The 72,089-nt window shown below is 46.6% G+C and overlaps 2 protein-coding genes and 1 pseudogene across 2 annotated transcripts; 1 reads left to right on the top strand and 2 right to left on the bottom strand.

Annotated features, from left to right (window-relative positions):
• Nucleotides 1–5,721: 5,721 nt before the first annotated feature.
• LOC125522526 (berberine bridge enzyme-like Cyn d 4) lies at nt 5,722–7,731 on the bottom strand. The gene has a single exon (XM_048687578.1). The coding sequence runs from the start codon at nt 7,679–7,681 to the stop codon at nt 6,107–6,109; it is 1,575 nt and encodes a 524-aa protein (XP_048543535.1). The 5' UTR covers nt 7,682–7,731; the 3' UTR covers nt 5,722–6,106.
• A 7,203-nt stretch (nt 7,732–14,934) lies between these two features.
• Nucleotides 14,935–16,608, top strand: LOC125522433 (protein YIF1B-like). The gene is made up of 5 exons (XM_048687496.1): nt 14,935–15,014; nt 15,099–15,274; nt 15,365–15,463; nt 15,564–15,715; nt 16,045–16,608. The coding sequence occupies exons 2-5, from the start codon at nt 15,104–15,106 to the stop codon at nt 16,424–16,426; spliced, it is 804 nt and encodes a 267-aa protein (XP_048543453.1). The 5' UTR covers nt 14,935–15,014; nt 15,099–15,103; the 3' UTR covers nt 16,427–16,608.
• A 3,731-nt stretch (nt 16,609–20,339) lies between these two features.
• LOC125519090 lies at nt 20,340–49,760 on the bottom strand (annotated as a pseudogene).
• Nucleotides 49,761–72,089: the final 22,329 nt, after the last annotated feature.

The raw sequence follows: 72,089 nt of genomic DNA, 5'->3' as shown, positions 1-72,089 counted from the left end.
CTAGTTGGAATAGGATTTGCGGAGGGGGAAAAGAGAGAGAGGGGGCCGGCCACCTCTCCTAGTCCTAATAGGACTAGGGGAAGGGGGAGGCGCGCAGCCCATGTAGGGCTGCCTCTTCTCTTTTCCACTAAGGCCCATCATGGCCCATTTATCTCCCGGGGGGTTCCGGTAACCTTCCCGGTACTCCGGTAAAATCCCGATTTCACCCGGAACACTTCCGATATCCAAACATAGGCTTCCAATATATCAATCTTTATGTCTCGACCATTTCGAGACTCCTCGTCATGTCCGTGATCACATCCGGGACTCCGAACAACCTTCGGTACATCAAAATGCATAAACTCATAATATAACTATCATCGTAACCTTAAGCGTGCGGACCCTACGGGTTCGAGAACAATGTAGACATGACCGAGACATGTCTACGGTCAATAACCAATAGCGGGACCTGGATGCCCATATTGGCTCCTACATATTCTACGAAGATCTTTATCGGTCAGACCGCATAACAACATACGTTGTTCCCTTTGTCATCGGTATGTTACTTGCCCGAGATTCGATCGTCGGTATCCCATACCTAGTTCAATCTCGTTACCGGCAAGTCTTTCTACTCGTTCTGTAATACATCATCCCGCAACTAACTCATTAGTTGCAATGCTTGCAAGGCTTATGTGATGTGCATTACCGAGAGGGCCCAGAGATACCTCTCCGACAATCGGAGTGACAAATCCTAATCTCGAAATACGCCAACCCAACATGTACCTTTGGAGACACCTGTAGAGCTCCTTTATAATCACCCAGTTACGTTGTGACGTTTGGTAGCACACAAAGTGTTCCTCCGGCAAACGGGAGTTGCATAATCTCATAGTCATAGGAACATGTATAAGTCATGAAGAAAGCAATAGCAACATACTAAACGATCGGGTGCTAGGCTAATGGAATGGGTCATGTCAATCAGATCATTCAACTAATGATGTGATCTCGTTAATCAAATAACAACTCTTTGTCCATGGTTAGGAAACATAACCATCTTTGATTAACGAGCTAGTCAAGTAGAGGCATACTAGTGACACTCTGTTTGTCTATGTATTCACACATGTATTATGTTTCCGGTTAATACAATTCTAGCACGAATAATAAACATTTATCATGATATAAGGAAATAAATAATAACTTTATTATTGCCTCTAGGGCATATTTCCTTCAAGTAACGTACCGATTGACAAAGGGAATTGTATACGGGGTTGCTTGAATCCTCGACATCGTGGTTCATCCGATGAGATCATCGAGGAGCATGTGGGAGCCAACATGGGTATCCAGATCCCGCTGTTGGTTACTGATCGGAGAGCCGTCTCGGTCATGTCTACATGTCTCCCGAACCCGTAGGGTCTACACACTTAAGGTTCGGTGACGCTCGGGTTGTAGAGATATGAATATGCAGTAACCCGAAAGTTGTTCGGAGTCCCGGATGAGATCCTGGACATCACGAGGAGTTCCGGAATGGTCCGGAGGTGAAGAATTATATATAGGAAGTGCAGTTTCGACCATCGGGAGAGTTTCGGGGGTCACCGGTATTGTACCGGGACCACTGGAAGGGTCCTGGGGGTCCACCGGGTGGGGCCACCCATCCCGGAGGGCCCCATGGGCCAAAGTGGGGAGGGGAACCAGCCCATAGTGGGCTGGTGCGCCCCCCTAGGCCCACCCATGCGCCTAGGGTTGGGAACCCTAGGGTGGGGGGGCGCCCCACCTGGCTTGGGGGGCACTCCACCCCTTGGCCGCGGCCCCCCTAGGAGTTCCCATCTCCTAGGGCCGGCGCACCCCCCTAGGGGGCCTATATAAAGGGGGGGAGGGGGCAGCAACACCTTTGAGTCTTGGCGCCTCCCTCTCCCCTGCTACACTTCTCCCTCTCGCAGTATAACGGCGAAGCCTTGCTGCGGTGACGCCCTGCATCCACCACCACGCCGTCGTGCTGCTGGATCTTCATCAACCTCTCTTCCCCCCTTGCTGGATCAAGAAGGAGGAGACGTCACGCTGACCATACGTGTGTTGAACACGGAGGTGCCGTCCGTTCGGCGCTAGGATCTCCGGTGATTTGGATCACGTCGAGTACGACTTCCTCATCCCCGTTCTTTGAACGCTTCCGCGCGTGATCTACAAAGGTATGTAGATGCAATCCGATCACTCGTTGCTAGATGAACTCATAGATGGATCTTGGTGAAACCGTAGGAAAATTTTTGTTTTCTGCAACGTTCCCCAACAGATGACTCGTTGTGTCAATTGGCGCAGAGAGCAACTACAACCACGACCTTATGTGAAAACTACACATCCACGGGCATAGGAAAGTTGCACATTGACTGCTAGATAGTTCCACATCAATTGCTAGATACTTGCACCTAATAGCGAAATTGCAGGGGAGCACACGGTGACCACGTTCACCGGAATCTCCCCCAGTCATTTGCATCGGAATCCCAACCACTATATTAGTCGGGATGTATTCCATGAGTCACACATCATGTATGTCCCTCTAAATATTTTCGTATAAATCACACAGCTAGAGTGACCTAACCAGTAGCAGAGAAGCAGACCCATCATCTCCAGCGGCCACTCCCCAACCACCCATCAAAACTTAAATGCGACCCGTTGTTCCAATTTGTAAGGAAAATATATTATTTCAACCTAAAACTTGCCTTAAAGTAAACGATGGGTTTCATGATTGTTATGATTTTCAATTAATAAAATGATATTTTCAAGGTGGTACTAATTCCTCAAAGTTTCATGTTACAAATTCCATAGTATTATTTATTTCTAGGAAAACCAAGATTTTATGAGATAGTTATAATGATATTTTATGTTATTTTTCATCTTTGATGAAAACCCAAGAACTTCGCGATAATAATGCCAGGAAATCTTATTATATTAATCTCCAAATTATCCTCTTCTAAAATAATTGAGAATCTAATGATACTAACTCTAGAGACTAAAGACATAAAAGTACAATTAATCATCATAGTATTATCAATATAGTAAATGCCCGACACAGACAATCCAACTTGTTGGCAATCAATGCTTGACATGGGGCCACACAGTTATATCACTGCATGCATGGTCAAATTGAGTATGCATTCCTAGTACTCCCTCCATTTTTGTATACAAGGCCATAAACCCATATTACAGGTACTAAGGCAAAAGTTAATGTCTTCTAAGTCAATGTTGCAAGCTAGCTTATCTCCTTATTTGCCATGTAAATTAATGTGTATTCTTCTCTTTCATGCACATCAAGCCAATGCTCCCACTCCCCCATGCATGCAAAAGATAGTTAATGTCCTCCTTTGCTAGTACTCCGAGGCAAACACCATTAATATTGCATCGATTAGTGTTAATGGCCTTTTATATCTGCAAATTGTTATTTTGATAGTGGCATTGTATATAAAAATGGAGGGAGTACATATTATGTCGTGTAGTTTAGTACGAGTGGAAGAAATAGTGCTTTTGCTGGAGATATGGTATTTTAGACATATTTATGGTTTGTATTAGTTAATCTGTATTATCAACCATTCAACCTTGATCATGTAATTTTATATGTACACTTAATCAGACGTTATTTGTACCAAGTCTTTGTAGCTGCATCTTTTATTTTACCTTTTACCATTTTACCTTTCCACTGTAAGTTGTCTGGCATGTTCACATTCCTTTATTTTCAATCAACTCTCCATTGAAAATTTGCACTACTTTGTCAGACACTGCGTCAATTAAATACACTGTCCAGTAAATTGAATGGGTGTGGACAGCTCTTTACTATTGGCATATACGCAAAGCGTTGTATTTGTGAAATTGCTGTTAATTTAATGTAAAGTTGCACTATCCTCAAACAAACGAGGACTGGCTTAGATTGTGGTGGGCGTCGTCTTCCTCTGCATCCCACCTAATAGGGACTAAATTACACACACAAAATTCATCGAAACATACCCAATGGGATATAGTTTCGAAGAGCACGTCGAGAGAATTCCAGCAGTGAAAATGGATTTTAATTTCGGTTTCAATTCAAAACTTATGGCTTTAAAAAATTAAAAATATGAAATAAATGTATTCATACTTGTTCAATGCAATTTGCTTTTCCTAGTAATATGAATTAGTGGACCAACACTTTTCAAATCTGGTCAAACACTCCGGATTACTAGCGAGCCAATACGCACTCACCAGACACATCCTTTTAGAAAAAAATAAAATCTAAATTAAATGCGTTCACACCTATCCATATGAATATTTTTTTCTAGTTCTAACGATACAACGACCAATATGAATTAAGTGTGTTCACACTTATTCACATAGATATTTTTCCTAGTATGGATTGGGGGGACCAACACCCAGCCACTCCGGATTAGTAGCGAGCCAACGGCCACTCACTATACACATCTTAAAAAGAATGAAATATAAATTAAATGTGTTCACACCTGTTTATATGGGTACTTTTCCTAATATGAGTTAGTAGTAGAGGGGACCAACACTTTTTAAGGCTGGCCAACCATTTCGGATTACTAGTAAGCCAACGGCCACTCGCTAAACGCATCCTTTTTTAACAACAATATAAATCTCGGATTTTTAAACATGACAAATCAACTTTTTATGTGTCACGAGCCTGGCAATTCCCTTCAGCAAGCATGACAAATCCTGACGTGTTCAATTCTTTTGCTAGGAGTAGCATTTCCGTCATTTTTTTAAGCAGGAGATTAAGAGGATGTTTGTTTCCAGGGATTATTGGTCTAGGGACTTAAATAAGTTCCTATAAGTCCCATCTAAACCAAACAGGAGGGATTTATAGGGACTTAAAGTGGGCATTTGGGACTTATGAAATAAGACTCTCAAGGAAAGACTTATAGGGACTTATAGTTATAATATGGTCTTATAGAGACTTATAAGTCCCAGTAACCATACAGGTAGAGACTTTTTAGGGACTTGGGACTTATAAGTTGGGACTAAGACTGGTCATACTGGGGAGTAACTTATACTAATGTCATGCATATGACACTAGTCTAAGTTACTACCTCCGTAGTGCAAAGTAACATAATACTAATATCATAGATTGCTTCATTTATTAGGTCATAGACTCATTTTGCCTCGGAAAGCGCTATGTTACAGTAACATATTATGTTACCACAAGCACCTCTTTCATCATTAAATACTTGCCACATAAGCAAATTTGTCTTGGGATGTGTTAAGTTACTACCTAAGTTACCCTCACTATGACTAGCCTAAGAGGGTGCTTGGATACGTTTTAGTCCCATGACTAAAAGTAGTGAGACTAAAACTTGCTTGCCTCACCCATGCTTGGATCCAAATACTAAAGAGACTAAAATCAAATTATTGAGCATTTATTATCCTCCAAACCATCCAATGCAGAACTCGCATGTGTTAAAGTAGAGGAATTAAATGAGGAGAGAGAGGGCTAATACATATTTTAGTAGGTTTCCTATGACTAAAAGTTTTTAGCCTCAAGACTAGTCCTAGCCTCTCTTTAGTCAGGAGTGCTTGGAACTTTAGCCTCTAAAAGAGACTATTTTTAGTCAGACTAAAAATAGTCCCTTGGATCCAAGCACCCTCTAAAAAAAGTTTTAGGACTTATGAACCAAACAAGACCCAATGAAACCTATGCTCCTTCGGGACCCTCTAGTGTTCAAACTATTAAAGTAAAGATAGAAATAGAAAGTCGAGTGGTCGGTCGAATATTAAAAGACCACACAATTAGTAGTGCAATTAATGAACAATAACATAAGCACGCTACACGCCATGAATGGCCATTAAAACATCTCAAGAAGCATCACACACTCACCGACACTTGTTTTTCCAGGAAAGCACACTGTCTCAACTGTAGTAGTACTAGTAGACAACTAGACATGAGAACAGGGATAAAAAATACAACCGACACTTCTTAACCAGGAAAGTAAACCGTCTGAACCAGTAGTCGTCACCAAGGATCCAATCCAATACAACTGACAGCAGCAGTATTCTTTACGCAGCAAAGTAAACCATCGAAGACCATGAATGATTTAGTTTGTTGATGATCCGATGGATGCCTTGCCTTGGCGTGCAACCCTGCTCTGCTCAGTGCTCACTCGCGTGGCTGGTTGCGCATGGGCGGGATGCTCTGCTCGTTCCGGAAGAAGTTGGTGGGATCGACGGCGGCCTTCACCTTGGCGAGCTTCTCGTAGTTGCCCAGGAAGTAGCGCTGGCCCCAGAAGCGGGCGTTCTCGGCGGCGCCCAAGCCGTCCTCCTCCTCCAGCGCGTTCTGCCCGATGTCCAGGTCCCGGAAGTTGACGTATGCCTCCCGCGGGTGCTTCGTCACGTGGTGCGCCATGAACCCGTAGAACCCGTCCAGCCAGCTCGTCGCCGCCGGCCCGCCGTCCGCGCTCATCCAGTACGCGATGTACTGGATCACGTACAGCACCCCGCGCCGGTGCGGGTAGGGCGTGGCGTCCTCGGGCACGCCGCACATGTACCCGCCGTGCGGCTCCAGCACGATCACCCCGGCGCCCTTCATCGTGAACCAGCTGGCGTAGACCTCCTTCCACACCGCCTTGGGGATGGCCTGCCGGACGTAGTCCGACTTGCCCTTGCTGAAGGTGCTCGGGCTGGCCGGTCTCGGCAGGAGCACGTCCTCCACCGGCTTGCTGTTGGTGAAGCTGAAGAAGGACAGCGCCGCCGACTGCAGCCACGTCATGGGCTGGCAGTCGGCGCTCGTCATGTTCAGCTCCGGGAAGCGGTCGCGCATCGTCGAGGCCAGCGACCCGCACTCGCCCAGGTACAGCGCACGGAACACGGCCTGCTGCCCCGTCACCATCACCGTGATCGTGAGCTCGCTGGGGAGCGCCGGCGCCACGTCCTGCCATCTCGTGAGGATGTCGACGGCGCCCTGCTCCAGCGTCCTGGCGATGTTGAACACCGTCACCGTGGCCGGGACGGGAACCAGCTGGACCTTCCACGACAGCACCACGCCGAAGTTGCCGCCGCCGCCGCCGCGGATGGCCCAGAACAGGTCCTCCCCCATGCCGGCCCGGTCGAGGAGCTCCCCGTTGGCGTTCACCAGCTTGGCGTCCACCACCCTGTCGATGGACAGCCCGTACTTGCGCATCATCATCCCGATCCCTCCACCGCTGAAGTGCCCTCCCACGCCGATGGTGGGGCACTCGCCGGACGGGAACGCGAGGCGGGGGTTGTTCTTGGCGACGGCGTAGTAGAGCTCCCCGATGGTGGCGCCGGACTCGACCCACGCCGTGGAGGCCGCCTCGTCGACGCTGACGGCCCGGAGCGCCGCGAGGTCGAGCAGGCCGAACACCTCCTGCCGCGCCGACCGGTACGACAGGCCCTCGTAGTCGTGCCCGCCGCTGCGCACGCGGAGGCGCACGCCGTGGCCGCGGCCGCACCGGACGGCGGCCTGCACGTGCGACGCGTCGGTGGGCGTCACGATGCACAGCGGCTTGGCCGTGGTGTTGACGAACTTGGCGTTCTTGATGTAGTTCACCAGCACGCCGGAGAAGCTGCTGGAGCACTGCGTGTACACCAGCTCGCCGGGGATCTTGTCCCGCACGCACTGCAGGAAGTCGTCGGAGGAGGCCATGACCAGGTGGACCGAGAGGAAGCTCGCTAGAAACGCGAGAGCCAGGCCTCTGCCTCTGAGCGTAGCCATCTTTCTTCTTCTCTGGTTGCTAAGAGAGTAGTAGTAGTGTGCCTGAACTGACCGGAGCTGGCTCCTTTATATACTGCTCTGCTCGAACACTAGTACAGTAGGAGTACTATATGTTTCCACTGGCTTACTGCGTGTGCAAGGAGCTTCGGATAGTTTTGCGTGCACGTCAGGCGACGCGTCGATTCTTCTGGTTAGTTTGTTCTAACATCGTATGGCGCGCACGTTAAACATCTTCTTAGTAGGAACGGAATCGCATCGCAGCCGATCGATTGGCAACGGCATGCTTAAGCTTGAGCTTCACTCCGGGGCGATCGAGCTTGCGGTTGGCGTCGACGCCTCAACTGACCGAACGACGCTTTTGGAGATTGATTTTGTTTCATGGCCACGCGACGGCGCGTGCAAGTTCACAACGACTAAACTGGTTTGGTTTGGGCGATCTCCAAGCATACTCCAGTTCATACACGCTCGCACGCTGAATGTGACCCAAGCAGGATTCAACAGCTTTGACGGCGACACATGCCTACATGCACTTACATGGTACATGCAGCTATCAATAATGACGTTTGTTCTAGGAGTAGATTATAAACCAGTTGGATAATCAGTGGTTTTCTCGCCAAAAAAAATGAGCAACTTGCGTCAGAATTTTGGTTGAAGCAATCAGACGCAAATGAATAAGAGGGTATTTGGATACGTTTTAGTCTCATCACTAAAAATAGAGAGACTAAAACTTGCTAGCCTCACCCATGCTTAGATCTAAATACTAAAAAGATTAAAATCAAGTTAATGAGCATTTATTATCCTTCAAACCCTCCAATCCAGAACTTGCATGTGTTAAAAGAGAGGAGTTAAATGAGGAGAGAGAGAACTAATCCACATTTTAGTAGGGGTACACCTGACTAAAAAAAATTAGTCTCAAGACTAGTTTTAGCCCCTCTTTAGTCAGGGGTGCATGGAACTTTAGCCTCTTAAAAAGATTATTTTTAGTCAGACTAAAATAAGTCTCTTGAATCCAAGCACCCTCTAAAACCGCACACTAGTTGGAAGGCTGCACGAACAAACTATGTAAAACTTCGTTTCAGGTACCACCAGAGTGCATTAGGTCTGGCCTAGGCACAACAAATAAAGATGACGACGGGCCATAAAGCTCAGGCCGTGAGTAGGACTTGAGATGTGCAGATTTGTTCATGGTTCCCGTCGATTCTAGCAGAAAGTACACCATCGCCTCCTAATTGCCCGAAAGCTCGTCCAAAGCTCGAAGGAGAAGATGTTTAATTAGGGCCAGCTGTTTGTTTTACTGGGAACTTCTGGCATTTTTATGTTGGCAGCAATCAAAGACCTACTTAATTACTACCTCTCTCTCAGTTTACACGGCGTGCGCGTGCCTCTAGATTGTCAGTTTGACCAACCTAATACAAGTCATATATTACAAAAAACATATCAATATAAACCCTGGATGTTCTATTTTCAAACCGTATAATTTTTGTGTTATATAGTCTATATTAAGGTGATAAAATTGACAATCTAGGTATACGCGTAGGATTTGTAAACTGAAACGGAAGTAGTACACAGGTACCCAGAACAATGCACAGAGTTTATGACAATGTCCTTCCTTCACCGAAATTGCTGTGCAGACGTCAGTACACACACGACATGCAACCAACACTTATATCAAACGGTGGAGTAGTGCTGCTGCGTGCATCACATGGCGTGAACTTCAACATCGTTTAAAAATCATCTCTGTACTGTCGTGTGTATAGCAGGGTTCTTTCTGGGAAATACCCTTTGGCTCCTGCATGTATAGACACCCTATATGGAATACTTTTTTAAATAATTAAACAAAAAGTCAAAATAGTTCAAAAGTATTTTTAGATTAAACTTGACTTACTTGTGCATTAGTATATAAATTTTCACAAAAAAAACAACGTCGACTTCAGCAAAAAAGACAAAAATTATTTGCTATTATAGGTCACTATTCACACTATTTTGACCGAAAATTTGTTTTTTTCGAAAATAAGTCAAAGAGGAATTTTCTTTGTGTGGAACTTTTCTCACAAGTACAATGAAAGGTCAAGTTTATTTCAAAAATATTTTCAGAATAAAGTATTGATTTCTTTGAGTAAAAAGTAGTTGCAAACTTTAGAGAGGGAAGCATGTGAGGTTCAGGTTGATCCTTCTAATGCCTACGCTTCACACTCGGTGCTTATCGTGTGCTCGGCATTTCTTGTGAACATTTGGTTAGTGGTATTTATCTGTAAAGATGTGCTGACAAAAATTGAATTAAGCTATTTGTAGATCTATGCTTATGGATGCCATAATTTTCTCAAGGATTTAGGTATTCAAGGGAAACTTTTTTTTTTGCGAAAAAGGGCGTGTGTCTCAATGCATTGATAGGAGAAATTTATGTGAAAAGAAGTTGTGGAACCAGACTAGCTACTTGTGGTTGGCCATTGCATCATTTTTTTTAAAAAAAGAGGCATTACCCCGGCCTCTGCATCCAAAAGATGCATACGGCCTATAAATCAAAACAAAAGTAGTCACAATATCTGAAGGTAAAAAAAAGAACAAGCTGCTCCAGCGAGCCAAATCAAAAAAGCCACAACCGGCTGGCAAAAAAATAGGAGTACTACATGCCTATCCTATTACATGACCGCCATCCAAACCGGTTGAAAATACCCCGAGCTACCATCTCCCATCGGGTAGACGCAGTAGCCAAACGCCCCCTGGCCTCCATCGGAGTGAGTAACGACCACATACGGATCAATGCTGTGGCCCTGAAAATAACCTGCAAAAAGTGAAAGTTCGTTTTTCTGTTAAAAACCAAATCATTTCTGCAGTTCCATACTGCCCATAACAAGGCACACGCTCCCACACGAATGTGTCTTGCTATATCCAAGTTAACCCCATCAAGCCAAGTTCCAAATAACATATTGATAGAGGTAGGTGGAGTAATATTAAAAGCAATATGAATCGAACGCCAAATAATCTTAGCCAGCGGACAATCTAAAAAGAGGTGCCTTATAGTTTCGTTAGAATCACAAAAGCTACACCTAGCAGAACCCACCCAATTGCGTTTTGCCAGGTTATCTTTCGTCAAAATCACTTGTTTATGCACAAACCACATAAACACTTTGATACGCAAAGGTACCTTAACTTTCCAGACGTGCTTCGAGCAAGGAATGACACTAGTGTTAATGACATCCAGATACATGGATTTAACCGAGAACCTGCCGTCCTTAGTCAATTTCCAAAACAATCTATCTGGCTGTTGGGACAGCTGGACATCCATCAGCCTTCGTACAAGATGAAGCCATGCCTCCCACCGATGGCCTACTAGCGTCCTCCGGAAGCTAATATTGAGAGGCGTGGACTGTAAGACATTTGCAACGTAGGCTTCTCTACATCGAACATTGTTATACAGAGTAGGATATTGAAGTGCCAGAGGCGTCTCCCCAAGCCACGTATCCTCCCAGAACCTCGTATTAGCCCCATCACCGACTAAGATTTTCGTCCCGTTAAAGAAAAGGGGCTTGACTCTCATCAACCCTTTTCAAAACGGAGAATCATTCGGGCGCACTGTCACCTGAGCCAAAGTTTTAGCCTGAAGATACTTATTCCGGAGAATCTGAGCCCATGTAGCCTCTGTCTCGGATGAGAGTTTAAATAGCCACTTGCTAAGGAGACATCTATTCTTGATCTCTAGATTTTCAATGCCTAGACCGCCTTGGTCCTTCGGCCTACAGATGATATCCCATTTTGCAAGCCTATACTTTCGTTTCAACTCATCATTCCGCCAAAAGAAACGCGATCGATAAAAGTCTAACCTCTTCCTGACCCCCACCGGGACCTCAAAAAAGGATAAAAGGAACATGGGCATACTGGTTAAGACCGAATTAATCAGAATTAATCATCCTTCATAAGACATGAGCTTCCCTTTCCAGCAGCTCAGTTTTTTTTCGAAACCATCCTCGATGCATTTCCACTCCTTGTTCGTCAGCTTACGATGGTGAATGGGTATACCTAGGTAAGAAAACGGTAGCGAACCCAACTCACATCCGAACAATTGCTTATACGCCTCCTGGTCCTCATTAGCTCTCCCAAAGCAAAACAGTTCGCTCTTATGGAAGTTAATCTTGAGTCCAGACAATTGTTCAAATAAGCACAACACAAGCTTCATGTTCCTTGCTTTCACCAAGTCATGCTCCATAAAAATGATAGTATCATCAGCATACTGCAGAATAGAAATACCACCATCAACTAGGTGCGGAACCAAGCCCGAAACCTGCCCCGCATCCTTAGCCCGACCTATTAAAATGGATAACATATCAACCACTATGTTAAATAGAATCGGTGACATGGGATCTCCTTGCCTTAGGCCTTTATGTGTCTGGAAATAGTGACCTATATCATCATTCACTTTAACCCCTACACTCCCTTTTTGCGTAAAGGACTCAATCTGGTCTCGCCGGGCCTTGTCAAATCCTTTCATACGCAACGCCTGTTGAAGGAACGGCCATTTAACTTTATCGTATGCTTTTTCAAAATCCACTTTAAAAACCACACCATCTAGTTTTTTGGAGTGAATCTCATGGAGCGTTTCATGCAAGACGACCACTCCTTCAAGGATATTTCTGTCTGGCATGAAAGCGGTCTGGGACGGTTGCACAACTGAATGCGCAATCCGCGTGAGTCTATTCGTCCCAACCTTGGTGAAAATTTTGAAACTGACATTAAGCAAACAGATAGGTCTGAACTGCTCAATGCAAATAGCCTCCGTCTTCTTAGGGAGAAGAGTTATTGTTCCAAAATTGAGCTTGAACAACTGAAGCTGACCATTGAACAAATCATGAAACATCGGTAACAGGTCACCCTTAATAAAATGCCAGCACTTTTTGTAGAACTCCGCCGGAAACCATCTGGTCCTGGCGCTTTATTGTTCTTCATTTGTGAAATGGCCTCAAACACCTCTTTCTCCGTGAAAGGAGCAGTCAAAATCTCATTCTCTTCCCTCTCGAGTTGGGCAACATCCTCAACTCTTGACTCATCCAGGGACACGAAACTCTCTACCGGAGAGCCAAACAACTTCTTATAATAGTTGGTAATGTAAAGTTTCAGGTTTTCCTGACCAACTATCGTCCCTTCATCTTGTTCTAATTGAAAAATTCTCTTCTTACAATGCTTTCCATTAGCGATCATATGAAAGAATTGAGTGTTGTCCTCTCCCTGGACAACCTTACGAACCTTAGCTCTCAAAGCCCATTTCAATTCCTCCTCGTGGAGGAGTGCTTTCAACCTCAACTCGGCCTCCACTTTAGACTCCAACTCAGAAGTATCTAAAATAAATGTTTCAGCTTTTAACTCAAGGGAATGAATGAGCATAAGGAGTCTTTCCTTCTCAGCCTTATATATCCCATTCGTATGCTTAGCCCATCCACGAAGGAACCTTCGAAGATGACGGATCTTGCACTGCCACCGCTCAATGGGTGACCTTCCCCCCGAGTCTTTAGCCCACTCTCTAGCTAACAACTCAATAAACCCTTCTCTTTCAAACCAGGCAAGTTCGAAGGAAAAGATATTCTTATTACCCAAATGAGTTTGAACTCCAGAGTCGACTAGTAACGGTGTGTGATCCGAGATACCTCGTGTCAATGCCTGCACCGTTACCAGAGGAAACTTCTGTTCCCAATCGACGCTCGCCAAAACACGATCGAGCTTCTCAAAAGTCGAAACCGGTAGCGAGTTTGCCCAAGTGAACTTCCTACCCGAAAGCTCTATCTCTCTGAGATCCAAGCTTTCTATGATAGTATTGAACATAAATGACCATCTGCCGTCAAAATTGTCATTATTCTTTTCCTCCTTTCTTCGAATAATGTTAAAATCTCCACCCACTAAGACGGGTAGTTGCTCGCTACCGCAAACACGGACTAGATCGGCCAAGAAATCTGGTTTGAGTTCTGGTTGCGCAGCCCCATAGACTGCCACCAAAACCCAATAAACCCATCCGCTTTAGTTCTGACCCGAAACTTTACCGCAAACTCACCCAACACTACACTCCGAACCTCCAACGTCTCGCACTTAACCCCAAGTAAAACCCCACCGGATCTTCCTCGAGGTGGGAGACAGTGCCAGTCAAAATCAACCCCTCCAGATAAGGTACTAAGAAATTGTGGAGAAAAATTACTTCGTCCAGTCTCGGACAAAGCAATAAAATCTAAATGATGTTCAAGAGAAGCCTCTGCTAGAAACCGTCTTTTAGCCAAGTCCTTAAGACTTCTGCTATTCCAAAAGATGCCTCTCATATTTCATCATAAATTTTTTTAGAGGTACGGATCCTAGCACTTCTACGCACAGCCGACACCGGATGGACCTTCCGTTTCCAGGTCCGTTTAGGCTGAACGCGAACATCAGAGGGTTCGGCACGTTCGGAATGATCGTCAATCCCCAAAGACTCATCCTCAAGGTTAGAAGTTTCAGGGAGGCCATACTCATCCTCCTCCACCGCCTCCTGAACCGCAGGATCGAGATCAGCACACAAGCCATCGAGAACTCTAACCCCAAGCGCATCAATCTCCGATTCATTCATCGGCCTAACCGCCGCCAAGTTACGAATCAAATCTAACGCTCGTTCAGCTTCCAGGTCTAGCATATCATTAACAGATTTAGAAATCTCTAGATCATTATTACCCAGAGATACTCCTAATTGGTTCGCATTTTGCACAATCTCATCATTGGTAAAATGCATAATAGAATTAAATTTGTTAACAGACATACCAGTAGAAAGCTCGACGTCACGCAGCTTGGCCGCCCTTAGCGCGCACCTGAGCTGCATATCATCAACATCCGGCTGCTCCTGTAGTCTCCCGCTGACCCGTCTCCCTGCAGAGACAGGATCCGGGATCCCACCGAAAGTGATGACCTCCTCGCGAGAAGCTGCGCTGGGGGAAGAGCCTCCTGCCCGTCCCCCAACAGCGGTGACCAGCGCCGGGGCCACCGGAGCCACGTCCAACGGCCATTGCATCATTACTAGGCACTGCGATTGGGCTAACCTACGGGCTGATGAACGATGATAAGATATCATGCTATTTCTCCCTCTCTTTCGAATTAGCTTTACAGTACATGTTCTGTTCAACATCGTCACATTCTGTTGTAAGTTGGCATATGGCTGCTAGTCATATCTGGGTCGTGGTGATCCATCTACTGTACTTTTTCTACAATGTTTGTTTCATATATAAAATCATGGGTGGACATTATGAAATCAGTTTCTTAGGGTTTTTCTTTGTATATAAGAGCAATTGTGGGCTATATTCTCAGGATTCTAAAGGATGCAGTTAAAGTGGTACGTAGTTTGTAGATGACATGACCATTCACAATTGATATCTTGTTGTCTGACTATTGGTTTGAACAATCTTTGTTTATTCAGCCGTGATGGCAGCAATGAACATTGATCTGGGAGGATTGGCAGGCAGGCCTACTACTTCACAGGCGGATCCTTTTCAAAGTGCTTTGTATGGAGCTGGACCTGGACTCATCCGAAGTGGACTAGGAGTGTACAGTGAGAAGTTTTTAGGTTCAAGCTCCGACTTTATGCAAAGCAATGTAAGCATGGATGCATTTCATTCATAGATATACCTGTTGTTTGATTTTCGAAAAACTATTCAATGTAAGTTTGCTTGATTGCGTATACAGATCACCCAATATTTGTCCAATCCACAATATTACTTTCAAGTGAACAACCAGTATGTGAGGAACAAGCTGAAAGTTGTCTTGTTTCCTTTTCTGCATCGGGTAAGGACTGACTGCTTCCTTTTTCTCAAGAACCTCTTTCGTGTCGTACCTGCAGACTGTGAGGTCTCATTCAATCCTTTTATCGTTTCTCTTCCTTCAGGGACACTGGACTAGGATAACTGAGCCAGTGGGAGGAAGGCTGTCATACAAACCTCCAGTTCAAGACATCAATGCTCCAGATCTGTACATCCCTCTGATGGCCTTTGCCACCTACATTGTAGTTGCTGGATATGCCTTGTGTGTTCTTGGAAGGTAACTGCACACCCAGGACAAGTTTTGATTCTTCTACTTGTAGGACTCTAGAAGAAATGTGCAGTATGACTCCACGAGCAGTATAATATATGTATTACTTGGTTGCATATATGTGTCACTTTATTATAGTGGTTTCTGTTGCTGATTGTTTTTGAGATAGCTAACCGCTTGTTCCAAGCGGTTATAGTGGTTTCTGTTTGTTAGTTTAAGATAAGAAATAAAATGCACTATTTTATTTCTCTAGAGGAAAACAGTGCTCCTTAATGTTCAGGATATCCTTAATGCTTCAGTGGTGCTTGTCTGATTATCAACATTGTTCCTGAATGCAGGTTTACCCCGGAGGCACTGACTATACAGTTCACAAAAGGGTTACTCGGTTGGTTTATGCAAGTCATCCTCATTAAAGCACTACTTTACTCACTGGGAAGTGGTGAATCGCCGTTGCTTGACATTGTGGCATATGCCGGCTATGGGTTTGCCGGTACCTCACTTGCGATGCTTGTCCGCATCTTCTGGAGCTACTCATACTATTTTGTGCTGCCGTGGTTCTGTATCTGCACTGGAGTGTTCCTGGTTAAGACGATGAAGAGGGTTCTGCAGGGTGCATCGAGGACTTATGAGAGACATCCTAGCAGGAACCACTACTTTCTTCTATTCCTCGCGGCCGCGCAATTCCCCATGCTTTTTTGGCTAGGCAACATCAAGGGCTGATGTTTCAGTCTCATGTCAGAACAGGGACATATTTTTTCCTTTTCTTTTCTTCAAGGCGGAGGCTAAAACTCGATCAGAATAAAGTTTGAGATTTTGTCTTACAGATGAACTTTTGTAGTAGCCTTGTCTATAGTTCAGGCTCTTATTGGAGTGGTAAATTTCTTGATAGAGGACCTCAAAAATATGCAGTCAATGTTATATTCTTGGCCTGCAAAGGATATTACTTTCCCATGATTTATGACTAGCTGAAGACAAATGCATACATGAATATTGAATATTGGGTAGTAACTTATCCTAAAAGTACATCTTCAATTGTCACCGTTCATATTTGTGCCATCTGCTAATATATTTGCAGCTGTTATCTTGTAGGCTAACTGGCTAAGGCCTGCATAACCGGAATCTGGAATCTATTATATTACTAACAGAGTAAATATGATCTTGGGTAACTAAACTTATTAATCGAATCAAATTGATCATTGTTCCCTAGCATATTGTTAGGAGCTAGGGTTCTGCCGATTCTAGGGCGGAGATTGTAGGGGAAAGATGGAGGAGGACAAGGACGAAGGCGCGGCGGCCGGCGGCTGGGCGCCGTCCTTGCATGGTGGAGAAGAGGCGGTGGCGGCGCAAGAGACGGCTAGGGTTAGGTCTCCCGGCTCCCTAAGGGAAGCCGAGCGAATAATGATTGCTTCTTGCTTGATTAGGTTGATACATCTCCTCTCCTTATATAGAGAGGTTTACTTGACTCCTAAGCAAACGATAAGATAATTGGGCTAAGCCCCTAATAACGATAAGATAATTTGGGCCACAACCCACTGGGCTAAGCCCCTAATATGTTGGTCATAACACTTCTCCCCGCCTGCACAAACAACTCGTCCTCGAGCTGTAAGGTGGGGAAGCGCTTGCTGAACTCTTCGAGGTGATCAACCAGCGTCAAACACCTTCACGACAGCTGGGGCGGTCAGGTCGTCGGCGAAGGCATCCTCCTCAATGTAGTCTGCAGCCTCCAGGTAGAAGAGTCGCGGGCAGATGTGGCCGGGCGTGTAGGGCTCGTCGCAGTTCAAGCACAAACCCTTGGCGGCGACGCTCGAGCAGCTCGGCCGAGGTGAGCCGGCGGAACGGGCGCGCCGCGGTCGCGGCGAGGGGTGCCGCGGAAGCCTGCGCAGGCCGACCCTGCGCGGGAACATCCGGCCAGGGTAGCGGCCCAGCGGTCCGGGACGGTGATGCCTGCTAGATGGCCACCGCGCGGCGCTCGAATGCGCGGGCGTAGTACATGGCCGTCTGGAGATCCTGGGGTCCCCGAAGCTCCACGTCCACGTGGATGTGATCCGGAAGTCCACCGACGAAGAGGTCGGCCCGCTGCCGCGCCATCACGCCTGACGCGTGGCATGCCAGGGCCTGGAAATGGTTGGCGAAGTCCTGAACCGTGGAGGTGAAGGGAAGGCGGCCTAGCTCTGCCAGGCGGCTCCCATGGATCGGTGGCCCAAAACGAAGAAGGCAGAGCTCGTGGAAGCGTTTCCAAGGGGGCATGCTGCACTCGTCCTGCTCGAGGGCGTAGTACCAGGCATGTGCCGCGCCGCGGAGGTGGTAAGAGGCGAGCCAGGTACGCTCCGAGGCGAGGGTGCGCTGCCCGTGAAAGAACTGCTCGCACTGGTTAAGCCAGTTGAGGGGGTCCTCCATGCCGTCATAAGTGACGAAGTCCAGTTTGGCAAACCGCGGCGGTGTCTGAGTCAGAGCGCCGTGGCCGACTGGCTCAGAGGTGCGAAGCAGCGAGGATTGGGGCGCCCGGTCAGCATGGCCGCGGCCCGTGGAGTGCCCCGCCGAGCCGGAGGGATCACCGAACTGTAGAGTGGGTGCCGGCAGTCTCTAGCCGAAGTGTAGACGGGCGGCGGCGATGATCCGGTCAGCCAGGCCGATATTGGGGACGGTGACGACGGGAAGCACACTTGCTGGATCGGTACGCCTCCCTGCGTGGGTGACCCGGGCCCCGTGCTGGGCGGGGGCGGGGCCGGCAGCTGCGGCGGTACAAACCCGGGTGGAGTGGGGGTGCAGCGAGGGCAGGGGTCGGCCATTGTGGCCATTGATGCACGACAACGGGCGACGGTGGGGCCGGCAGCTGGGGCTGCGGCTGCCCGAACCCAGGAGGCGTCGGGGGCACAGAGAGGGCCGAGGCCGGCCACTGTGGCCATTGAGGCGCGGCAGTGGGCGGCGGTGGGGCCGGCAGTTGGGGCTGCGGCTGCCCGGACCCAGGAGGCGTCGGGGGCGTAGCGAGGGCCGGGGCCGGCCATTGAGGCCATTGAGACACAACAGCGGGCGGCGGTGGGGCCGGCAGCTGGGGCGTCGGGGGCGCGACGATCGGCGGTGCCGGCTACTGCGGCCAGTGGGGGGCGACGGCGGGCGGCGGCTGACCGGGCCAGTGGTGGTGTAGAGGCTTGATTGGCGCCGTGGTGGCCGCGTACCAGTGCAAGGCGGCTGGCCCGTCGCAGCGGCCGGCTGCAAGGGCGGCGGCTACCCGTAGGGCCTGGCCAGGTAGAGGCGTATGCCCTGGACGGCGGTGACAAGGTCGTTGAGGACCCCGGTCATCTTCGCCGGGGAGTAGACGACGACAGGTGGCGCGGGGACAAGCAGCGACTGGCCGGTGGAGGCCCCCGCGGAGTAACCGAGCGGCGCGGTGGAGTTGTCGACCGTGGCGGGGTGAAACGCTAGCGGCGCGATGGAGAGGGCGGCGGTGGTGGACAGTGGCAAGGTGGACAGCGGAGGGGTGGGTGGTGGCGCAGACATGATCGGACCCAAGCTACCTGATACCAAGGTGTTAGGAGATAGGGTTCTGTCAATTCGAGGATGGAGATTGTACAAGAAAGATGGAGGAGGACGAGGACGAGGGCGCGGCGGCCGGTGGCCGGCGGCTGGGCGCCATCCTTGTGTGGTGGAGAAGAGGCGGTGGCGGCGCAAGAGGCGACTAGGGTTAGGTCTCCCGGCTCCCTAAGGGAAGCCGAGCAAATAATAATTGCTTCTTACTTGATTAGATTGATACATCTCCTTTTCTTATATAGAGAGGTTTACTTGACTCCTAAACAAATGATAAGACAATTGGGCTAAGCCCCTAATAACAATAAAATAACTTGAGCCCCAACCCACTTGGCTAGGCCCCTAATATGCCGGTCATAACACATGTGGTTTGGCATAAATCCTGATTAAGTACTTTGCCACGTCACGGTGCTTTGAAGTGACTTGGTACTGCCAATGTGACAAAGGCACACCAAGGAGGCACATGGACAGTAAAACTTGCATACAAACGCCTTTATTTATTCACCCTTCACGTTTTTTTCCTGTTATTATTCATCTCCAAGGTTATTATTCATTCACCTTACCGTTGTTCTGTTAGCATCTATTCGACAAATGAGTGATAAGCATTTCTTTGCCTTTGATTTATGAACTCATATTAGTTGATCTTTGGCCGAATATCTATGAAATATCCAGATGGGTTTCCCTGAGTTATGACTCATTGCTCTTATGAGAAATGCCCAACCAAGTTCAATTTTAGTTTACTAATACTTCCCCCTCTGACAGGTAGAACTGAATGAATTGCTGACATAATTTTCAGCCCAATCTTGCTGCTGCTGCTCTTGCCATGTGGTATGTTCTCCTAAACCATTATACACACTTAATTTGAACCCAGGAAGGATATCCTGTGACTTTAAAAAGGTAAAAATAAATAAATCATGATGAATTAGTGCTCAAACCAAAGGATTATTGCATAAGTGGAGCACAATGGATGAATACTTACTCGAAGACATGTAATAGCTACAAGGCATGATTGAAGTCTAGCTACACCATCTAGAGGTACACAATGGCTCAACAATTAGCATTGGTGAAAAGTAAAAAAATCATTTCGAAGCTGCAGCCTATCAGAATATCACTCTATCTCAAGATTAGCACCACCTGGCAACAGAGTGCTCCCGTCGACCGAAGAGGTCAACGGTGATGAACAGTTGGAGCTTTTAGGAGCAGGTAGAGTGTCGACCTCAACCACGCCCTCCAGCATCTGCACCACCTAGTGCATTGTCGGACGGAGCGAAGGATTCTGCTCAATGCACCAGAGTGCAACACGCATGAACCTCTCCACTCTGACCAAATCCTCAATGGTGTCGTCATCATTATGCAACAAAACCTTAATCTTGCCATGACAGACCAACTGACCAGCACACCAAAACAGTGTGACTGAATCGTCACCATCCAGCCCGGTTACCGGCTCCTGGCACTTCCGGCAGCATATCATCTCTAGTAGCACAACGCCGAAGCTGTAAACATCAACCTTGGTGTCAATGCGCCTATCACTTTGGAACCACTCGGGGGCAATATAGCCCCTTGTGCCCCTGATGTTAGTCACCGTGGTGTGCATCTGCTGGTCACTAAGAAGCTTTGCAATCCCAAAATCAGTAATCTTCGGATTTTTCTTGCCATCTAACAATATATTGTCAGGCTTGATGTCACAATGAATGATTGGATAATTGCATTCTTCGTGTAAGTACTCTAGGCCCTTGGCAATACCGAGTGCTGCCTTGGCACGCCAACTCCACATTGGTCGCTTAGGCTGGAAAAGGAAGCTCCGAAGGGAACCACCTGGCATGAACTCGAACACCAACATCCGTTGCTCCTGCTCTTTGCAGTAACCAACCATGCGGACTAGGTTCCTGTGGTGGATCTGGCCGATGGACTGTACCTCATTCGCGAACTCCCTCTCGCTGTAACCATTGGAGCTGATGAGCTTCTTCACTGCTATGTCAGGAGAGTGTAGCGACTTTAACACCCCATGGTAGACCTCGCCAAAGCCACCTCTGCCTAACAACTTACAAAAGCCATTGGTGGCTCTGTAAAGCTCTTTTGCAGTGTAAGCCCTCACAAAGTCATGGTTGGCATTCTTCTTCCTAAGGTACCAATGTAACATGAGACTACTTATTGCGGATAGCAACACGAACCCCGAGCAACCGAGTAATACATAAGGCAATATCCTTCTCGGTGGCACCAGCTCGAAGGGATTACTCGTCCGTACCTTTATCAATGCCTTCATGGCGACGTCTCCTCCTTGCCGTCCAAATCCTGCCAATGACACCATCTTGGCACAATAACTGTCATCATACATAGCAGCGGCGCAGAGGCAGTCCTTTAGGCAAGAGTCTGCACACTGGTCCTCTGTGGTGTGCGAATATCCTTCATATGGCGAGTTTCCCCAAGTGGTGTTCGGGAGCTTGACAACCCCAAACTCGGCGGAGCGGTTCTTCTCGTCACAACTCTGCGACATGAACCCCTGTGTGCAGCCCATGTACCTGAGCTGAGAATCGACATAGGAGTAGCCGCTTGGGCACTCACAATTGAGCCGGTCGTTAGGACCGTACACACAGTATGAGTTGGGGCCACACAAACCTTGCATAGAGGTTTTTATCTTGCAACCTTCGGTTGGGAACTGTCCCATGACTGCCCACGACAAGTTTCTCCTTCCCATGGCGTTCTTCGGCCGGGTGTACATGCGGAAGATGCCATCTGGATCGAGTGATGCATGCTGGTGGTAACCAAACCTAGACTTTGGATGCGGGGGTATCAGGTCAACCACAGTGCTGTCATTGCTCTGATAGTACAGATGGCCCGATGAGTCAAAAAAAATAGTCATGTTGCCGACCTGGTTGTCCGGCTGGTAGGTGTTAGTGCTCCAATATGCGTTGTGCGAATCCAGGTTGCCGGTGGCAAGGTTTGTGAGGTACAAGATGATGTTACAATCGCCTTGCACCTGCAGGCTGTAGCAGCCGGGGAACAAGACCGTGTCGGAGTGCCTGGACAGAAGAGCCTTTCCAGAGCCCAACGATTGACCTGGGAGGAGTGTGTCAGTTGGGTGCTGGAAGCTCTCCCAGGTGATGGGCATTCCCCCAGTGGCGAGTAACTGGAGGTTGCCTGAGTCTTGCAGCGCGAGAATTGAGCCGGCTTGTAGGCTAGGGTATGGGTTCGTCCATATTATGCTACTGTAGCGACCCGATCTCAAACGGTCAAGTCTTTGTGCTTCAGTGTCATCCCTGGATCGGTAATGCTGACACACACAGTACTCGAAGTATTTATAACAGAGTGGCAATCACACACTTATTACATTGAATGTCTCAAAAGAGAACTTATTATAATAAATATGGCTTAAGGCCATCTAATACGATAACAGCGGAAGGCTTGGAAGATAAAGTGAGTCCATCAACTCCAACGACATAGCTGAGCTGCACGACAACGACCTAATGAACCTTACTCCTCGTCTGAAAAGTTTGCAACATAATACGTTGCAGCCCGAAACGGGTCAGCACATGGAATATGCTGGCAATGTAACACAGTAGAGCAAAACAGAATAATGCTATCACTATATGCATATTTGGCTGGTGGAAAGCTCTACGGTTAAAGTTTTGCGAAAAGCCAATTTTTTCCTAAAATAAAGGAATAGATTTTAATTAACTACCATGGTAGTTGAAACATCATTGAGAAGGTTCCTCCAACTCATTCCCAATTAAAAGTAATTATCAACCCAACAATATTAACTTAGAGTGATGAGATACATATGATAATCTAAGTACTAGATACTCAAGATGTCCATAACCGGGGACACGGCTAACCATGATTAGTTTATACACTCTACAGAGGTTTGCACACTTTTCCCCACAAGACTCGATCTCTCCCGTTGGATTTCACGCACTACATGATTTTTGAGAAACGGATGACCGAGGCATAGTTTTTCAGAAGCATTAACTCTCTACTCCGGATAGACTATACCACCTACAACCCAACTACCTGCAAGTCTACCTCTTCAACAGCTTCACGCAACTTACTCAACTATGCTAGAGCCCACAATAGCTTGTGGCTGCACACAAAAGTTTCTAGCATGAAATATCTCAGTTCCCTTTGAGCCTGGGTGGCGGACCTTAGGATTATCACACGGGTACTCCGGGATATCCTAGGACAACACTGGATTCTCTAGGTGCCCGACAAGCAATCCACCCAGATGTGTATTAATGTTGCCACCTTAAGTTGAACCATTAATTATCAATCTCACATATGTCATGGTTTCACTCAAACCCAATTCACGTCTACGAGCATACCATAGCAATATAAGCAATACGTAGAAGTAACTCCCAAGTGTTTGATAATAACAGGGCAATAGGTTCTACCTCATCAACTACTTCCCAATCCCACATGTTAAACACATCCTAATCATGCAATGTTCGAGGATTGGAGCTAATGCATAAAAACTGGGTATGAAAAGAGTATGATCAATGTGTTACTTGCCTTGCTGATGATCCACAAAACCTAGAGACTCGTAGTCGCACGCTTCGCACTTCGGGTGTTCTATCACAAACAAACAATAGCATACATAAGCAATCAAGCAAAGAAGCACAGGTAAAACTCAAATAAGAGATCTAACCAGAAAGTTCAACTTAAGAACTCCGGTTTGCAAAAAGAATCAAATCAAACGGAGCAACGAAACTCAAACTGCGAAAGAAAAAAGATCCGATTACTAATCTGGACTAAGGTCAAATTTTACTATATCAAAATATTGTTCAAGTTGGTTAAACAAAAAGAGGGTTTCGAGACGAAGATCTGGGCGCTTGAATCGCCTGATTCCGATAAACGAGCGAAAAGATAAACTAAAACGAAAATTGGATCAAAAATCATGATGGAAATAATCGCGGAAAAATCCGAAAAAAGAAAACTGACGAACAGGCTAACGAACGAACGTTCGTTGTCTGTGGCTAACGAGTGAACACCGTTCGTTAAAACGAACGTACGGATGAACATCCGCAAACTAAACCGAGAAAACCGGCGAACCGATCTAAAAAAACGAACCTAGGGTGTTAAAAAAACCGAACCGGTTCAAAAAATAAACCGAACGGCGGCAATGGCGGTTTATACCTCCGGCGAGGTCCGGCTGCGGCGGCGGGTGGCGCAGGGCGGCGACGGCAGGCGGCGGCACGGTGCTAGGCGGCGGGGCGGCGACGGCAGCGGCGCTAGGCGGCGGCGGCGGCTGCAAGCGGCGGCGCGGTGCTAGGCGGCGGGGCGGGGTGGTTCGGGTGGTGGTGTGGGGGTGCGGGGGCGGCATATATAAGGAGGGGGGCTAGCTTTGGGAGGGGGCGAGGCGGCGCAGGGAGGAGTCCCGACCGGACTCGGCTTGCGGCGGCGGCGGTCTCCGCGTCGCGGACAAGGCGGACGGTTCGGCTGAGCCGGGCCGGCTGGCTGGGCTTTGGCCCAGTCAGCGAAGATTTTTTTTAAAAATAATTTCACCGAAACTTAAATAAATCCTAGAAAAATAAATAAAAATCTAAAAATGCCAAAACAATTTTTCACCGTCTAAATAAAATATGCCGAAACTTAAATAAATCCTAGAAAAAATAAATAAAAATCTAAAAATGTCAAAACAAATTTTCTTGGCCCTAAAATGCAATTTTGAAACACGTGCAATTTTTCTAATTCAAATAAAATAACAATAACCTCCGAATAAATTCAAATATTTGATTTTAATATTTTTCCTCCAATATTTCATTTATTTTGGAGAAGTCATATTATCTCCTCTCATGTATTTTAATATGAAATATTTTCGGAGAGAAAAATAATTAAAACCAAAAAAATCCTCGTTTCAATATTTGATAGAATTCAAATATGAAAACAGTGAAATCCCCAACTCTCTCCGAGGGTCCTTGAGTTGCTTAGAATTTCGAGGATCGCAAAATGAAATGCAGCAAAATATGATATGCATGAATGATCTATGTATAACATTCCAAATTGGAAATTTGGGATGTTAAAACCTACCCCCTTTAATATGAATCTCGCCCTCGAGATTTGGGTTGGCTAGAAAATAGGTGTGGGTGGTCTTTGCGAAGATCATCCTCTCGTTCCCAGGTGGCTTCATCTTTGGTATGGTGGCTCCACTGAACTTTGCAAAACTTGATAATCTTGCCACGGGTGACTCGGCTGGCTTTTGATGTTCTGCCTTCACTCTCTGATATACATCACACACGGCTACATACTCGGCAATATCCTTCTTCATACCAGTCCACCAGAAACGCTCCTTTAAATCCACATACATCTTGGTGTTTTCGGGGTGAATCGAGTATGGTGAGTCATGAGCCTCCTGAAGTATTAACTTCCCGATCTTTGTGTTATTGGGCACATAAACACGGTCCTCAAACCACAAGGTGTCGTGTTCATCCTCACGAAAACCTTTGGCCTTTCCTTTGCTCATTCTCTCTTTTATCTCGGCGATCTCTTTGTCATCCTTCTCGGCTTCTCGAATCTTTCCTAACAATGTAGACTGAACCTCCATTGTTGCAACAAAACCTCTAGGGACAATCTCCAATCGAAGTTCCCTGAGATCCTCCGCCAACTCCTTTGGCAATCCTGCGCTTATGAGTGTGTTGGCATAACTCTTCCGGCTCAAAGCGTCTGCTACGACATTGGCCTTGCCTAGATGATAGTGAAGTTTCATGTTATAATCCTTTATAAGCTCCAACCATCTCCTCTGCCTAAGGTTCAGCTCCTTCTGTGTGAAAATGTACTTCAAACTCTTATGGTCAGTGTATACATCGAAATGGTTTCCATTAAGATAATGTCTCGAAGTCTTCAACACATGCAGTACGGCAGCCAACTCTAAGTCATGCGTGGCATAATTTAACTCATGCGGTTTCAGTTGTCGCGAGGCATACGAAACAACTCTTCCGTCCTGCATCAGCACACTTCCAAGTCCTAGGAGAGAGGCATCGCAATACACTTGAAACTCCTTACGTATATCCGGCAGAATCAGCACTGGGGCTGTAGCCAAATGTTTTTTTAACTCCTGAAAACTCGCCTCACATTCTTCTGTCCATTTAAATTTGGTATCCTTCTTCAATAACTGTAGCGACCAGACCTCAAATGGTCCAATCTCTGTGCTCAGGTGTCATCCCTGGATCAGTAATGCTGACACCACACAGTACTTGAAGGATTTATAACAGAGTAGCAATCACACACTTATTACATCGAGTGTCTCAAAAGAGAACTTATTACAATAAATATGGCTTAAGGCCATCTAATAACGATAACAGCAGAAGGCTTGGAAGATAAGTGAGTCCATCAACTCCAACGGCATCACTGAGTATAGAACCACGACCTAAAAGCACCTTAATCGTCGTCTGAAAAGTCTGCAACATTAACGTTGCAGCCTGAAATGGGACAGCACATGGAATATGCTGGCAAAGTAACACATAGAGAGTAATGGAATGAAATAGGCTATTCTATATGCATATTTGGCTGGTGGAAAGCTCTATGGTTACAGTTTTGCGTAAAGCCAATTTTTCCCTACTGCAAAGGAATAAATTTTATTTAACTATCATGGTAGTTGTTAAACATTGAGAATGGTTGACAACATTCTCAATCCCAATTAAGCATCATCATTAAACAAAACCCAACAAAATTAATTTTAGAGTAACATGATGAGATTCACATGATAATCCAAGTACTAGATACTCAAGATGTCCATAACTGGGGACACGACTAACCATGATTAGTTTATACACTCTGCAGAGGTTTGCGCACTTTTCCCCACAAGACTCGATCGCCTCCGTTTGATTTCTTGCACTACATGGTGTTGAGAAACGGATGACCGAGACATAGTCTTTCAGAAGCGCTAGCACATTACGATCGGGTAGACCGTTACACCTACTTTCCCCTACATCTGCTAGTCTACCACTGTAAGAGTTCGCACAACTTAATCGACTATGCTAGAGCCCATAGTATCTTGTGGTTGCACACGGAAGTTTCTAGCATGAATAAATCTCATGATCCCTTTGAGCCTGGGTGGCGGTCCATAAAAAAAACAGGCAATCGCTGGAATACCCAGGTGTCTCAATCCACCCAGATGTGTATTTAAGTTGCCACCTTAGATAAACCATTAATTTAACAATCTCACATCTGTCATGGATACACTCATCCAATCCACGTCTACTAGCATAGCATGGCATAATAAGGAAACGTAGAAGTAACTTCCAAAGGTTTGATAATAACGGGTAATAGGTACTACCTCAACTACTTCCAAAACCCATAATTTAATTAGATCCTAATCATGCAATGTGTGAGGATTGATCTAATGCAATAAAATCTGGGTAATTGGAAGTATGATCAAAGTGTTACTTGCCTTGCTGATGATCCGCAAAACCTAGTGATTCGAAGTAGCAAGCAGCACACTCCGGGTACTCTATCACAAACAAACAAACATACAATAAGTACTCAACTAATGCACAGGTAAAACTCGAATAAAAGATCTAACCAGAAAGTTCAACTTAAGAACTCTGGTTGGCAAAAAAGAATCAAATCGAACGAAGCAACGAAAGACAAACGGCAAAAGAAACAGGCTTCGTTTACTATTCTGGATCTAGAGCAATTTTTACAGTGGCAAAAACTTGTTTGAGTTGGTTAAACGGAAAAAGGGTTTCGAGACGAAACTCTAGGCGCTTGAATCGCCTGATTCCGATAAATGAGCGAAAAGTTAGACTAAAACGAAAATCGGATCAGGAATCATGATCAGATAAATCGCGGATTTAATCCGAGAAAAAAGTAAAACGACGAATGTTCGTTAAGACGAACGAACGGACGAACGATCGCTAATTAAATAAACCAGAAAAACCAATCTATTTAAAAAAACTGAAACTAAAAAAACCAAACAAAACCGATGAAAAACCGATCAGTTTTCTAAAAAACCAGCGGCGAAAAACTACCTCCGGCGGTCCGGCAAGGCGGCGAGGCGGTGAGGCGCGGGCGGCGTGGCGGCGGTGGGGCGATGGCGGCGGCGGCCTAGGGTTAGGGTTTCGGGGCGGGGCGCGGCTGGGCTGGCCTCGGGCCTCGGCGGCGCTATTTGAAGGCCCGGCCAGGCGGAGTCCTGGCCGGTTACGGCCCAAGGTTGGTTGGGACTCTTTTTTAAAAAAAAAATTACGCTCAGAAAAAAAACAAAACGAATAATAAATGGACTCCAAAAATCCTGAAATAAATTTTCCCCGGCTTCTAAAATCAAGCCGCACAGTATGAACATTTATTTGGGGCCTAAATGCAATTTTGAAAAACGCGCATTTTTCCCTAATTCAAATAAAATAGCAAATAAAACCAAAATAAAATCTTATTTGATTGTTTTATTAAATCCTCAATATTTCTTTATTTCGGGAAAGTAATTTTATTCCCTCTCTCATATTTTTGTAATAGAAATAATTGAAGATAAAATAAATAAAATCAAATGATCCTATTTTCAAAATTTGAGAAAACTCAAATATGAAAATAACGAAATCCCCAACTCTCTCCCAGGGTCCTTGAGTTGCGTAGAATTTTCTAGGATCAACCAAAATGCAATAAAATATGATATGCAATGATGATCTAGTGTATAACATTCCAAATTGAAAATTTGAGATGTTACAAACCTACCCCCCTTAAGATGAATCTCGCCCTTGAGATTCGGGTTGGCTAGAAAATAGGTGAGGGTGGTCCTTCAGCAATTCTTCCTCTCGCTCTCAGGTGGCTTCATCCTCCGTGTGGTGGCTCCACTGAACTTTGCAAAACTTGATAACCTTGTTGCGGGTGACTCGACTGGCATGCTCTAGAATCTTGACTGGTTTCTCCTCATAGGTCAAATCACTGTCCAACTGAATTGCTTCCAGTGGCACTGTATCACTTAGCGGTATATTAGCCATCTCTGCGTGGCACTTCTTCAACTGGGAAACGTGGAACACGTCGTGAACTCCTGACAATCCTTCGGGCAATTCCAACTTATAGGCTGCTTCTCCCATACGCTCCAAAACTTTGTATGGGCCTACAAAACGTGGCGCTGACTTTCCCTTAACTCCAAAGCTCTTAACTCCTCGAAGTGGAGATACTCGAAGATAAACTCGGTCTCCGACTCCGTAAACTGTCTCCTTGCGTTTAGAATCTGCATAACTCTTCTGCCTGGATTGAGCTACCTTGAGCCTATCACGAATCAATTTCACTTTCTGTTCAGACTCCTTTATCAGATCCGGTCCAAACAACTAGCGGTCTCCAAGTTCATCCCAAGATAATGGGGTCCTGCACCTCCTTCCGTACAAGGCTTCGAAAGGGGCCATCTTCAAACTGGATTGACAACTGTTGTTGTAAGAGAACTCTGCATATGGCAAATTCTCGTCCCAACTAGATCTGTAATCTAGTGCACAAGCTCTCAGCATATCCTCCAAAATCTGATTGACTCTCTCAGTCTGTCCATCTGTCTGCGGGTGAAAAGCTGTACTAAACTCCAGTCTGGTACCCAAAGTTTCATGCAACTGATTCCAGAACTTTGAGGTAAATTGGGTTCCTCTATCTGATACTATGCTCCTTGGAACTCCATGCAGACATACGATTCTGGTCATGTATATCTTTGCCAACTTTGCACTGGTATAGGTGGTCTTCACTGGAATGAAATGAGCTACCTTTGTCAAACGATCGACTACAACCCATATCGAGTCATAGCCTGAACGTGTTCTGGGCAATCCTATAATAAAATCCATGCCTAACTTATCCCACTTCCATTCGGGTATCGGCAATGGCTGTAGCAATCCTGCTGGCTTCTGATGCTCTACCTTTACTCTCTGACATACATCACAAATTACTACATACTCCGCAATATCCTTCTTCATTCCGGTCCACCAGAAGGTGTCCTTCAAATCCAAATACATTTTGGTATTTCCTGGGTGAATCGAATATGGTGAATCATGGGCCTCTTGCAGAATTAACTTCCCGATCTCCGAATCATTTGGCACATAAACACAGTCTTCAAACCATAAGGTATCATGCTCATCCTCACGAAATCCTTTAGCTTTTCCTTTGCTCATTTTCTCTTTTATAGAGGCAATCTCCTTGTCGGTCTTTTGAGCTTCTCTGATCTTATCCATCAAAGTAGACTGAATCTCCAATGCTGCTACATAGTCTCTCGGAACTATCTCCAAACATAGCCCACAAAGATTTTCGGCTAACTCCCTTGGTAAATTTCCTGTCATTAGTGTGTTGACATGGCTTTTACGGCTCAACGCATCAGCTACTACATTAGCCTTTCCGGGGTGATAATGCAATTTCATATCATAATCCTTGATGAGCTCCAACCATCTCCTTTGCCTGAGATTCAACTCCTTCTGCGTGAAAATATACTTCAAACTCTTGTGATCCGTGTACACCTCACAATGGTTTCCAATGAGAAAATGTCTCTAAGTTTTCAATGCATGCACTACGGCTGCTAACTCCAAATCCTACATAGCATAATTTAACTCATGAGGTTTGAGCTGTCGTGAGGCATATGAAACAACTCTTCCTTCCTGCATAAGCACTGCTCCAAGTCCTCGACGTGAAGCGTCGCAATACACCTCATAATCCTTGGTCTGATCTGGCAAAATCAATACAGGTGATGTAACCAAACATTTCTTCAACTCCTGGAAACTAGCCTCACATTCCTCAGTCCATATGAACTTGGTATCCTTTTTCAACAACTCCGTCATAGGCTTCGCAATCTATGAGAAATTCTCAATGAATCTCCGGTAGTATCTCGCGAGTCGAAGAAAACTCCAGATCTCTCCAACTGTTGTTGGGGCTTCCCAATTTGTCACGGTATCAACCTGAGTGGGATCTACTGCTATACCTTCTCCGGATATAACGTGTCCGAGAAATCCAACTTCTTTCAACCAAAACTCACATTTGCTAAACTTGGCATATAACTGATGTTCTCTGAGCTTACCAAGTACCAAACGCAAATGCTCCTTATGATCCTCTTCATTCTTCGAGTAAACAAGGATATCATCAATGAACACTACGACGAACTTATCCAAAAACTCCATAAACACTTTGTTCATCATGTTCATAAAATATGCAGGTGCGTTAGTCAGACCAAATGACATAACAGTATACTCGTACATCCCATACCTGGTGGTAAAAGCTGTCTTAGGTATATCCTGTTCTTGAATCTTCAACTGGTGGTATCCTGATCGCAGATCGATCTTGGAAAATACCTTAGCTCCTTGCAATCGATCAAACAGATCATTGATCATCGGTAGTGGGTATTTGTTCTTGATGGTTACTTCATTTAATCCTCGATAATCAACAACCATCCTTAATGATCCATCCTTCTTCTCCACTAGTAGTACTGGCGATCCCCAAGGCGAAGAACTTGGGCGAATATATCCTTTATCCAGTAACTCCTTAATCTACTTCTTAATCTCCACCAAATCCTTTGCGGGCATCCTATATGGTCTCTTTGATATTGGCCCTGTGTCTGGCAAAAGCTCAATCAAAAACTCAATATCTCTATCCGGTGGCATGCCTAGCAACTCTTCTGGAAATACATCAGGGAAATCCTTCACTACTGGTACTTCCTCCTGCACAACTCCTGTTAGACAATTTACTTGAGTCCTCTTCAGCACATGCCAGGATACATACTTGATCCTTCTCCCTTCTAGGGTGGTAAGCAAGATCGTCTTACCGGCGCAGTCGATGTTTCCTCCATACATCGACAGCCAATCCATCCCCAGAATTACATCCAATCCTTGTGATTCCAAAAATGATTAAATCCGAGGGAAAACACATGCCTACCTATACTCAATGGCACTTGAAAACATCCTTGGCTAGCCATATACTCCGCTCCTGGTGAGCTTACTAACATAGGTGTTCTAAGAACTTTGGTGGGCAGATTATACTTATCCACAAATCCCCTTGATATGTATGAATGCGATGCACCAGTATCGAAAAGAACGAGTGCAATAAATGACTTAACCAAAAACTTACCGATTACTGCATCCGGCTGCTCTTCAACCTCCTCCACGTTAACGTGGTTCACCTGTCCCCTGTTGAAAGGGTTCGGCTTCTTCCCAGAGCTTCCATTGCCATTTCCATTCTGGGATTCAGGACATTCATTCGCATAATGTCCGGTCTTCTGGCACTTAAAACAAGTGACTTGGCTCAGGTCTCTCTTGGCTGGGGTCGATGGGTTGGTGCGGTTCTGGCCGTTGCTTCCTCCATTTCCATTACCATTCTTGGTGCCATTGTGATTGTGCGAGCTACCTCCTCCATGGGTATGCTGAAAATGTCCTCCCGGTCTAGGGGTAAAACGTGGCTTCTGCTGAGCTCCTGAATTGTACTTCCCTTGTCCATACTTCCTCTTGCGATTCTCAATCTGCTGCTGCTTCCCTTCAATCATGAGAGCACGATCTACCAACTCTTGGTAGTTGTTGAAGGTTTCTACCATCAACTGCATGCTCAACTCATCATTCAGTCCTTCCAGAAACTTCTCCTGCTTAGCTGCATCCGTAGCAACGTCATCTGGGGCATAACGTGCTAGCTTACTAAAGTCCTCCACATACTGGCCAACTGTCCGTCCTCCTTGGCGCAAGTTGCGAAACTCTCGTTTCTTCATGGCCATAGCTCCTGCTGAAACATGGATAGTACAAAAAGCCTGCTGAAACTGGTCCCACGTGACAGTGTCGATAGGGAAACTAGCTGTGAAATTCTCCCACCATGATGCTGCTGGTCCTTCAAGCTGATGTGCGGCAAACTTCACCTTTTCCGCATCTGTGCATCCTGCTGTGGTCAACTCCCTAGCTGTCTTACGGAGCCAATCATCTGCTACTATCGGCTCAGTGCTACTGGAAAACACCGGTGGATTCAGCCTAAGAAAACGGGCTAAATGATCAACAGGTGGTGGTGGTGGGTTGTTGTTGTTGTTCCCCAGATTCTGGTTCTAGACTAGCAACTGCATCAATGTGTTCTGCTGCTGGATCAACTGAGTGAGCTCCGGTGGGAAGGTAAATCCGGGGTCACGTCTCGGAGGCATTTGAGGGTTTAGAAAAGATGAGATTTAAGAATAGAGGGGGTCTAAAGAGAAAACACTACCCATATGCACATGAGGCAAAAGCAAACAATTCACTTCATTCAATCAATCAAACAAGGGCATACAATTGATCTAACTATCGCAAAAGTGCTCGGACTACCATATTTACATGGTGGAATACTACTACTGATTTGGTGGTCTACTAGAAATATTCTTCGGTTGCAGACTCCATGATATCTGCTCCAGCTTCATCAACATAGTCATCATCGCTATCATCTGGATCCGAGTCGGTGTCGTCGATGATGATGTAGTCTTCCGGGCGAATCTCCTGGGGTTCCTCGTCTTCTTCTACCGGTGTAGGGCCTCCCATAAATATTCCAATCTTCTTGATCAGATCGTCATTTTTATCCAATAGCACTTCAATTTCCTCTTCATAATCTTCATGTGTAGCCTTGAGTTCTTCCTCCAGTTCCTTGATTCTTGTCTTTGCCGTCTTCAGATCTATCATGTCGGCGCACATCTGGTTCTCCTGACGTCGAATGTGCTGGTTTAACTCCTGGATAAAAGCTGCAATTGATCTATCCTTCCTGGTGCTGATCATCTCCCAGTGCTCATCTCGGCGCCCACAAATCTGGTAGATAGTATCCTTGAGATCATTGCGGTAGACTTCTCCAATGCGTCCCATGGCGATGTGAGCTGCCATGCTCTTTCCTAGATCCCAAGTTGGTGCATAAAAAGAAAACTCTATGGGCTCAGTGACTGGCATGAACGTCCTTCCTGGAACTTGAACTTGAATCATCCAGCGCTCTTCTTCCGGTAAAGTGGCGTTTTGAGGTACGTAAAAGAATGTATGATAGTCCTGCACATGCTAGGTGTGCCCTGTGTAGATAGTAGCCCCTGAGACTCTGGTTGTCGTCGGAAACGACGACGAACAGAGGATCATATTCCCAGTTAATAACCATACTGCCTCTATGTGCAGGTGATGGAAGCTCCGGTGGCTAGCCGGACTAGCGAGTTTGCCCATTTAGAACGGCAGTTGGATGCGGCAGATGCTGACATGGAGCTTGTTAACAAAAGGCTTGACGAGGCACAGGGTAAGTGTCATTATCTGGTAAACGCCACATAGGAAGAGCAACATGATGCCAGTATCTTTAATATGTTGTGACTGCAGATGGAGCTGCCACTGTTGAAGCCTTGCGGGCAGAACTTGCCCAAGCCAAGGAACAAGCGAGGTTGGGTAATGCGGCTGCTTTGAAGGCGACCAACGAGCCGAAAGCCGAGAAGGCCGCACATGGCGAGAGCCGAGATAAAATGGCCAAGATGGACACAGAATTAAAAGCCGCCACCACGTTGCCGGGTTCTTGAAAAGGAAAACCTAGCGAAGGCATCGGACCTTGAGAAGGCTGCTGCGACGAGAAAAGACCTCTGCTCTGCTATGAGGGCAAAGAAGGAGGAGCTGCGGGAAGCCGGGGATATTGTAGCTGGGAAATCCTTTATGTTGCGGAGGAAGTTCGGAGATCCACGGTATGCCCCTCTGGATCGGCTGTGGAGTTCGGAGGATGTGTAAATGGATTTGGCGATGAGCGCTGCCGATGCGGCCAAGTACTTCCAGGGTCAGACGGACCGTGAAGTAGACCAGTTGTTTTGGAGACAATTCCATTCTCCCGAGCGTCCGCTTTCATTGACTAACCAATTAGCCGAATGGGCCGAACTGAATAGGTTGTCTGGACTCGCCATGAGGTCTGTTGTGGATCAGCTATGGCCGGAAAGGTCAAAACCGAACAGCTATTTCAGCTTGGTGCAACAGTTCCTTGACGTGGTGCCGCGCATTAATGCGATGAAGAGGTCGGCGTGCATAGAGGGTGCACGGATGGCCTTTTCCCATGTTAAAGCATACTGGGCGGAGATGGATGCTACCACTGTTGCAGCGCGGGATTCGGCCATAGGTCGAATAGCTGTTGAGCACTACTTTGAAGAAGTTCTTGAGGGTGCTCGTTTGACAGAGACCCAGTGCTCAAAAATATTATGTTTGAGTGATATGTAATCTCATTGTAAGCAAAATGCTTTTATAAATTTTTATAAGGCTATTTTTATACTTTTGCCTGAAAGTAATATGATGCCTCCTGGGCGGCCGTTTATGTATACATGTGTATAACCTGAAAGATTGCAGCCGTCGGCTTCAACCCCCACGCATATAATGCGGAGGTGCTTGCAAAAAACACGCGTTCACACTTAACCCAACGTCTTGGTCCTATTAAGGAGGTGATAGCGGAGCGAGCGAGGAAACTGGACTATAATGCTTTAGCACTTTCACTTAGCCATAGGAGTTTGACAGTGAGGCTACTAAATAGCCCCTGGTGGCTCCGCACTCTCCCGATCCCGGGGTGCGTACATGCCTGGCCGGAAAACGGCCCTTCATTAAGGCAGAGGAATTCTAACATTCCAATAGGTCATCGAGTGGTTGACCAGTCTCACGCTATATCATGACAGTCAGTTTTCGGCTTTCTCTACTAAGGTGCTCGTCCGGATGAACCAGGGCACAATCGCAGTAGTTCTCCTAGTGCTACCTTAGCCGGTAAAGCGGAACGTAAGGCACCAAAACACAGGAGCCGGGCAAACCCAACATTTTACCAAAGACAATGATTCGGAGCTGATGCATATAGGGCCAAACTCGCGATGCCGAACACTCCCTAAGGTATTCGGTCTTTGTGGTATAAACCGGGCCTAAATAATGGCCTTTGTAAGAAGCCCCTTGTGTCCAGGTACGTGCATTTTTCTGGCGTGGCCACATGCCAAGACGTCAGCATCCCTCTCAACGGTGGATATGTATCAACAAGAGACAGTAAAAAAGGTTTACGCAGGGTCTTAATCTAAAAAGAATCCTTGGAGCGGGTCCCTGCTGCACGTCTGCGCCTGTGTCTCCGTTGTGCTGTATCCTGGACGGGTGTAGCACGATGATCGTCTGTAAAAGAGAGGAATTTAGGTGAAAAAGTTGTCGTGCAAAAAGATAGTTTTTAAAGAAACCATGTATAATTCAAGATGAGAAGAAATTGCCACTTGTCTGCACGCGTTGAGCCCCTTGTATGGACAAATAGGGGTGTGACCATTTATTCGGTATAAATAGCAGCGCCGGACTTGATTAGTTGTGTCTGAGGTCTTGACGACCTATTGGATGCTTTCACTGGTCCGGGCGCCTTTAGTGTGCGGCTGCCAAGGCAGCCGCACTCTCTTCGGCGCGCAGAGATCGCTTGATATTTCCGTTCACTGAAATGATGCCACGTGGACCGGGCATCTTGAGTGTGAGGGAGGCGTAGTGTGGTATTGCATTAAAGCGAGCGAAAGCTTCGCGTCCGAGCAGTGCTTGATAGCCACTTTGGAACGGAGCGATGTGGAAGGTTAAATGCTCGCGACGGAAGTTATCGGGGGAGCAGAATATAACTTGTAGTAGGAGGGAGCCCGTACAACGAGCCCCTGGGCCTGGCGTTGCTCCTCTAAAGGTAGTATTGCTATGGCGAACTTTTGTTGGGTCTAACCCCATCCCGCGGATTGTATCCTGATATATTAGGTTCAGGTTGCTGCCACCGTCCATCAAGACTCGTGTGAAGTGATATCCGCCAATTACTGGGTCTAATACCAGGGCAGCCCATCCTGCGCGTCGGATACTTGCTGAGTAATCGCGATGGTCGACAGTGATCGGTTGAGACGACCAGTGGTAGGACTTCGCGGTGACAGGCACTTGGGTATATTTTCCTGGGAGTGTCGCGTTGTTTTTTCCCTTGATCACGTGTAACATGTTTACTGTTTTGACTTCTGGTGGAAATTTCTTTTGTTCCCCAGTGTCTTGTTTGGGAGGCTCATCCTCGTCTTCACTTGGTGTATCCTCCCCCTTGTGTACGGCGTTGAGCTTGCCGGACTGCTTGAAGACCCAACATTCTTTGTGGGTATGATTAGCGGGTTTACTAGGAGTACTATGGATCTGACATAGTTGGTCCAGAATTTTGTTGAGGCTGGACAGTTCATCCCTGGTGCCTTTAGAGGGCGGCTTTTGACCTGGCCAAGAGCTTTTGAATCCGGCGTTTACTGCCGTGCCTTTCGTGCTGTCTTCTTTATTCCGGCGTTTGTTATTGCTGTTGCGCCGTAATTTCCCGTTTCCTTCTCTAACTTCAGATGTACTGGGGTCGCTGGTGTTGCATCTGGCTAGCCAGCTATCCTCACCCGCGCAAAAGCGGGTCTTGAGCCTTGTTAATGCGGCCATCGTTCTCGGCTTATTTTGGCCGAGGTGTCTAGCGAGCCATTCATCACAAACGCTATGCTTAAAAGCTGCCAAGGCTTCGGCGTCCGGACAGTCGACAATCCGGTTCTTTTTAGTAAGAAACTGGTTCCAAAGCTTTCGGGCTGATTCTCTGGGCTGTTGAGTTATATGACTCAAATCGTCCGCATCCGGAGGTCGGACATAAGTCCCTTGAAAATTTGCCCGAAAGGCGTCTTCGAGCTCTTCCCAACTTCCAATGGAGCTTTCGGGGAGGCCTTTAAGCCAGTGACGAGCTGGCCCTTTGAGCTTGAGGGGTAAGTACTTGATGGCGTGGAGATCATCTCCTCGAGCCATATGGATATGAAGGATGTAGTCCTCAATCCAGACCCCAGGGTCTGTGGTTTCGGTGTATGTCTCTATGTTTACGGGTTTGAATCCCTCTGGAAATTCATGGTCCAGCACCTCATCGGTGAAACATAGAGGGTGTGTGGCACCCCTGTAGCTAGGTGTACCGCGTTGTTCGGATGATTGTTGTGTTGCATTGTATGCTGGGGCGCGCTTGCGTGGTCCATAGATGGATCTTGTTGCGCCGTCCTTTGGGTGCGAGCCCTCGCGTGGGTCGCGTGTTGTATTGTGAGTGGCGTTGTATGCCGCTCTGTGTTGGTAGAGGGGTCATCTATCCGGCCAGGTGGCTGCTTTGATATTTGGTTGTGGGAGGTCTGAGGCCTCCTCATCGAATTCAGGTAGCAGTTTCCGCTTTGGGTAGCTCTTGGCAGCCTTGAGCCTTTGCCTCTGCTTTTTAATACTCCTCGCGGTGGCAACAAGCCTTTTACGGGCATTCTGCTGCTCCGGGTGCCTGTCCAGCGTTATGTCGTCCGGACCATTATCCTTGATAGAATTTGTTTGTTCGGTTTGATTATCCGGATTGCCGTTGTCCGGCAGCGGTTTGCCCTGCTCCAGTGCTGGGTCTGTGTGATCATTATTTCTGTCGAGGCGGGATTTGGGGCGGCGTTTGCGTCGCCGCTTTGACTGCTTTTCGAGGGAACAAGCCTTCGGTGCGTCCTCCCGCTCCTCGTCGTCATCTTTTGGTGCGTCCACCATGTATACGTCATATGACGAGGTGGCTTTCCAGGGCCCAATAGGCGCTGGTTCTTCATTGTCTCCTTCATCGGCGTCCATACCGTTGATGTCTTCGGAGTCGAAGTCGAGCATGTCGGTTAAATCGTCGACAGTGGCTACAAAGTGGGTGGTGGGTGGGCTTTGAATTTCTTCATCGTCTGTATCCCAACCTTGCTGACCGTAGTACGGCCAGGGCTCTCCTAATAAAGAGAGAGACTTTAGTGTCTTCAGAATATCGCCGAAAGGCGAGTGCTGAAAGATTACTGCGGCAGTAAACTCCATGATCGGCACCCGATCGGATTCGATCGGCAGGGGCGCGGAGGGTTCGGAGTCCGGAGAGGAGTCCGGCTCCTTGGAGTCATGAGTCTCGTGGAGTGCGGGGCTGGTGTTCGGCTCGACCGCCGTTGGGATCGCAGCCCCCGAGGCGGCGTCCAACCACCCATCCTCGATCGGCGCAGTTGGCTCTGAATTAAGGGTCGAAGCCGATGCGGGTGCGGCCTCCAGGGTACTATTCGGTGGCAGAGCTAGATCATGCCTGTCGTGACAGTGCGGCGCGCTCGGCAGTGGGTCGACTCTGTCGAGGATCAAGTCCCCGCGGATGTCAGCCGTGTAGTTTAAACTTCCAAACCTGACCTGACGGCCAGGGGCGTAGCTTTTGATCTGCTCCAGATGGCCAAGCAAATTAGCCCGTAGTGCAAAGCCGCCGAAGACAGAGATCTGTCCGAGGATACAAGTTTCACCCTGGACCGCATCACTATCGATGATAGTAGGAGCCATCAAGCCTGATGGCGACGACACAGAGGAACTCTCAATGAAAGCACCAATGTCGGTGTCAAAACTGGCGGATCTCGAGTAGGGTGTCCCGAACTGTGCGTCTAGGCCGGATGGTAACAGGAGGCAAGGGACACGAAGTTTTACCCAGGTTCGGGCCCTCTTGATGGAGGTAAAACCCTATGTCCTGCTTGATTAATATTGATGATATGGGTAGTACAAGAGTCGATCTACCACGAGATCGGAGAGGCTAAACCCTAGAAGCTAGCCTATGGTATGATTGTTGTTTTGTATGTTGTCCTACGGACTAAAACCCTCCGGTTTATATAGACACCGGAGAGGGTTAGGGTTACACAAAGTCGGTTACAATGGTAGGAGATCTACATATCCGTATCACCAAGCTTGCCCTCCACGCGAAGGAAAGTCCCTTCCGGACACGGGACGAAGTCTTCAATCTTGTATCTTCATAGTCCAGGAGTCCGGCCGAAGGTATAGTCCGGCTATCCGGACACCCCCTAATCCAGGACTCCCTCAAACGCCTTAAGCACGATGACATGATGTAGAGAGATAAATTCATGCAATATGAAATAAACCCCATCTTGTTATCCTCGATGGCAACGATACAATACGTGCCTTGCTGCCCCTTCTGTCACTGGGTAAGGACACCGCAAGATCGAACCCAAAGCTAAACACTTCTCCCATGGCAAGAACTACCAATCTAGTTGGCCAAACCAAACGGATAATTCAAAGAGACTTGCAAAGATAACCAATCATACATAAAAGAATTCAGAGAAGATTCAAATATTATTCATAGATAGACTTGATCATAAACCCACAATTCATCGGTCTCAACAAACACACCGCAAAAAGAAGATTACATCAAATAGATCTCCACGAGAGAGGGGGAGAACTTTGTATTGAGATTCAAAGAGAGAGAAGAAGCCATCTAGCTACTAACTATGGACCCGAAGGTCTGAGGTAAACTACCCACACTTCATCGGAGAGGCTATGATGATGTAGAAGCCCTCCGTGATGACGGCCCTCTTCCGGCGGAGCTCCGGAATAGGCCCCAAGATGGGATCTCATGGATACAGAAAGTTGCGGCGGTGGAATTAGGTTTTTGGCTCCTGTTCTGATCATTTGGGGGTACATGTGTATATATAGGAGGAAGAAGTACGCCGGAGGAGCAATGAGGGGCCCACGAGGCAGGGGGCGCGCCCTAGGGGGGGCTCCCCCCACCCACGTGACCGCCTCTTTTGTTCCTTGGAGCAGGGTCCAAGTCTCCTGGATCACGTTTGGTGAGAAAATCACGTTCCCGAAGATTTTATTCCATTTGGACTCCGTTTGATATTCCGTTTCTTCGAAACACTGAAATAGGCAAAAAATAGCAATTCTGGGCTGGGCCTCCGGTTAATAGGTTAGTCCCAAAAATAATATAAAAGTGGAAAATAAAGCCCAATATAGTCCAAAACAGTAGATAATATAGCATGGAGCAATCAAAAATTATAGATACGTTGGAGACGTATCATTCCCCCTTTAAGGGGTCCAACCATGTCAAGCCCCCAAACCGCGAAGGGCCCGGTAATGGGGATTGTTTGGAGGGCGGTGGGTGGCATGTGGCTTTGGTTTGCAAAAAGCTGGCAACCGACGCAGCGTTGGACCAAGTCCTGTGCGTCTGCCCGGGCCGTCGGCCAATAAAAATCTGTACGGAAGGCCTTGCTTACAAGGGCTCGGGCTGCGGCGTGGTGGCCGCCGAGTCCGGCGTGAATTTCTGCCAAAAGCTTCCGCCCTTCCTCTTCGGAGATGCACCTTTGAAGGACTCTGGTAGTGCTTTTTTATACAGCTCTCCCTCGTGGACCCTGTAGGCTTTAGATCGCCGCACTATGCAACGTGCCTCATTTTGGTCCTCGGGAAGTTCCTGCCTAGTTAGGTAGGCCAGGAATGGTTCTGTCCATGGGGCGATGATGTCCATTATTATGTGGGTTGAAGGTGTTATTTCGGTGGCAGAGCCTCCGATTATGTCAGAGTGTTCGGTATCGGGCATTTTGGCCGGGTCCGGACTATTGTTACCGGTGTCCCCTTCCCATACCACGGATGGCTTAAACAACCTCTCCAAAAATATGTTGGGGGGGGGGACCGCATCGCGTTTTACGCCGATGCGGGCGAGGATATCGGCCGCCTGATTGTTTTCCCGAGCCATATGGTGAAATTCGAGCCCCTTGAACCGAGCTGACATCTTTAGGACGGCGTTTCGATAGGCCACCATCTTCGGATCCTTGGCATTGAAGTCTCCATTTATTTGGGATATTGCGAGGTTCGAATCCCCACGCACCTCTAGGCATTGAATGCCCATGGAAACTGCCGTCCGAAGACCATGTAATAGGGCTTCGTATTCAGCTGTGTTGTTGGAGTCTGTATACAGTATCTACAGTACGTATTGAACTGCATCTCCGGTTGGGGACGTCAGGACGACGCCAGCCCCCAGACCAGCCAGTATTTTGGAGCCGTCGAAGTGCATGATCCAATTGGAGTATGCGCCGTACTCTTTAGGGAGTTCGGCTGCCGTCCATTCGGCGACAAAGTCGGCCAATACTTGCGATTTAATGGCTCGCCGGGGTTTGTATGTTATGTCGAACGGGAGGAGCTCAATCGCCCATTTGGCAATCCGGCCTGTGGCATTGCGGTTGTTTATAATATCGTTAAGTGGCACTTCCGAGGCTACTATAATCAAACACTCTTGAAAGTAGTGTCACAGCTTCCGGGATGCCATGAATACCGCATAGGCTATCTTTTGATAATGTGGGTACCGTGATTTGCATGGAGTGAGGACAGTGGATAGATAATATACCAGCTTTTGAAGGGGGAATTTATGTCCGTCTGTTTCTCGTTCGACGACGAGCACTGCGTTTACAACCTGATGAGTTGCCGCAATGTACAACAGCATTGGTTCGTCGATGTTTGGCGCGGCCAGGATTGGGTTGGTTGCCAGTATGGCTTTTATTTCTTCCAATCCGGCTGTTGCAGCGTCCGTCCACTCGAAGTGTTCCGTGCGCCGAAGGAAGCGATAAAGGGGTAATGCCTTTTCTCCTAAGCGGGAGATAAAGCAGCTTAGAGCCACCACACATCCGGTTAATTTCTGGATTTGTTTGAGGTCCGTTGGGATAGCCAACTATGACAGAGCTCGGATTTTGGCCGGATTTGCTTCAATTCCTCTACTAGATACAATGAAACCCAGGAGCTTTCCGGATGGTACACTGAAAACGCATTTTTCCGGATTGAGCTTGATGTCGTATGTTCGGAGGTTGTCGAATGTGAGCCTCAAGTCGTCTATTAGAGAGTCGACGTGTTTGGTTTTGACGACCACATCATCTACATATGCCTCTACTGTTTTGCCGATTTGTTTCTCCAGACATGTCTGAATCATGCGCTGATATGTTGCGCCGGCGTTTTTGAGCCCAAAAGGCATTGTGTTGAAACAGAAGGGGCCGTATGGTGTGATAAATGCCGTTGCGGCTTGGTCGGACTCCGCCATCTTGATTTGGTGGTAGCCGGAGTATGCGTCGAGGAAACACAATGAATCGTGTCCTGCGGTAGCATCGATAATTTGATCGATGCGGGGGAGGGGGAAGGGATCCTTTGGGCAAGCCTTGTTGAGGTCCTTGAAATCGACACATAGGCGCCAGGATTTGTCCTTCTTTGGTACCATCACCAGGTTTGCTAGCCAGTCCGGGTGTTTTATTTCTCTAATGAATCCGGCCTCCAATAACTTGGCTAGTTCCTCTCCCGTAGCTTGTCTCTTAGGTTCAGAGAAACACCGAAGAGTCTGCTTGACCGGCTTGAATCCCTTTAGAATATTAAGGCTGTGCTCGGCCAGCCTGTGTGGGATTCCTGGCATGTCTAAGGGGTGCCAGGCGAATATGTCCCAATTCTCGCGCATGAACTCTCATAGTGCGGCGTCCACGGCGGGGTTTAACTGTGCCCCGATGGAGGCTGTTTTTGTAGGGTCCGTTGGGTGGACTTGGAATTTGACTATTTCATCCGCTGGTTTAAAAGAGGTGGACTTGGAGCTCTTGTCAAGTATCACGTCGTCCTTGTCCACTGTGGAGCATAACGAAGTTAATTCCTCGGCCGAAAGGGCTTTGGATAATGCCTCGAGGGCCAATGCGGCTGTTTTGTTTTTGGCGCGGAGTGCTGTGTCCGGATCACTAGCGAGAGTGATGATTCCGTTGGGCCCGGGCATTTTGAGCTTCATGTACCCGTAATGGGGTATGGCTTGGAAGATCGTGAACGCCTCCCGCCCTAAAAGGGTGTGGTATCCGCTACTGAACGGGGCCACTTGGAATGTAATTTCTTCGGACCTATAGTTCTCCGGCGTGCCGAATACCACATCTAGTGTGATTTTCCTAGCACAACATGCTTCCCGACTAGGGATGATTCCTCTGAAGGTTGTGCTACTTTGCTCAATGCGGTTCCAGTCTATTTGCATTTTTTGAAGAGTTTCCTCATAGATGAGGTTTAATCCACTACCGCCGTCCATGAGTACCTTGGTGAGTCGAAAGCCGTCCACAATTGGACTAAGGTCCAATGCAGCTGGTGCTCGGGCTGTTCGGAATTTAGGTTCGTCACTGGCATTGAAGGTAATAGCCGTGTCACTCCATAGATTTATCGCTGCCACGTGGCAGATTTCGACAAGGCTGTGGAGTGTTCGCTTGCGCCTATTATTTGATGAGAAGGTCTCAAAGACTGTTAATACTGTATTGTTATCCCCGGGATGGTGCTCTGTGGCATCTGGGATGAGAAGATCCTCGCCTCTTTTGGCCACCTGCCAGAGTATCCAACATGCTCTAAGGCTGTGTGTTGGTATGGTATCCGCTGTACTATGAATTTTGCAGGGTCCGTTGAGCCATCCCTCCAATACGGTTCCACGCCCTGTAGAGGGTTTTTGCTTCTTTGTAATTAACTCGGTTGTCTTATGATAGTGCACCCTTTTACTTTGGACTGGGTGTATATTCGGAGCCGGATTATCCCGAAATTTCGTTTCGGTTTTCCAGGCACTTTCCATCGCACAGTACTTTCGTACTATGGACGCCAAGTCGGCGAAGCGTGATATGTCACGGCGACTTATGCCATTAAGGATTCCCTTGTCCGTGCAATTATTTCAGAAAAATGAGACTGCATCTTCCTCGCGACAGTCCTTAACCTTGTTCATCACAAGGAGGAATCTGGCCCAATATGATGTACTGTTTCCTGGGGCGCTTGCCTGATGTGGGAAAGATCGTTTATGTTTGGGTGGGTGGGTGGATTTGAGTCCAAACCCTTACCCGATCTGAGACCCAGGGGCCGAGGAGTTTCCAATCTTGGAAGTTCGGGTTTCGGGATGTTGCCCGATAAGTCTGGCCCGCTGCCTGACTCTAGGTTCAGGGCTTGGGTGATGTCCTCCCGCAAACGGGTATCCGGCTCGGAGAGCTCAGGAATCCAGACATAGTTAGTCCTCAAGATAGAGGAAGAATCGCCGCATTGTTCCTCCACCACCGCAATATGATGGGTGGCCGGTGGAGAGTTAATCTCCCTTTGATCGGGTTTAAGCCCAATCCGATCGTAGTCCGTAGTGACTCCCAAGGCGGCGATATGATCCAAGAGCTCGTTTAGGGAAGAGAGCTCCATTGGATCCATCTGCTCGGCAAATTCCGAGCCGACGTGGAGGCTGTTTTCGATGACCCGAGAAGTCATCGTCGGTGCAGCAGCCGAACGGGCGCTCATGATGAAACTGCCTAGCCGGAGAGTTTGGCCGACAGCCAGGGCTCCCCCGGCGGTAATTTTGTTTTTAACAATGAGACGAGGCATCCTTCCTTACGGTGACGGCATAGTGGAACTCTCAATGAAAGCACCAATGTCGGTGTCAAAACCGGCGGATCTCGGGTAGGGGGTCCCGAACTGTACGTCTAAGGCAGATGGTAACAGGAGGCAGGGGACATGATGTTTACCCAGGTCCGGGCCCTCTTGATGGAGGTAATACCCTACGTCCTGCTTGATTGTTCTTGATAATATGAGTAGTACAAGAGTTGATCTACCACGAGATCGAAGAGGCTAAACCCTAGAAGCTAGCCTATGGTATGATTGTTGTTGGTCCTACGGACTATACCCTCCGGTTTATATAGACACCGGGGGGGGCTAGGGTTACACAGAGTCGGTTACAAGGAAGGAGATCTACATATCCGTACTGCCAAGATTGCCTTCCACGCCAAGGAGAGTCCCATCCGGACACGGGACGAAGTCTTCAATCTTGTATCTTCATAGTCCAACAGTCCGGCCAAAGGATATAGTCCGGCTGTCCGGATACCCCCTAATCCAAGACTCCCTCACCGATCTTAGTATTCTTAGGAGTGCTGTGTTAGGAGACAAATCACATAATTTGGGAGCCATTGTTGCACGTAGGGTGCATCTTAATAGACGTAATGGAGATTTCTTTGGTGGAATTTATGCAACCCGCATAGCTAATTTTCTTGGTATAGATGTACGCGAAGATGATATTGAATTACCTCCTGCCTATCTAGATTTTAATGCTATGGTTCACCACCAGTTTGTCGAGAGGAACGAATCACCTCTCCAGTATCGACTAATCTTTGACAGATGCCATGCTGTCCGTATTACTCTCCCTGCTCATGCTTTCTTTGATTATCAGGCAAGAGGAGGATATACTATTACCAGAGAGGAGGCATATGAGTACGAGAGGAGAGAAGAGGCCGCCCGTCGCCACGCTGCAGCTCAGTAGGCGATAGCTGCTGCATCCCAATACGACCCCAACAACTATTATTATGGATATCCGCCAGGCCAGCTGTGTCCATAGACCAACTTAGGCCAAAAGCCTAAGCTTGGGGGAGTACGTATTTCCCACTGACATTACATTTATGTTCACACACTCATTGCTAGATGTCGGCGCTCATACTTTTTCATTGTATCATCCATGCTAGTTTATTTTCCTTTTTTATGCTTTCTTCTTGTGTGTTTAATAAACCTTAAGAAAAACCAAAAAAAATTAGTTGTAGCTTTTAATTAGTTTACTTCCCATGCTTGTAGTAGTAATTAAAAAGAAAACCCAAAAAGATTTCCTGTTCTTCTTTTGCTTGTTGGGAGCTTTCCCGTGTAAATAGTTTTATTTCTTTTCTTTTCTTTGGGGGTTGATAGGAGAGGACCATAATTAAATTATTGAAGTGGCTCTTATATGCATTATTGTTGATCTGACAAAAGAGCCCATATTTCCTTGTCTTCTCCTGTTTATTGAATGCCTGCAGATTCCAGCTTAGTCCAATGCACGTGCACTATTATTATTATTCACATCATTCGGTCGTGCAAGTGAAAGGCAATTATGATGATATATGATGGACTGGCTGAGATGAGAAAAGCTGGTATGAACTCGACCTCTTTTGTTTTTGTAAATATGATTAGTTCATCGTTCTTGATTCGGCCTATTATGAATAAACATGTTTGCAATGACAACTAGAGATCATAGTTTCTTGTGCCATGCTTGATTAGCTATAAGTTACAATGGTTTACCTTGCGGGCCAACATGCTATTAAAATGGTTGTGATGTGGTATGATAGGGTGGTATCCTCCTTTGAATGATTTAAGTGACTTGACTTGGCGCATGTTCACGCATGTAGTTGAAACAAAATCAACATAGCCTTCACGATATTTATGTTCATAGTGGATTATATCCTACTCATGCTTGCATTCAGTGTTGATTAATTTTAATGCATGTTCATGACCGTTGTGTCTCTCTAGCTGGTCGCTTCCCAGTCTTTTGCTAGCCTTCAACTGTACTAAGCGGGAATACTGCTTGTGCATCCAATCCCTTAAACCCCAAAGTTATTCCACATGAGTCCACTGTACCTACCTATATAGGGTATCTACCTGCCGTTCCAAGTAAATTTGTATGTGCCAAACTCTAAACCTTCAAATAAATATCCTGTTTTGTATGCTCGAATAGCTCATGTATCAACTAGGGCTATCTGTATCTTCCATGTTAGGCGGGTTATTCTCAAGAGGAGTGGACTCCGCTCCTCACTCACGAGATAAATGGCTGGTCACCGAGATGCCCAGTCCCATGCTTTATGCAAACTAAATCAAAATAATTGCAAACAAAACTCCCCCTGGGACTCTTGTTAGTTGGAGGTACTCGTTGTTTCGAGCAAGCCATGGATTGATGCTTGTGGTGGAAGGGGGAGCATAAACTTTACCATTCTGTTTGGGAACCACCTATAATGTGTGTAGCATGGAAGATATCGCCATCTCTTGGTTGTTATGTTGACAATGAAAGTATACCGCTCAAAATATTATTCACCTCTGTTTCAAAATCGAGCTCTGGCACCTCTACCAATCCTTGCTTCCCTCTGCGAAGGGCCTATCTATTTACTTTTATGCTGAGTCATCCTCCTCTTATTAAAAAGCACCAGTTGCAGAGCACCGCTGTCATTTGCATTCATTACTGTTAGTTTACATTGAGTATGACTTAACTGGATCTCTTTTACCATGAATTACAATGCCTAGTCAGTCCTTGGTCTTTAAAGGTGCTCTGTATTTATGTTTTGCGGTCTCAGAAAGGGATAGCGAGATACCAACTTGTTATATCATATTATGATTGTTTTGAGAAAGTGTTGTCATCCGAGTTTTATTATTATGGCTCGCTAGTTGATTATGCTATTGATATGAGTAACTTGAGACCTATGCGATATTGCGAATGTGGTTAGTTATAATCTTTGCTGAAAACTTGAATGTTGGCTTTACATATTTACAACAACAAGAGCAAACAGAGTTTGTAAAAGTTTTTCTTTATCACTTTTAGTTTATCAACTGAACTGCTTGAGGACAAGCAAATGTTTAAGCTTGGGGGAGTTGATACGTCTCCAACGTATCTACTTTTCCAAACACCTTTTCCCTAACTTGCATGATTTGAATGGAACTAACCCGGACTGATGTTGTTTTCAGCAGAACTACCATGGTGTTATTTATGTGCAAGAGCAAACGTTCTCAGAATGACCTGAAACTTCACGCAGACACTTTTCAGAAAATAAGAAAAATACCTGCCAAAGATGAAGGCCAGGGGGGCAACCGTCTTACCACGAGGGTGGGGGGCGCGCCTGCCCCCCTAGGGCGCGCCCACTACCTCATGGGCCCCTTGTTGCCTCTCCGACTCCAACTCCACCTCCATATATTGAGTTTCGGGGAGAAAAAAATCAGAGAGAAGAAATCATCACGTTTTACGATACGAAGCCGCTGCCAAGCCCTAAAACCTCTCGGGAGGGCTGATCTGGAGTCCGTTCGGGGCTCCGGAGAGGGGAATCCGTCGCCATCGTCATCATCAACCATCCTCCATCACCAATTTCCTGATGCTCACCGCCGTGCATGAGTAATTCCATCATAGGCTTGCTGGACGGTGATGGGTTGGATGGGATCTATCATGTAATCGAGTTAGTTTTGTTAGGGTTTGATCCCTAGTGTCCACTATGTTTTGATTGATGTTGCTACGACTTTGCTATGCTTAATGCTTGTCACTAGGGCCTGAGTGCCATGATTTCAGATCTGAACCTATTATGCTTTCATCAATATATGAGTGTTCTTGATCCTATCTTGCAAGTCTATAGTCACCTATTATGTGTTATGATCCGTTAACCCTGAAGTGACAATAATCAGGATACTTATCGGTGATGACCGTAGTTTGAGGAGTTCATGTATTCAGTATGTGTTAATGCTTTGTTCCGGTTCTCTATTAAAAGGAGGCCTTAATATCCCTTAGTTTCCGTAAGGACCCCGCTGCCACGGGAGGGTAGGACAAAAGATGTCATGCAAGTTCTTTTCCATAAGCACGTATGAATATATTCGGAATACATGCCTACATTATATCAATGAACTGGAGCTAGTTCTGTGTCACCCTAGGTTATGACTGTTACATGATGAACCGCATCCGGCATAATTCTCCATCACTGATCCATTGCCTACGAGCTTTCCATATATTGTTCTTCGCTTATTTAATTTTCCGTTGATATTGCTATCATCAGTACAAAATACCAAAAACATTGCTTTTACTACTGTTACCTTTTGCTACCATTATCACCACTATCATATTACTTTGCTACTAAACACTTTGCTGCAGATATTAAGTTTCCAGGTGTGGTTGAATTGACAACTCAGCTGCTAATACTTGAGAATATTCTTTGGCTCCCCTTGTGTTGAATCAATAAATTTGGGTTGAATACTCTACCCTCGAAAACTGTTGCGATCCCCTATACTTGTGGGTTATCAAGGATGATGAGCAAGAGGATTTGCCTGGCTGGGGTCATTGGGCCATGGCCCAAGAAGTTGACATTGAACTTCATGCTGGAGAATTCTTAGAGTTGCAGGAAATTATGGAACCACTGGAGGAGGAGCATTTGGCCCTTGTGGCACACAACAACATCACTGCATCCATGGCACCTTCTGACAACAGTCATAGTTCTGATGCATCTGCAAATGGCCCTTTGGCGCCAAATGAGCAGCAGATCCCTAATTTGAACTTGGAGGCTTTTCCCAATGGGCCAGATTTTGCTCCCTTGGCCCAGCAACTCTTGGTAGACAATGAAGCCTACCTGCCAGTTTTGGAGGCAGCCCACTTTCCTGTTATGGAGGCCCATCAGCACGATTTGGAGGCAGCCCCTGTTCTGAATCTATTGCCTGATATCGATCTGGAGGCCATTCTCCCTCAGGCTGACACTTACTACAGAGATACAGAGAATGATCCTATGCTTAATGAATTCCTTGCTACCGCTCACCAAGGCTTACATTACACTCATGGTGAAACAGTCAACAAGTCAGCTTCTGAGGCCTCCCCTATAGGGGTTGCTGCAATATCTAATGAGAAAGAAGTGCTGACTCAACACATGAAGACAGTTCAGACTGAGGTTACTAATGGCGAACCTGATAAAATCCAAGCTGACAATGGTGACTTGTCTCTCTCAGATATGTCTGCTCCTCCTGGTTTTCCCATGCCCATTTATGCTAATCAGGCACACTCTACATCCCCAGGTTTTCAGAGCATAAATAGGAAGCAGAACCCTAATGAAGGTACCAGCCACCCCAATCCAACTTCTGATGAAGAAGCTCTAGTAGGCAGACAAGGTGCTCTGATCTGGAGGAAACATTTTGCACCCACTTCAGACAACTCCAAAGTTATTCAGGTACCTGCAGAATGGGTCAACTTCTTATCCGTCATCCTCTTATCACCAGATAAATTTGAATGGGCTATTAATTTTATTTCTCCAATGTTTGGGAAATCATCAATCAATCATCCTCTTGCCAAGCATCTTTACCTTTTGTTGTCCCTAATCTTTGCCCTAGGGATAACTCTCTTGCATGCATTATTTCTCATTCTCAGGATGCACAAGGAGTTGAAGTTTCCTCTTCTGATGAGCAGTGCAACACTGAACTCACTGCTGCATCTTCCACTTCAGGACTTCACAAAAACAGGAAGAGGAAAGACAAAGTCCCACTGGTTGATACTGAGGTAAGAAGAAGCTGTAGGTTGCAGAAACTTTCAAAAGGTATCAAGAAATCTGTGTGTAAAGACAAAGAATGTCTTGCTTGTCATGCTGCCCCACCAATCCTTTCAGCTAAAATTATTAAAAGTTTGAATACATCATTTTGCAAGGTTGCTGGAAAGGACACCACTGAAGAGCTGTTGAGCAAATGAGCAAAAAAGGGGAAGACTGATGGCCCACCATTGGAGGGAGCCAGGAAGACAACAGACAAGAAATAGATGTGCATGTATAGGATGGACCCCAATGCTATTTTGAGAGTAGTTTTCTTGCTGTTTCCTATCAGTACCATCTATCCTATGAATCATATGTATTCAAGACTTTATGATCCTCTCCACTATGCTCATTATCTAGCTTTTGTATCTATGTCTGGGATATCTACTGTATCTCTCTATGCACAGAACAGCTATGACTTGATTATCTGGGTTCAGTATTGTGGTTTTTCTAATGTCAGTTGCAAACAGAAATTGGAACATCCTCAACTGGAACATTAGAGGTCTTAATGACCCTAAGAAATGGACAACTATTTCCAATAAAATCGACAAATCCAAATGCTCCATCATTTGCCTGCAAGAAACTAAGAGAGAACTCATTGACCCCTTCTACATAAAAAATTTCTGTCCAAGGAGATTTTCAAAATTTGAATTCCTTCCTTCTGTTGGTGCCTCCGGTGGCCTTCTTGTTGCCTGGAATGACAATGTCTTTTTTGGGCAATTAATCCACACTAATGCCTTCTCGATCTTCATTCAATTCTCTTCTCAGCACAATGGAGATTCCTGGATTCTCACACACGTTTATGGGCCTTGCCAACATGAGGACAGAGTTGTTTTCTTGATTGGTTTCAGAACACCCAATTTGCAAGATGGTACTGAATGGATTGTCTTGGGGGATTTTAACTACATTGGGTATCCTGATAACCCACAAGTATAGGGGATCGCCACAGTTTTCGATAAGTAAGAGTGTCGAACCCAACGAGGAGCTAAAGCTAAAGGTAGAACAAATATTCCCTCAAGTTCTATCGACCACCGATACAACTCTACACACGCTTGACGTTCGCTTTACATAGAACAAGTATGGAACTAGAAGTACTTTGTAGGTGTTGTTGGATAGGTTTGCAAGATAATAAAGAGCAAGTAAATAAAAGGTAGGGGCTGTTTAGATTAAGAAACAATAAAGTAAATATAGCAAGTGTGAAAAGTGGTGGTAGGAGTTGCGAAACTGTCCCTAAGCAATTGACTACTTTACTAGACCGATAGCAAGTATTATGTGGGAGAGGCCACTGCTAGCATGTCATCCCTGACTTGGAATTCTATGCACTTATGATTGGAACTATTAGCAAGCATCCGCAACTACTAATTTTCATTAAGGTAAAACCCAACCATAGCATTAAGATATGTTGGTCCCCCTTCAATCCCGTATGCATCAATTTCTATGCTAGGTTGAAGCTTCTGTCACTCTTGCCCTCCAATACGTAGTCCTATCAACATACAACTAACCCTAGGGTGTGATCCACGCACGCAATCATATGATGGGCACCAAAGGACGGCAACATAACCACAAGCAAATTAAATCAATCATAGCAATTCATCAACCACCGATAGGACAACGAAAATCTACTCAGACATCATAGGATGGCAACACATCATTGGATAATAATATGAAGCATAAAGCACCATGTTCAAGTAGAGGGTACAACGGGTTGTGGGAGAGTGGACCGCTGTAGATAGAGGGGGAAGGTGATGGAGATGTTGGTGAAGATGGCGGAGGTGTTGGTGTAGATCGCGGTGATGATGATGGCCCCCGGCGGCGTTCCGGCGCCACCGGAAGCGAGGGGGAGAGAGCCCCCCTCCTTCTTATTCTTCCTTGACCTTCTCCCTATATGGGAGAAGGGTTTCCCCTCTGGTCCATGGTCTCCATGGCGTGGGAGGGGCGAGAGCCCCTCCGAGATTGGATCTGTCTCTCTGTCTCTCTCTGTTTCTGTGTTCTCAGATTCTACCCTTTCACTGTTTCTTATATTCCCGGAGATCAACTCCGATTGGGCTGAAATTTTAACACGATCTCTATCCGGATATTAGCTTTCTTGTGGCGAAAGAAGGGCATCAATCGCCTTACGGGTGCCCACGAGGGTCCGGGGCGCGCCCAGGGGCAGGCGCGCCCCCCTGCCTCGTGGCCACCTCGGGCACCGTCTCGCGTGGATTTTTCTTCCCAAAAATCATATATATTCCAAAACAAATCTCCGTCAGTTTTTATCCCTTTTGGACTCCATTTGATATGGATATTCTGTGAAACAAAAAACATGCAACAAAAAGGAACTGGCACTGGGCACTGGATCAATATGTTAGTCCCAAAAAATAGTATAAAAGTTGCCAAAAGTATATGAAAGTTCAATAATATTGGCATGGAACAATCAAAAATTATAGATACGACGGAGACGTATCAGCATCCCCAAGCTTAATTCCTGCTCGTCCTCGAGTAGGTAAATGATAAAAAAGATAATTTTGATGTGGAATGCTACCTAGCATAATCTTGATCATGTAATCTAATCATGGCATGGATATTAAGATACGAGTGATTCAAAGCAATAGTCTATCATTTGACATAAAAACAATTATACTTCAAGCCTACTAATAAAGCAATCATGTCTTTTCAAAATAACATGGCCAAAGAAAGTTATCCCTACAAAATCATATAGTCTGGCTATGCTCCATCTTCACCACACAAAATATTCACATCATGCACAACCCCGATGACAAGCCAAGCAATTTTTTCATACTTTGGACGTTCTAAAACATTTTCAACATTCACGCAATACATGAGCGTGAGCCATGGACATAGCACTATAGGTGGAATAGAATATGATGGTGGAGAAGACAAAAAGGAGAAGATAGTCTCACATCAACTAGGCGTATCAACGGGCTATGGAGATGCCCATCAAAAGATATCAATGTGAGTGAGTAGGGATTGCCATGCAACGGATGCACTAGAGCTATAAGTGTATGAAAGCTCAGACTGAAAACTAAGTGGGTGTGCATCCAACTTGCTTGCTCATGAAGACCTCGGGCATTTGAGGAAGCCCATCATCGGAATATACAAGCCAAGTTCTATAATGAAAATTCCCACTAGTATATGAAAGTGATAACTCAAGAGACTCTCTATATGAAGAACATGGTGCTACTTTGAAGCACAAGTGTGGAAAAAGGATAGTAGCACTGCCCCTTCTCTCTTTTTCTCTCATTTTTTTTAGTTTTTTTGGTGGGCTTCTTTGGCCTCTTTTTTTTATTTGGGCTTCTTTGGCCTCTTTTATTTTTTTGTAAAATCCGGAGTCTCATCCCGACTTATGGGGGAATCATAGTCTCCATCATCCTTTCCTCACTGGGGCAATGCTCTAATAATGATGATCATCACACTTTTATTTACTTACAACTCAATATTACAACTCAATGTCTAGAACAAAGATATGACATCAAAAAACGGACAAGCCATGAAAACATCATGCTAGCTATCTTATGATCATGCAAAGCAATATGACAATGATGCTCAAGTCATGTATATGATGATGATGGAAGTTGCATGGCAATATATCTCGGAATGGCTATGGAAATGCCATGATAGGTAGGTATGGTGGCTGTTTTGAGGAAGGTATATGGTGGGTTTATGGTACCGGCGAAAGTTGCGCGGTACTAGAGAGGCTAGCAATGGTAGAAGGGAGAGAGTGCGTATAATCCATGGACTCAACATTAGTCATAAAGAACTCACATACTTATTGCAAAAATCTATTAGTCATCGAAACAAAGTACTACGCGCATGCTCCTCAGGGGATAGATTGGTAGGAAAAGACCATCGCTCGTCCCCAACTGCCACTCATAAGGAAGACAATCAATAAATACCTCATGCTCCGACTTCATTACATAACGGTTCACCATACGTGCATGCTACGGGAATCACAAACCTCAACACAAGTATTTCTACTAATCCACAACTACCCACTAGCATGACTCTAATATCACCATCTTTATATCGCAAAACTATTGCAAGGAATCAAACATATCATATTCAGTGATCTACAAGTTTTATGTAGGATTTTATGACTAACCATGTGAATGACCAGTTCATGTCATCTCTCCAGATAGATATAAGTGAAGCAAGAGAGTTTAATTCTTTCTACAAAAGATATGCCAGTGCTCTAACAAATCTAAGTGAAGCAAAAGAGCATTCTACAAATGGCGGTTTTCTATTTAAAGAGAAACAGGCAATCCAAACTTCAAATGATATAAGTGAAGCACATGAAGCATTCTATAAAGCCATACTCAAAAGATATAAGTGAAGTGCATAGAGCATTCTATAAATCAACCAAGGACTATCTCATACCAGCATGGTGCATAAAAGAAAAATGAAAACTAAATGCAAAAGACGCTCCAAGATTGCACATATTGCATGAACGAAATGAATCCGAAAACATACCGATACTTGTTGAAGAAAGAGGGGATGCCTTCCGGGGCATCCCCAAGCTTGAGCTCTTGCATCTCTTCCTTCTTCTCACATCGAGACCTTCTCGATCATAAAACACTTCATCCACACAAAACTTCAACAGAAAACTCGGTAAGATCCGTTAGTATAATAAAGCAAATCACTACTCTAAGTACTGTTGCAAACCAATTCATATTTTGTTTTTGCATTGTGTCTACTGTAATACAACTTTTTCATGGCTTAAACCACTAATATGAATCGATAGTTTCATCAAAACAAGCAAACTATGCATCAAAAACAGAATCTGTCTAAAACAGAACAGTCTGTAATAATCTGAACATTCACCATACTTATGATACTTGAAAATTTCTACCAAAATTAGGAAAACTAAAAAATTTGTATAGGAAGACAGTGCAAAAAGAATCAGAACCATTTGACGTTCCAGCAAAAAATGTAAAATCATGCACTACAGCCAAAGTTTCTGTCCTGCACCGTACAAAACATCAAGCAAATGTAAACATCCTAAAGGCAAACCTTGGCACATTATTTTTATAATACAATGGAATTGTACAAGGGGATAATTATTTTTATTGAAAAGTTTCTGTAATCAAGATTCACAAAGTTTCCATGATCATGAACAAAGTTCAAGGCTAGCTCCCACTTCAACAATGCTTGTCTTTCTCACTTTCGCTTTCCTTTTTGAAAAAGTTTTGGGTTCCCCTCTTTATTTTTGTTGTTTTTAAACTATCTAAAAGCACTCAACAGAAATAAATGACTCTCTAAAACTTATGGGTTGTCTCCCTGGCAGCGCTTTCTTTAAAGCCATTAAGCTAGGCATATAGTGCTCAAGTAATGGATCCACCCGGATCCCAAGGTATATCAAAGCCGATTTTAATTAACAATAATTTGTAATTTAGTGGTGAGCACAAGGTAACATATATCATGTAATGACGAAGTCTAACTCTCTTCCTATGCATCGGCATGTCATAAAAGAACAGTTCATGCACACAAAGTAAAGGCCAATGCATAGTATAAATAGTTTCTTGCAATTTTATCATATTGGGAACATAGAGAGGTGGAGATATAGTTCCTCTCTCATAATAATTGCAAGTAGGAGAAGCAAGCACATGCATATTATATTCATCAAAATCATCACGTGCAACGGTAAAAGGCAACCCATCAATATATTCCTTAATAAGAGCAAACTTCGCCGATATAGTGTAGTTTGGAGAATTCAAAAAGATAATAGGACTATCATGTGTGGGTGCAATAGCAACAATTTCATGTTTAACATAAGGAACTATAGCAAGTTCATCTCCATAAGCATAATTCATATTGGCATCTTGGCCGCAAGCATAGCAAGCATCATCAAAAAGGGATATTTCAAAAGAATCAACGGGATCATAACAATCATCATAGCAATCATCCTTCGGTAAGAACGAAGGGAAATTAAACAATGTATGAGTTGAAGAGTTACTCTCATTAGAAGGTGGGCACGGGTAGCTAATCCGCTCTTCCTCCTTTTGTTCTTCGCTCTCCTCCTCATATTTTTCATCCAATGAGCTCACAGTTTCATCAATTTCTTCTTCCGTAGACTCCTACAAAATATTAGTCTCTTCTTGGACAGCAGAGACTTTCTCAATAAGCGCATTAATATAGGAATTATATTCATAATTATCATAGCAATATTTTAAGATAGCTAAATTTTCAGGCCTATAAACATCATCATCATAAGCTTCATGATTTTCAAACAAAGATTCAATTTCATAAGAACCCTTAAAAGCAAAAAATTCTTCTATTTGTTCCACATCATAGTAATCATATATACCATTAGCATAAGAAGCTAAGGTTTCAGTATCATTAAATTCACATGAAAAGGGAAGGTGTGGAGCCTTCACCTTAGAGCAACAAGTATAATCATATCTCAAGCATAGTTGCCTAGCATACCAATTCAATATATGAATTTGATCCGATAATAGTTTCCCTTTTTGTGTCAAGCGGTAATCCCTAAAGTATTCACGTTGATCCAAGTTACTCCCATTACATAATTTAATGGGGTTTTCTCAGGATTATTAAAGTAGTACATAATATTTTTCACATAACCAGCATCGAAGGTTTTAGGAGGTTCCCCATCTCCATGAGTAGCAAGTACACCTAATTTTTTTGGGTATTTCGTGTTCCATATCCATAACTAAAGATAGAGAACAACTAAGAACAACAAATAAAAATTACTTAGTGATAAAGCAAACAAGCACACACGATAATATTCACCCCACGCTATGACTCCCCGGCAACGGCGCCAGAAAAAGGTCTTGATAACCCACAAGTATAGGTGATCTCAACATTTTTCGATAAGTAAGAGTGTCGAACCCAACGAGGAGCTAAAGGTAGAACAAATATTCCCTCAAGTTCTATCGACCACCGATACAACTCTACGCACTCTTGACGTTCGCTTTACCTAGAACAAGTATGGAACTAGAAGTACTTTCCAGGTGCTGTTGGATAGGTTTGCAAGATAATAAAGAGAAAGTAAATAAAAGGTAGGGGCTGTTTAGATTAAGAAACAATAAAGTAAATATAGCGAGTGTGAAAAGTGGTGGTAGGAGTTGCGAAATTGTCCCTAAGCAATTGACTACTTTACTAGACCGATAGCAAGTATTATGTGGGAGAGGCCACTGCTAGCATGTCATCCCTGACTTGGAATTCTATGCACTTATGATTGGAACTATTAGCAAGCATCCACAACTACTAATGTTCATTAAGGTAAAACCCAACCATAGCATTAAGATATATTGGTCCCTCTTCAATCATGTATGCATCAATTTCTATGCTAGGTTGAAGCTTCTGTCACTCTTGCCCTCCAATACATAGTCCTATCAACATACAACTAACCCTAGGGTGTGATCCACGCGCGCAATAATATGATGGGCACCAAAGGACGGCAACATAACCACAAGCAAATTAAATCAATCATAGCAATTCATCAACCACCGATAGGACAACGAAAATCTACTCAGACATCATAGGATGGCAACACATCATTGGATAATAATATGAAGCATAAAGCACCATGTTCAAGTAGAGGGTACACGGGTTGCGGGAGAGTGGACCGCTGTAGATAGAGGGGGAAGGTGATGGAGATGTTGGTGAAGATGGCGGAGGTGTTGGTGTAGTTTGCTCAGTAATGTATTATGGCATACTTAAAAAAAGGGTGTTCGGAAGTCAAGTGCTTACCGGGGTATCCAAACGGTTACAGTCGAAGCCTGTGTCCTCAGTAGTGTCCGGCCAATGTTTTCGTTTTCCGAAAAACAACTTCCACATCCCTTTGTGCTAATGCCGAATAAGTGTTGGAGGGTTCGTGGTCCTTCTGGATTGAACTCCCACATACGGAGAGGCCTACGTTCGCATGGTTGGATTCGGCGAATCAGCATTACTCAAATCATGCTGACAAGATCGATGTCCCTCTCGAGGAGGGTTCAGATGCAGCTTTGTAGAGTCTGCACTTCATCAACTGATCCCCAATCCAGTCCCTTGTTGGCCCATGATGCAAGCTATAACGGTGGGCCAGGGCGGAACGTGGGTGCGGCTACCCACTTGGTGTTGCAGGGCTCTGTAACGTAAAACCACTCTCGCTGCCATTGATTGGAAGTTTCAGCAAAAGAGCCTTTTGGCCAAGGAGTGTTGGTGAGTTGGCTAACTACAGCACCGCCGCACTCCACCTGTTCCCCGTCGACTACCTTTGGTTTCACACTGAAGGTCTTGAGCCATAAGCCGAAGTGTGGGGGATTCGGAGGAAGGCCTCACACGTAATGATGAATGCCGAGACATGGAGGAAAGAATCTGGGGCTAGATCACGAAAATCTAGTCCATAATAGAACATTAGCCCCTGGACGAAGGGATCAAGAGCGAGCCCTGGCCCTCGAAGGAAGTGTTAGATGAATACGACCCTCTCGCTAGATCTGGGGGTCGGGATAACCTGCCCTTGAGCAGGAAGCCTGTGGTGGATCTCCGCGGTCAAGTATCTGGCCGCTCGAAGCTCCGCAATATCCTCCTCTATAACGGAGGAAGCCGCCCATCGGCCTTGAGGGCTGGGTCCGGACATAATGGGGAAGCTTGAAGCAACGAAATCGAACCTTGGGTGCTAGAACTCGGGGTTGGAGAGGCTGAGGAGAAGTTTGGCGTAAAAAAGACGACCCTTGGCTCCTTTATAAAGGCAGCGGGGATTAAACACCTCCTCCTGAGCCTAGAAGCCTGCCTATTCCTAAGGAATCTTTCCAACGGAACGGTTGGATTACCCGTGCTCGTATTAATGACAATCCCGCAATAAGGGGACACGATCTCTGCTTTGACAGAACGTGCCAATAGCAACCGCGCCTCGAAACGTGGAATGGCGGGACAGGAAATGGTTCGAAAAACTGGCCGAGCATGATGTCACGTTGTAAAAAAGTTGTCAGCAGATTGGACTCGTGGAATATTATATTCTCTTTACAGTTGTGTGTGGTGTTGTGTTACAGGTCCAGACACGTTCAAATACGTCCGAAGACTATCTTGGAGTTCAGAAGGAGGAACCCGCCTTGCAATGTCGAAGATAGATCTACACGCCGGATACGTTGTCATTGAAGCCAGGTTCAGGGGCTACTGAGGGAGTCCTGGACTAAGGGGTCCTCGGGCATCCGGCCTGCTAGCCATGGGCCGTACTAATGGGTTGTGAAGATACGAAGACCAAAGACTGCACCCATATCCGTATAGGACTCTCCTTGGCGTGGAAGGCAAGCTTGGCGACCGAATATGTAGATTCCTTTCTTTGTAACCGACCTTGTGTAACCCTAGATCCTCCCGGTGTCTATATAAATCGGAGGACTTAGTCTGGAGGAGACTCATTATCATAACCATACAAGCTAGGCCTCTAGGGTTTAGCCATTACGATCTCGTGGTAGATCAACTCTTGTAATACTCATATTCATCAAGATCAATCAAGAAGGACGTAGGTTATTACCTCCATAGAGAGGGCCCGAACCTGGGTAAAACATCGTGTCCGCTGTCTCCTGTTACCATTGACCTTAGACGCACAGTTCGGGACCCCCTACCCGAGATCCGCCGGTTTTGACACCGACACTAATACCAAATATTTCCAAGCAAAGCCCACCATTAAATATAGGAATAACTGCATTGTAATGTTGAAGGATGACTCAGGGTTTGAACATCATGATCATCATGCAAAAGCTGCAGTTCTATACAGAGCTTTTAAAGACAGGATGGGTACTGAGGCAAGGACTCAAAACCCTCTGCTTCTGGAACATCTTCTCAGCCCTCTGGAAAATCTTATAGACTTAGAAGTGCCTTTCACCAAGGATGAGATTGACAAGGTTATTAAGCATATGCCACCAGAGAAATCCCCAGGACCTGATGGTTTCAATGCTGCTTTCCTCAAACACTATTGGGATATTATTGCTCAGGACTTCTACAAACTCATTGGGGACTTTCATGGGGAAGAGTTAACCTGTAGAGTATTAACTATTCTTACATCACTCTTATCCCAAAGAATGATAATGCAAATTGTCCCACAGATTTTAGGCCTATCTCTCTGTTGAATTGTACTTTGAAGATCATCAGCAAGCTCCTGGCCAATAGATTACAGAAAGTAATTCTGAAACTGGTGCACAAATATCAATATGGATTCTTGAATAACAGGTGCATCCAAGATTGCTTGGCCTGGGCATATGAGTATGTTCATCAATGTTTTCACATCAAGGAAGAACTTTTCCTTCTAAAGCTGGACTTTGAAAAGGCATTTGATATGCTCAGTCATGATACCATAATTCAAGTTCTGCAGGCTAAAGGCTTTGGAGCTAAATGGATACAGTGGATCAAAATGATATATGGTACTGGTTTTTCATCTATCCTGCTTAATGGGGTCTGTGGCAAACAATTTCTTTGTAAGAAAGGTGTAAGGCAAGGTGATCCACTCTTACCTTTGATCTTTGTCATTGATGTTGATGTCCTTCAGACCATGATTAATGAATCCATGCAAAACTCCCTTGTCAGCTCTCCCTTGAGACACAACTCTAGCCCTGACTTTCCTATCATACAATATGCTGATGATACCATCCTGCTGGCTCAGTCTGATTTCAGGCAGGCACAACAGATCAAGAATCTACTTAACTACTAATGCAAATTTCACAGGGCTCAAAATCAATTATTAAAAATTCACGGTGATCCCTATCAACACTCCTCCTGAGATAATGCAAGAGTTATCAGCAAGATTGGTTCCCTCCACACCTATCTGGGATTGCCACTTTGTATTAGAAAACCCAAAATTGAGGACTTTGTGCCAATGCTACAAAGAATTGAAAGCAGGCTCCTTAGTTGTTCCACTCTGCTATCCTCAAGGGATAAACTTACACTAATCAGATCGGTATTCACCAGTATGCCTACCTTCTATATGTGCACTCTGATGATCCCTAAAACTGTGCTCAAACAAATCAACACCTACCTCATGAACTGTTTCTGGAGGAAATATGACACACAGGACAGAGGTGCAGTTCTTATTGCATGGAACAAGTTTGCAAACCTAAAAATCATGGTGGCCTTGGGGTTCTTGATTTGCATACCCACAATAAAACCCTTCTGATGAAATTTCCGCATAAATTTCTCAACAAGGCTAATATACCATGGGTTAATATCATTTGGGAGGCACATTACCACAATTCACTGCCTGGAGAAAGGTTGATTGGATCTTTCTGGTGGAAATCCATTCTCAATTTGCTCCCTACCTTAAGACAATTTCATGTTTGCAAAGCTGGTCCTGGTGATACTATCAGGTTCTGGACAGACAGATGGCATGATACCTGAGGGAGTCCTGGATTTGGGGGTCTCCGAACAGCTGGACTATATCCTTTGGCCGGACTGTTGGACTATGAAGATACAAGATTGAAGACTTCGTCCCGTGTCCGGATGGGACCCTACCTGGCGTGGAAGGCAAGCTAGGCAATACGGATATGTATATCTCCTCCTTTGTAACCGACCTTGCGTAACCCTAGCCCCTTCCGGTGTCTATATAAACCGGAGGGTTTTAGTCCGTAGGACAACATACAATCATACCATAGGCTAGCTTCTAGGGTTTAGCCTCTCCGATCTCGTGGTAGATCAACTCTTGTACTACTCATATTATCAAGAATAATCAAGCAGGACGTAGGGTTTTACCTCCATCAAGAGGGCTCGAACCTGGGTAAAACATCGTGTCCCCTACCTCCTGTTACCATCCGCCTTAGACGCACAGTTTGGGACCCCCCACTCGAGATCCGCCGGTTTTGACACCGACATTGGTGCTTTCATTGAGAGTTCCTCTGTGTCGTCATCATTAGGCTTGATGGCTCCTTCAATCATCGATAGCAATGCAGTTTCGGGTGAGACTTTTCTCCCCGGACAGATCTTTGTGTTCGGCGGCTTCGCACTGCGGGCCAACTCGCTTGGCCATCTGGAGCAGATCGAGAGTTACACCCCTGGCCACCAAGTCAGGTTTGGAAGCCTAAACTACACGGCCGATATCCACGGAGACTTGATCTTCGACGGATTCGAGCCCCTGCCTAGTGCGCCACACGGTCACGATGAGCATGATTTAGCTCTACCATCGGACAGTGTTCAGGAGATCACGCCGGCAACCGCTCTAACCCTCAATTCGGAGCCAGTTGCGCCATCCATGGACAGGTGGATAGACCCCGCCACGGAGGCCGCACTCTCATCGGCGATCGAGCCAAGTATCGACCTTACCCTTCACGGGAGCCGTGATGCCGAACTACCGGATTCTTCCCCAGCCACGGACTCCGAACCGCCTGCTCCCATGCCTATCGAATCCGACTGGGCACCGATCATGGAGTTTACCTCCATGGATATCTTTCAACACTCGCCCTTCGGCGACATACTGAACTCGTTAAGGTCTCTCTCCTTGTCAGGAGAGTCCTGGCCGAACTATGTTCGGCAGGATTGGGATGCAGATGACGAAGAAATTCGCCGCCCACCCACCACCCACTTAGTAGCCACTGTCGATGATTTGACCGACATGCTCAACTTCGACTCCGAAGACATCGACGGCATGGACGATGATGCAGGAGGCGAACAAGAACCACTGCCCACAGGGCACTGGACAGCCACCTCGTCATATGACATATATATGGTGGACACACCCAAAGAAGGCAATGGCGACGGGATAGCGGAGGATGACCCCTCCAAGAAGCAACCCAAGCGCCGACGTCAGCGGCGCCGCTCTAAGTCTCACCAAAGCAAAAGTGGTGACACTGGCACAGGAGATAATAGCACTCCGGACAGTGCCGAAGACGACAACAATCCCCTCCAGCAAGATTTAGGGCAGGAGGATGGAGAAGCCAGCCCTCCCAAGAGAGCGGCAGATGGAGAGGTGGAGGATGATAATTACATGCCTCCCTCCGAAGACGAGGCAAGCCTCGACGATGAAGAATTCGTCGTGCCTGAGGATCCCGTCGAACAAGAGCGCTTCAAGCGCCGGCTTATAGCCACGGCAAATAGCCTTAAGAAAAATCAACAACAGCTTCAAGCTGATCAAGATTTGCTAGCTGACAGATGGACTGAAGTCCTTGCGGCTGAGGAATATAAACTTGAACGCCCCTCCAAGAGTTACCCAAAGCGCAGGTTGCTACCCCGACTGGAGGAGGAAGCACCAAAACCTACATCTCCAGCGTATGACGCGGCTGATCGGCCACCTCGTGGCCGCGACAAAGAGGCATTCCAGCCAAAAGTTCAGCCCGCACCCCGACGCCACTCAAATAAAAATGTCAAGACATGGGGAAATACGCCAGACCTACGAGACGTATTGGAGGATAAAGCAAAACACGCAAGATCGATCTACGGATCACGAGGGCGCGCCACTATGCGAGACGATAACCGTCACGCCGGATACAGTAAAAGTAAGTCCGGCCGGGCCGAACACAGCGGGCAAGACTCATTTGAGCTGCGTCGCGATATAGCCCAGTACAGAGGTGCCGCACACCCCCTATGCTTCACAGACGAAGTAATGGATCATCAAATCCCAGCGGGTTTCAAACTCGTAAATATAGAATTATACAATGGCACAACAGATCCTATGGTATGGATCGAGGACTTCCTCCTGCACATCCACATGGCCCGCGGTGACGATCTACACGCCATCAAATACCTCCCACTTAAACTCAAAGGACCAGCTCGGCATTGGCTCAATAGCCTGCCAGCAGAATCCATTGGCTGTTGGGAAGATCTGGAAACCGCATTCCTTGACAACTTTCAGGGCACTTATGTGCGACCACCAGATGCCGATGACTTGAGCCACATAATTCAGCAGCCAGAGGAATCGGTCAGGCAATTATGGACACGGTTCCTAACAAAGAAAAATCAAGTCGTCGACTGTCCGGATGCAGAGGCCCTAGTAGCTTTTAAGCACAACATCCGCGACGAGTGGCTTGCCTGGCACCTTGGCCAGGAAAAGCCGAAATCTATGGCAGCCCTCACGACACTCATGACCCGCTTCTGCGCGGGAGAAGACAACTGGCTGGCTCGCAGCAATAACATATCAAAGAACCATGGTACTTCGGATACCAAGGATGGCAATGGCAGGTCACGTCGCAACAAACACAAGCGTCGCATTAACAGCGACAATACCGAGGATACGGCAGTCAATGCCGGATTCAAAAGCTCTAAACCCGGTCAGCGGAAAAAGCCATTCAAAAGAAGCACTCCAGGCCCGTCCAGTTTGGACCATATACTCGACCGCTCGTGTCAAATACACGACACCCCCGACAAGCCAGCCAACCACACCAACATGGATTGTTGGATGTTCAAGCAGGCCGGCAAGTTAAATGCCGAAAACAAAGATAAGGGGTCACATAGCGATGACGAGGAGGAGCCCCAGCAGCCGAACACCGGAGGACATAAGAGGTTCCCCCCACAAGTGCGGACGGTGAACATGATATACGCAACCCACATCCCCAAGAGGGAGCGGAAGCGTGCGCCAAGGGACGTATATGCGTTGGAGCCAGTCGCCCCAAAGTTCAACCCATGGTCCTCTTGTCCGATCACCTTTGATCGCAGGGACCACCCCACTAGTATCCGTCATGGCGGATTTGCCGCACTGGTCCTAGACCCAATCATTGACGGATTTCACCTCACTCAAGTCCTTATGGATGGCGGCAGCAGGCTGAACCTGCTTTATCAGGACACAGTGCGCAAAATGGGTATAGACCCCTCAAGGATCAAACCCACAAAAATGACCTTCAAAGGCGTCATACCAGGTGTAGAGGCCCATTGCACAGGCTCAGTCACACTGAAAGTGGTCTTCGGATCCCCGGATAACTTCTGAAGTGAGGAGTTAATCTTTGATATAGTCCCGTTCCGCAGCGGCTATCATGCACTGCTCGGGCAAACCACATTCGCGAGATTCAACGCAGTACCGCACTATGCATATCTCAAGCTCAAGATGCCAGGACCTAGGGGGGGGTCATCACAGTCAATGTAAACACTGAGCGCTCTCTCTGTACGGAGGAGCACACTGCGGCCCTCGCAGCAGAAGCGCAAAGCAGCCTCTTAAGGCAATCCACCAGTTCGGCGATTCAAGACCCGGACACCTTCAAGCGCGCTCGGAGTAATCGGCAACAAGACCGCCTGGCACGTTCCGAGCTCGCATAGCAATGCGGCCCCCACCCCAGTACCAGCCAAACGGCGAAATCCATGCCACGCGTACATAATTACGCATTAAAAATACCATGGGCATAGGTGGGGAGGGGGGCACGACTATGGCACGCCCCAAGACGCGGCTCAACCGCACTAGGGGCTTCCCACTTTGTTATTTTTCTCTCTTTCAGGACTTTAATCTCTGGAAACCCCGTCCGGCAGTAAGGTTGCCGGACACACAATGCAACAACCAAGGAGGCAGAAAGCTACGTCGCACCACGGAACTCCCAGGTGGTCTCTAACAATGAGTGAAATACTTGCTTTAAATACCATTCCTCAGCTTGCCCTTGGAGGGGACATGTCAAATAGTCCTACTTTTTGCTTATCGCACTACTTGTACCATTCTGCTTTAACGCACCTTTTTGAATAAACAATGCATAGCACTAGACTATTATCACATTCTTTATTCTTCTTTATATATATATATGTTCATTCATGACATCCAACACCCGTACACTCTGGTACGGCCAACACGCTAGGGGCTTAAGCACACCCCATAATACGGCGTGAGAAGTCTGAACACTTTCGATAGTGCACACCCCGAACTTATAGCATTATATGCATCAGCTCTAAATCATGTCTTGGGTTAATAGTTGGGTTTGCCCGGCTCCCATGTTTTGGTACCTTACGTTCCGCTATATCGGCTAAGGTAGCACTGGGAGAACTATTGTGATTGTGCCCTGGTTCAGCTGGGCTAAGCACCTCAGTAGAGAAAGCTAAAACTAACTTTCATGATAAGGCGAGAGACTGGTCGCTGTTCGAGAGGTTTCGAGTCCCTAAAGACTTATGCCGCTTAGAGCGAGGAGTCGGCTTTGTCCGGCTTAAGGCGTGTATAGCGCCCCGAATTCGGCCTTTCGAATACTAGGGGCTTCGCCAAAATTTAAAATTATAGAATTCTATGGCTAAGTGAGAGTGATAAAGCATTATAGTCCGATTTCCTTGTTCGTTGTGCTGAGCACCTCCCTCGAAGGACCCAAAAATGGGAACAAGAGTGCTCAGGTTTATCCCGAACACCCCAGCACTCATGGCATGGGGGCAGAAGCCGACGAATAGCCATCTCTCGGATTTGATAAACAACCGAACATAAGGTAATATTTTAAATTCAAACAAGCGTTGCATAGCGCATATGAACAAGTTTTCATAATACAGGATCACACGAGCAAGTTCATTCAAATATTACATCTTTCGCACACTCGTCCGCTACAAGACGGGCACCCTTCAGGACACCCTCATAATACATCTTGGGGTGGCGATGCTCCTTGCCCTGCGGCGGCCCCTCCTTCACCAGCTTCTCAGCGTCCATCTTGGCCCAGTGCACCTTTGCACAGGCAAAAGCCCGGCGTGCACCTTCGATGCAGACGGACTGCTTGATGACTTCTAGCCGTGGGCAGGCATCCACAAGCCGCCTCACCAGGCTGAAGTAGCTATTGGGAAGGGAGTCGCTAGGCCACATCCAGACTATAAAGCCCTTCATGGCCTGTTCGGCCGCCTTGTGCAGCTCGACCAGTTGCTTTAGCTGGTCGCCCACAGGCATCGGGTGTTCGGTCCCAGTATACTGAGACCATAACAAATTCTCTGTAGAGCTTCCCTCCTCGGCCTGGTAATATTCTGTGGCATCCAACACGCTGCGGGGCAAATCTGCGGATGCTCCTGGAGAGCTCCGGACTCGGGTAAGTAACAAGTAATTTACTTGCACATGCTTGCTTTGCATATTGAATGCCTTACCCGCCGCTATCTTCTGCATCGCCTCAATCTCCTGGAGGGCTTTTTGGGCTTCCGCCTTGGCATTCTTTGCGCTCTCGAGGGCCGTGGCAAGCTCAGACTCTCACGTCTTTGAGTCAAGATCCAAAGCCTCGTGCTTCGTCACGAGAGCCTGGAGCTCTTGCTGCACCTCGCCCACCCGTGCCTCTTGCTTTTCCCGCTCGGTGCGCTCCTGGTCTGCTTTGTTTTCAGCCTCGGACAGCGCTTGCTTCAGGGTCGTCACTTCGGTCGTGGCCCCTGGCAAATTCATGATGATCCTGTCATTTCGCAATCGCATCTTTTGTGTGTGTGTGTGTGTGTATAGACAAGGTATTACTTACCTTTATTCTCCTCGAGCTGCCTCTTGGCAAGGCCGAGCTCTTTCTCGGACGCCTCGAGGTCCTGCTTCAGTGCGGCGACCTCCGCAGTCAGTGCGGCAGAGGTCAGCAGCGAAGCCTGCATACGCATATAGACATACTTATATTAGACTCCTGCAGATATTATTTGATCCTCTATTCGGCTTTTCTTTGTGAACACCAAACAAAGCATCATGGGCTACTGTCTATGCGGTAATATTTTTCCTATATTTTAAATACTTACCTCAAAGCCTGTTAGAAGGCTGACACAGGCTTCAGTCAGTCCGCTCTTGGCGGACTGAACCTTCTTGATCACCGCACTCATAATAGTATGGTGCTCTTCGTCGATGGAAGCGCCGCAAAGCGCTCCCAGCAGGTTTTCCGGTGCCTCTGTATGGACAGAGGTCACCGGCACGGGCATCTTACCCCTTTTGGAAGGGGGACCGCCTGCCCGAGTCCGGAACCACTGGAGATTCCGGCGCGGTGTTTGGTTGAGAACCGAACTTGGGGCCCCCGGGAGCCTTGCTCCCTTTGCTCCTGGAGTCCGGAAGGTCGTCTTGAGGCGCCTCCGGGACTGTCTCCCCCCGACTCGATGCCCCTTGAGACAATACCTCGATATTGTCCGTAGGGCAAGGGGAGGAGGCGGTCGGAAGTGGATCGCTATCCATATCCGATGAGTCCAAGGAACCGTCCGACGAGGATACGTCGATACGGGCTTGGGGCGGTCTGCATAATCATATTCAGCGTTAGGAGAAGCAGTGCGACAAAGGTATGCTATGAGTTACTCTGGTATCCGAATACTTACGACTTCGCCAGGGGCTTGGCCCTGAGCAGCCACTCGTCTTCGCCTTCGGCGGCGGTGGTGGAGCAGTCCGAAAGAAGAGTCCTTCCCTTCTTGGACCCTTCGGCCTCCCCGGTTGGGGCGGCCTTCCTTTTCTTATCTCCCCCAGCTGGAGCGGGAGCATCTTCATCTTCCTCCTCGTTTTCATGGGAGGAGTGCGTCGCGGAGTTATCGGACGATGAGTCCGATACCACCTGGCGCTGGGAACTCTTTCGGGTTCCCTTGGCCTTCTTCTTGGTCTTCTCCGGCACCTTATAAGGAGCCGGAGTCAGCATCTCCGTCAGGAGAGCGTCCGCAGTGTCTTCGGGCAGGGGGGCCGGATAGTTAATCTGCTCCGATGCCTCCACCCAATCCTGTCAAAGGCATGGGAGCTCAGACCCCGCACATGGTTAACCTATGGGAAATAAACATCCTACCAGATGTACAGAACTTACCGGAATCGCAGGGCGCTTCGCGCTTAGCCCACGGTCCTCGGTAAGAGAGGGAGGGACCTCTGTGCCCTTGAACAGCACCCTCCAGACGTCCTTATGCGTCGTGTCGAAGAGCTCGTGTAGATTCAGGTGCTGGGCCGGGTCAAACTCCCATAAGTTGAAATCCCGTTGTTGACACAGGAGGATCCGGCGGAAGAGCATGACCTGGACTATGTTGACAAGCTTAAGTTTCTTGTTTATCATGTTCCGGATACACTTCTGGAGTCCGTCCAGCTCCACCGATGAACCCTAGGACAGACCCTTCTCCTTCCAGGAAGTGAGCCGCATGGGGATTCCGGATCGAAACTCGGGGGCCGCCATCCAGTTGGTGTCGCGCGGCTCGGTGATGTAGAACCACCCCGATTGCCACCCCTTTACGGTATCCACGAAGGAGCCCTCGAGCCATGCAACGTTGGGCCTTTTTCCCACCATGGCTCCGCCGCATTCCGCTTGTTGGCCGCATACAACCTTCGGCTTGATATTGAAGGTCTTCAGCCATAGGCCGAAGTGGGGCCGAATGCGGAGGAAAGCCTTGTACACGACGATGAACGCCGAGATGTTGAGGATGAAATTCGGGGCCAGATCATGAAAGTCCAGCCTATAATAGAACATGAGGCCACGGACGGATGTATGGAGGGGAAACCCCAGTCCGCGGACGAAGTGGGGGAGCAAAACCACCCTTTCGTGAGGTTCCGGGGTAGGGACGACCTGCCCCGCAGCTGGCAGCCGCTGCGCAATATCCGCGGCTAAGTATCCGGCTCCACGTAACTTTTTGATGTGCCCCTCCGTGACGGAGGAGGCCATCCACTTGCCTCCCGCTCCGGACATGTCTTGGAGAGAGTTGAGGAGGAGGATGCGGACTTGGGCGCTGAAACTCGAGTGCGTGAGAATGGATGAGCAAGGAGGAAGAAGGCATTGGTAGAAAAAGGTGAGATCTTATGCCTTTATAAGGACGGACTAAACTATGCGCCCCCACTAGCCTGGTAAAACTCGCTTATCCACCAGGCGCCGTAATTGATGGCGTGGTTGGGTTACCCACGTCCGTATTGATGAGAATCCCGTAATAGGGGAAACACGATCTCTGCTTTGACAAGACGTGTCAAGAAACTGCCTCGCGTTATGTGCCGGGCTGGTTAAAGAAGAGCGGTTCGAATAATTACCGGGCCATGGCGTGATGTCATGCTGCCAAAATGTGTCAGCAGATTAGATTTGTGGAAATATTATTCTCTCTACGGTGGTATGTGGAACTTATTTTGCAGGGTCGGACACTATCCTTGTATTCAAACTCTTCTGTGGTGTATTCGGAGGAGGAACCCGCCTTGCAATGCCGAAGACAATACTGCGCGCCGGACTCATCGTCGTTGAAGTCTGGTTCAGGGGCTACTGAGGGAGTCCTGGATTTGGTGGTCTCCGGATAGCCGGACTATATCCTTTGGCCGGACTGTTGGACTATGAAGATACAAGATTGAAGACTTCGTCCCGTGTCCGGATGGGACCCTACCTGGCTTGGAAGGCAATCTAGGCAATACGGATATGTATATCTCCTCCTTTGTAACCGACCTTGTGTAACCCTAGCACTTCCGGTGTCTATATAAACCGGAGGGTTTTAGTCCGTAGGACAATATACAATCATACCATAGGCTAGCTTCTAGGGTTTAGCCTCTCCGATCTCGTGGTAGATCAACTCTTGTACTACTCATATTATCAAGAATAATCAAGCAGGACGTAGGATTTTACCTCCATCAAGAGGGCCCGAATCTGGGTAAAAACATCGTGTCCCCTGCCTCCTGTTACCATCCGCCTTAGACGCACAGTTCGGGACCCCCCTACCTGAGATCCGCCAGTTTTGACACCGACAATACCCATCTCCAGATTCAATTTCCTAAGTTGTTTTCCTTCACCATCAACAAAGAAGCCATTCTTGCCCATGTTCAGCAGCTTGAGAATCTCAGTGAGCACTTCCATAGGCCTTTATCACTGGAAGCCTTCAACTAGTTCAATACTATGCAAACCCTCATCATGAACAGAGAAAACACAGCTGATAGAGATGTCTGGTCCTTAGATGGCAAGGCATTGAAATACTCCTCCATGAAGTTATACAAAGCAATCATGGGTCCAAGTGCTGCTCACTGTATCTTTAAGATGCTCTGGAGAATGGCCTGCAGATTAAGACACAAAATCTTCTTTTGGTTTCTCCTCCATGACAGACTTAGTACGAGGAACATGCTCCACCGTAGAAATATGTACCTGGAGGACTACTCTTGTGCTTTATGTGGAGAAGGCATTGAAGAAACCATCACACACGTGTTCTGGGACTGCCAGTTTTCCTGGGCTTGTTGGAATTATGTAATACCCAATAGAGACAGAGGCGTATCTTCCTTTGATAAGATTCTTCTTACCCTGAGTAAGCTGCCAACTGATATTGCGCTGAACATTGTTATTATTGAGTAACGTGATTGTATTAGGAAACATAGCTTAGACTAAGAAATAT

The sequence above is a fragment of the Triticum urartu genome, chromosome 7 (genome assembly GCF_003073215.2).
Source record: "Triticum urartu cultivar G1812 chromosome 7, Tu2.1, whole genome shotgun sequence".
Lineage (NCBI taxonomy): Eukaryota > Viridiplantae > Streptophyta > Magnoliopsida > Poales > Poaceae > Triticum > Triticum urartu.
Note: the sequence above shows the minus strand (reverse complement) of the source record. Positions and strands in the feature narration are given on the sequence as shown.

Excerpts from the sequence above, each read along its gene's own strand:
- LOC125522526 (XM_048687578.1), bottom strand. The coding sequence starts at position 7,681 with ATGGCTACGCTCAGAGGCAGAGGCCTGGCTCTCGCGTTTCTAGCGAGC.
- LOC125522433 (XM_048687496.1), top strand. The coding sequence starts at position 15,104 with ATGGCAGCAATGAACATTGATCTGGGAGGATTGGCAGGCAGGCCTACT. Across the intron at positions 15,275-15,364 it reads CCGACTTTATGCAAAGCAAT|ATCACCCAATATTTGTCCAA; the intron begins GTAAGCATGGAT and ends TTGCGTATACAG. Across the intron at positions 15,464-15,563 it reads TGTTTCCTTTTCTGCATCGG|GGACACTGGACTAGGATAAC; the intron begins GTAAGGACTGAC and ends CTCTTCCTTCAG.